A 72089-nucleotide genomic window follows, 5' to 3' on the forward strand; every position below is an offset into this window, starting at 1 on the left:
ATGAAGTTGAAGATGTAATAAATGGTAGTGGATTTCCTTTTGACTTGGGTGGATCAAAGAGGAGTGAAGTAGAATATGTAAAGAATGATACTGGATTTCCTTTTGATCTCGATGGATCAAAAGGAAAGAAGAGTGAAGTTGCCTATGTGTAATTTTCATGACAAGGATGACATGGCTACCTTATGAAATATTTCAAGTGATGCCTATGCTAGTTGCAAAGGTTTCATGACAAGGATAACATGGCTACCTAATGCAATATTTCAAGTGATGCCTATGCTGGTTGCAAAGGTGCAAGTACATTAAGCTTGAAGGCATGCATAAATGGGAGGGTGGTGTATGTTTTGGTTGATAGTGGGAGCATACATAGCTTTATCAACATAATATCCATGTGCAGTCTCAAATTGTAGCAGCCCATAGCTTTACCTTTGTGGCATGAAGTTCAAGTGGCTCGAGGAGCAAAGATGGATTGTAAATTAGTATGCAAAGATGTGAGTTTAATACTCATAAGTGAGCTTCTACTAGTGAATGAGAAAGGCATGATTGACTACGTGCCGAAAGCAATTTTATGTACAAGAGAAAGAGTTCTTCGCAGTTGTACATTAGTGGAGTATTTTGTCAAATGTCGACGAGGACTACCTAAGGAAGAAGCTTCTTGGCAACCCGCTTCTACATTGGAAGGGTTTGAAGAGATTATTGTATATATTTGGGAAGTCTAATGAGGTTCAAGAACAATGAATTAGCTTGCTAGAAATTCACGTAAATTCACTGTGGACAACCCTATACCCTTGGGTTTTGGATGCATAGTGTTTGGAAGCTACACAAGACTCTTATGCCATTATGGGGTAGATGTTATAGCTTGTTTTGAACGTTTTTTGGGTAGTTTATAGCCATTTACATACAATTTTGGCTTCCCATACATGGTGTGAGCATGAGCTTGAGGTTTGACATGAGTCCATTAACATATACTCCATCCATCTAGATTGTGGTTGTGCATATCAATGGTTTCAAGGATGAAGGGGGTGGGGATGGTTTGTGACAAAGTGTGGTCTCATATGTAATATGGGGACAAGGCCAATAGACCATGCCCATGGACAATATTAATGATAATGTGAAAAGGGTGGTCATGTATATATAGCAAAATAAGCCATAATGAGGGCTAGTCACTTGAATATGAGAAATTACTCTTTCTTCCCTTTAAGCCCTAGGTTAATCTCCCTAATCTAGGCTAATCCACGGTCAATCCATGCTAATTCTAGGATAATCTAGATCACCACCTCCAGGGATAGAACAACGAGTGCATGATTGGAGAAGGTAGTGCTTGCCAAAATACCAATCATGCCACCACGACCATAAGCACACTCATCTACATAGAACCAATCCAATCTACATAGAACCAATCTAATCTGGATAGGTTAGGACCGGTACTTCTCCTATCAGATTTTGAGAAACACATACTCTTGGGGTTGCATCCAAACTTTGGAAGATGCCAAGGGTCCTATTCCCCTAAGAGCCAAAATCAACTCCTTCCAAGCTGAGTACTCTGTACCAGAAACTATAGCCATTCAACCTCCGAGTCTGTCCTCTACAGACTCTAGCATATTAAATCCCCACCCATATACCAAAAATCCACGTGTGGCAAGGAATTTTTCTCAGATGGGAAATGATGCATGAAGTCATGCATAATCTATAGGAGGTAGGGGATCATCTATAGAGGTAGAGAGAGATTAGCATGCCACTAGAGTCAGGTCATACCTACTAGAGGGTGACTTGGATATTGTTTAGTATTTCATATGTGTTGGATCAAGCTTGAAGGGGAGATATTATTAGCAAGAACTTGATTCCCATGTCTAACTCAAAGCAGTTGATTCTTGGTAAGCAATTTGATTCCCATCTTTAACTCAAAGCAGTTCACATCAAAGTTGGTTGGTCTTTGAGACGAAGGGTCTCAAAGGGTTTCCATGAGGCTTGTGTGTCAAGCTATAGGCTCAATTAAATCATCTCAGAGAGGTGTGTGCTAAGGCTTAAAAAGAGCTATCACAAGACTAGAGAAGGCCCTAAGGATTGTTGCTATTAAAGACAACTTAAGAAGGTGGTTGTTATCAACTTTTGGAAGACACAGAAACTTGCTATCGAGTGGAAAATCTTAGCTTATATGTGCTTTGATCTAAGGCTATCTATGCCACTACAATGGAAGAGATATTTATATACATCATGCTATATACCCTAGTTATTAGATTTCCATGTTGGGCTGTTGTCAACTTAGAAATAGATTTGAGTATCTTTCTTGTGTAATAGGACTGTTGTCAACTTAGAAATAGATTTGAGTATCTTTCTTGTGATGATGTAGTTGTCCAAGGTTCCAAAGTTTATGTTGAAGAGTAACTATGTTCGTTCATTTGTGTTTACCTTTGTGTGGTTTACTTAGGGAAGTTTACCCTAAAACTATCTAAGGTTTTCTCTATAAACTGGTGTTATTGGCCTTTGCTTGTATCTACATACTTGCCTATGCTTATTATTGCATATATTTGATCCATAAGCTCATAATCTCTAGCTCTACTATCTAATGTTGGGCATATGAGGGGTTTGCATGGTGTTCAACACAACATATAAGTTTACTTTGGAAAATCTATCTTGGAATACGGGAAAAAAATTTGGACACCTTTTCCTTGATAAAAAGTAACCGATGGAGTCGGGAGCTTTTTTCAAGTAAAGGTCAACGTGCATCTTTTTTCAAGTAAAGGTCAACGTGCATCTTTTTTAGGTCATCAAGGTCATGTACCCTAAATGCTAATGGGGACTTGAGATAGATTCAACACAGATGGAAATTCGCAAATAATTCTAAGTTTGATAGCTAGGATTTTGACAAAATGTTCGGTGTGTGTTGAGCAAGTCATCACTAGTTTTTCTACTCGTCACATGACCTTGCCAAAAGTTATGCATAGTTTAGCATGGTTTAAATTTATATCTCACTCTTCTCTTCCACAATTATCAATACTTGTTTACTTAAACAAGAGAAAAGAGGATTGATGTAGCAATAAAATTGTTGATGACTCTCCCATGAAAAGTATCTTACTAGTTTCTTCCCCTGCTAAGGCTATAACTTCATTCCCCTAAAAGGAAGGAGTGGAGATTATGAAGAAACATAACTCTAATCAAAGACTTTGACAAGGAAATAAAAAATGAATGTGTGTGTGTGTGTGTGTGTGTAGAGAGAGAGAGAGAGAGAGAGAGAGAGAGAGAGAGAGAGAGAGAGAGAGAGAGAGAGAGAGAGAGAGAGAGAGAGAGAGAGAGAGAGAGAGAGAGAGAGAGAGAGAGAGTTTTGGAAGACAATAAGATATGTAAGCCCTCTTATGTCATAACCAAGCTAGCAAATCACATATGATCCATGCAATAACTGATAGAATATGACCTATTAAGTTTATCATTAAGATCTAACATGACCTCTCGATGACCAAGGACATACTATTTTATAAAAATAGATCACAAAATACGACCTATTAAGTTTATCATTAAGATCTAACATGACCTCTCGATGACAAGGACATACTATTTTATAAAAATAGATCACAAAATATAAAGCATTAAAATCAATAATTTAAAACAACAATTGTTATGCCTAAGTTTGTATGCTTTTGTTATAATTATGCAATAACATGAGACAAACACTTATAAAATACGACCTATTAAGTTTATCATTAAGAATACTTATAGAATATGACCTATTAAGTTTATCATTAAGAATACTTATAGAATATGACCTATTAAGTTTATCATTAAGATATAACATGTCCTCTCTAAGACAAGGACATACTATTTTATAAAAATAAATCATAAATTATAAAGCATTAAAATCAATAATTTTAAACAACAATTATTATGCCTAAGTTTATATGCTCTAATTATAATTAGGCTCTTTAGACACTTAGGCCAACTAGATATCCATTCTTGTTTATGCTCATGAGACGATCTCAAATTCAAACCATGAACATCACCCTTTACACACATTAAAAAGTGCACTCCCTACCACATGCCCACGATGGCAAGGATGTCACTTGGTGCCCATCAAAAAGATTTTTCCAGGCATGTGGCTATTGGCAAGTGCCATCTTCGACCCGAGTGAAGCTTTCATCCCTCACCTCTCCCCAAAGGACCTATGTATGGGCACAATGTCGACTAAGTGCTCGTTGGAATGACTTCGTTTGCTTTTTACATGAGAGCCACGCTTGTGGAGTACATACATCTCCCTTATAGTGTGTGAGAAGCCCACACAACCCCTTTCCCTCTGTTGCCCCTAACACATGAAGTGAATGTTTTTAGGGGTTATCATTGATGACACTCACCACAGGGCATATCATGGCACAAGGGTGCCGAGTAAAGCGAGGACCCTTAGAATTCAAGGCCAAGGAGGAGTAGACAAGAAACCCCACTCGGGAGAAGAGAAGGGGATAAATCGGTGCAACAGGGTAGGCTAAGTCTCGGTGGATTGTAGTAAACAAGGCTAAGTCTCAGTGGATTGTAGTAAACAAGGCTACTAGGCAATTACCCAGCCACATATATAAGACATCTGTAAAGGATTCATCTCCCCAATCATTTGGAATTGTCATTTAGAGCCCTCAAGAGGTGGCTACTTCTGCCACCTCAGAGGCTCTCAACACATGCTCCCATGGACACGCGAGTGCCCCTACTACTATATGGATTCTGACTTAGAGGCATTCAGTCAATAATCCTACACATGGTAGCTTCACACCTCTAGCTTTTCAACCAAGCACAATGACCAATTATGTGAATCAATGGTTCCTCTCATACTAAGTAGCTTCGCACCACTGGCTTTTAACCAGAGACAATGACCAATTATGTGAATCAATGATTCCTCTCGTACTAAGTTGAATTACTATTGCGACATTGCTCAGTAGGGTAAAACTAATTGTCTCATGATGGTCTAAACCGAGCTCGTTTCGTGAATTTTGCTTTGCAATGATAGAAAGAGCCGACATCAAAGGATCAAAAAGCAACATTGCTATGAATGCTTGGCTGCCCCACAAGCGAGTTATCCTTGGTAACTTTTCTGACACCTATATCTTTAAATTTTGAAATACTAAAGGATCATAGGCCATGCTTTCACAATTTGTATTCATATTGAAAATCAAAATTAAATGAGCTTCTACCCTTTTGTTCTACATGGGATTTATGTTCACATTGAGCTCATCTTAGGACACATGCATTATCTTTCAATAGATGTGCCACCCTAGCCAAACTCCCCACCTAACAACGTCTTCCACCTAACAATGTCTTCCACCTAGATCGGCATCATGTAAGCATGCCTTACGACGACTAGAAGTAGGGGATGAACATGCCTTACGACTAGAAGTAGGGGATAAGCATGCCTTACGACTAGAAGTAGGGGATAAGCATGCCTTACGACTAGAAGTAGGGGATGAGCCCCACCTCTATCTCACACAGCAAGTAAAATAACGTTAAAAGCAGTGATATTTAACTTGTGCCAAAGGCTCCCACTTATTCTACACCTCCCAAGTCATTTCACAAAGTCAAAGCTCAACAGGGTCTTCCAGTAGATTTTTCGACGCCTATTTCCTCAGCTATGGTTTCACTAGTTAGTAAATAGGGACAATGGGAATCTCGTTAATCCATTCCTGTGAGTCACTAATTAGATGACAAGGCATTTGGCTACCTTAAGAGAGCCATAGTTACTCTCACTATTAAATTGCACTTGGTTGAATTTATTAACTTTGACATTTGAGCATTGGGCAAAAATCACATTGTGTCAACATCTGTGGGGATCATTACGATGCTTTGTTTTAATTAAACAACTGGATTCCCCTTGTCCATACTAGTTCTGAGATGGCTGTTCACTGCCTAGGGAGAGTTACCTCCAGAAGAGCGACATTTTATGCCCGTCGTGTCCAACTGGTGTTTGGAGGCCTGCCCTTGCGTGTCAAAGCAGCTGTCGACATTCGTAGCCTCTAGGGTTAGATTGTAGACCCCTAGACTTAGCCCTCTCAGAGCCAATTCTTTTCCTAAAGTTATAGATCCATTTTTTCGACTTCCCTTACCTACATTTTTTCGACTTCCCTTACCTACATTTTTCTATCGAGACGACTAGAGGTTGTTCACCTTGGAGACCTGCTATAGTTATGAGTACAACTAGGTGTGATTAGCATTCGCACCTCTAGATTTTTCGTGGGCTGTCGGGGGTGCACCGGACATCGCGAGACATGCTTTACCAATCATCATCGCTGGACCCTATCTCCAAGTGATCCGATTTCAGTATGGGTGGGCTATTAAAAAGAAAAGAGAACACTTTCCAAGGCCCTTGCTGGTGTCTTTGGATTCAGTCACATCATCCTAGTTTGGGAATATTGACCCGATTCCCTTTCGATGCATGACGCACATTGTGCACTTGACATAGGATATTTGAATATTTACTTTTATCACCAAGATCTACACTAGGGGCCATTTCACTTAAGCTCGCACTTGGAGTTGTGCCATGACTCCCATGATCTCCTACTCATTATGGCCTCGCACTCATCTCGATGGCCAGGTATAGGTCATGTGCTTTAGCGGCACCATTCATTTTCAGGGGCTAATTGATTCACTAGGTGAGTTGTTACACACTTCTTAGTAGATTTCAACCTCTATGACCACCGTCCTACTATTTTAATCAATCAAGACCCTTTGTGGAATCTAGGTTAGCGCCCAATTTGGCACCATAACAACCAAGCTTTTGGTTCATCCCATATCGTTAGTTATTCTTATAAAAAAGTGGCCCATTCGGAGCTCCCGTTCTGCACCAAGTTTCAATAGAGTAACCCCGACTCCGCTGACATATTTAAAGTTTAAGAATAGGTCAAGGGTGTTTTGGCCCCCGCTGCCTCTGATCATTCACTTTAACCGATGAAACTGTGATGAGCTCCAACTATCTTGAGGGAAACTTTAGAGGGAACCAACTATTAGATGGTTCTATTAGTCTTTCACCCCTACACCCAAGTCTAATAAATAATGTACACGTTAATATCGCTATGAGCCTCCATTAGAGTTTCCTCTGGCTTCACCCTAATCAAGTATAGTTCACCATCTTTCGGGTCCCAGCAACAATAGGTATGCTTCCACTTAAACCTTTTATAGAAGTTCACGGTCGGTCATGGTGCACCCTGTGAGGGGGATCCCACCTCCATGGGTTTGCCACCCCCACCGGCTCGTGTATATGTTAGACTCCTTCAAGATGGGTTGAATGGAAAGCCCAGAGCACCAACGTCTCGAGCATGCATAAAGCCCACCACGAGTGGTGCACGCTTTGTTTCCTCGGTCGGTGTGATGGCATCAATGGGATGACCATTTTGCTTCCTTCCTAGCAATTTCAAGCACTTTTTAATCCTCTTTTCAAAGTCTTTTTCGCCTTTCCATGCGGCCTTGTTGCCTTGGATGAAATTTACCACCCACTTAGGGCCACAATTCTAAACAGCCCAACTCATTGACAATGCATTGTGGAGTGATCTAGGGTCCGAGCTCGACGGGGCTCTCACCCTCTTTGACACCCTTTCCAGGTTATTGCTGCTTGAACATGTTGCTTTTTGCACACCCTTGAAAGAAGGATGAAGTAGGAGCCGCTGAAAGATTTCTTTCCTTGTGGTTGAGTGCATTCCCCTTGTCCATTGGTCAAAACAGCATGCCACGTCAATGTAAATCTTGCATCTTCTTTGCTCATCCCACTACAACATTCTCCTTTTGCATAAGTGAGCCCCTCATCCTTACTTTTTGATGTTGCTCCCTTTTACTTGAAGCCTTGTATTCCTTGATGAGGACCATGAACAACTTGTGCAAGAGTTGCATTGTGTAGCTTCCTTTACAGGAGGACTAAATGCATCTTCTTGGTCCAATTGCATTGCTATCACTTCAAATGGATTGTCACATGTAAGGATCATCTCCATGTCCTCCATAGACTCACCTTTGAAAACACAATGGAAGATACAATTTTCAAGGGTTGAAGGGTAACGACAAAATTTTAGAATATATCCAATATACAGGTTGTAGTTAATAAACAAACACAATTTGAAAACACACACACACACACACACAGAGTCAAGCTAGCTATTCCATTGAACATGCTCACACGTGTGTGTTTGTCTGTGTGTGTGTGTGTGTGTGTGAGAGAGAGAGAGAGAGAGAGAGAGAGAGAGAGAGAGAGAGAGAGAGAGAGGAATGAAACCACGTACAATGCCCTGTGTGCTAGTGAAACACAACCATGCTTTGTAGTTGGTCTTTGTGTGTGTGTGTGTGTGTCTCTCTCTCTCTCTCCATGAAGGCTCAAGCACAATTCTTGTGTCCCTATTTGTAATTAGCTTGCTTGGTCACTATGCTTAAAGAACTCATCACTCTCTCTCTCTCTCTGTCTCTCTCACACACACACACACACACACACATACAAACACGTGAGCAATAGACTCATGCACTTCTCACATGCACATGACACACTCACACACACATTCGAACACAAACACATAGGTACACAAGTAAGACAAGAAATCATTGTACGTTGTTTTTTACTCAAAGAGTTTGTTTTACTCAAGAGTCCACTTGGAAGAGGGGCACTGTGACTGCAAAAAGCATTTATTATGGGCATTACCTCATTCCAAGGTGCTGCATTAACTCATTCCATTGTTCCAAGGTGGTGCGAAATGCATGTATAAAAGAAGCAACAAGAAGAAGAAGAAGAAGAAAACGGGCGTCTGTTTTCAAATGGCGGTGTTATGCTTCCTGTTGGTCTCGTTGTGGGCGCCCTTGTCCGCCCTAGCCGGCCCTGCGGGGGACCTAATCTCGTCTCTGCCCGGACAACCCAATGTGTCCTTTGCGCAGTATGCTGGCTACATCACCGTCGATGCTGCTGCTGGCCGTAGCCTCTTCTACTACTTTGTGGAAGCGCAAACGGATTCTTCCTCCAAGCCCCTCACCCTCTGGCTTAATGGAGGTACCCTCGTTTTTCACTTTTTCTGCTAAAATTTTGTTTTCTCTGCTGATTACTCTGAGCTTATGTTAAGTTTTGAGTGGTTTGGAGATGGACTTTGTGGTTTTTTTCCTGAAAATTTCAAATTTGTGGCACTTTCAATCCGAACACAAATATCAAAGAAGGGATTTTGAGAGGTTTTCATTAGAATTTACTGGCATTTATCATTTGCTAAGATTTGTTTGGCAATTTTGAAAGGTTAAAGGATCGAATTTCATTCCATTCTTGTGTTTTTAAGGCAAGGCTTTTGAGGCAGTATTAGTTGCTCAAGAAATTTTAGTTTTTGGGCACATTTTGATTACAGTTTTAGTAGTTAAATAAGTATTTTTGTGGGGCTCTTAATTATTCATAAGTTCTTTTTTTTTTGGGGGGGGGGTGAGGATACTTTATTGTTAATCCTTTTTTTTGGAATATAATTCATTGTTTTATAATGTATTCTCTGCATTCTTGGAAATAAAAGATATCTTGGCATGCCTCACTACACTTGGATTTGTTTCTTCATATTGTCATTTTTGCAACGAGACTGTAAGCAGTATCATTGCTGATTTTGGGACCTTTTACAGGACCGGGGTGCTCTTCCATTGGGAACGGGGCATTTACTGAGAATGGACCGTTCCGTGTAAGCGCCAGAAGTGCAGAGCTGATAGAAAACCCTTTCTCATGGAACAGAGGTCCTCTTTAGTTTTTCTACTTCAAATTGCAATCCAATTTTTTTTTTCCACACATTGATCGGGCCCAATATATCATTTTTTTTTTGGCACCTTATGCCTCGATGCTGAAGGGAAGTGTGTTATATGAGCCATTTGTTTGGAACTGTCATTGGTTTTGAGATGCTGAACCGTCTATAGTTTTTTCCCCCCCTAAAAAAAAAACTCATTTTGGATTGATTGTAAGTGCAGCATCGAATATGCTCTATCTGGATTCCCCAGCTGGTGTGGGATGGTCTTACTCAAACACAACCTCAGACCTCATCACAAACGACACCTTTACTGGTAAAACAAGCGATAATAGACCATTAACTGCATAATATTTTCATAGCTGTTTGCTAAATTGTTTTGGAGGGTGATTGCAGCCCGAGACAACTTTGTCTTCCTACAGAATTGGTTTGAGGCATTCCCAGAATACAAGGGCCGGGAGTTCTATATCACGGGGGAGAGTTACGCAGGTGTTTTTTTTTGTATTGCATTTTTGTTTTGAAAAGACAGAGCCCATTAGGTTATCCAATTAATAGTCATTAGAGACGCTTCTGGGGTTGTCTGGCAATCACGGCATTTTTGTCCATAGCAGAAGGGGTTCTGGATCTTGTATTGTTGAACACACTTTATGTGGGTTCTATTGTAGTCTGCCCATAGCAGTAGGGTTGTGGGTTTGCTTGTAGCAGAAGGGCTTCTGAATACATTTAGTAGGGCATTAAGGTTAATGTTTGGTTTTTCAACTATAGTGACTATTTTTCTTACCTTGCAGGGCACTATGCCCCCCAGTTGACAGCACTCGTTGTGAACTACATAGCGGAAGCAGGAACCTCAGTGATTAACTTGGTTTCAATGGGGGTTAGCATTGGATTCCATCTCTCTAAGCCTTTGTCTTAGACTTTCATGAGATCAATTAAGTGATTTATCTTACATACTTTACATGTTTTTATTGTACAGATAGGCAATCCGCTTTTGGATGGACTTGTGGACTTTCCGGAGCGGTATTTCTTTCTATGGACACATGCCCTTATCTCTGATAGCACCTACACGAGCGTAATGGCCAATTGCAATTTTTCAGTCTTGGCCATTCCCACTGAGGCATGTGATGTAGCCTATGCAGAGCTTGAACGTGAAGTTAGTGACTTCACTGATCCATATGATGTCCTGATTGATGTATGCCTCAACCCTAGTGTGCAACAAGCTCGCAAACTCAGACACTCTAAAGTAAGTATGAAGGTCTCTCTCTCTCTCTCTCTCTCTCTCTCTCTCTCTCTGCTCATTGTATGTATAATTTGAGTGTGTTTTTCTCACTCTCTCTGATCAAAAGTGCTCAAAGGGACTGAAGATGGGTAGGTAGTTACAGAATAGAGCTCTCAACTGAAAATATTACAAAAAGAGTATTCAATCAACTGATATCGTGTACAAACAGGAAGTTTCTGTTACTTCCCTAATTGCAAGTGCTAGAATAGGAGGGAACTCGTGGGGTTTCACTTCCATAAGGTATAACTGATCATGGGTAGCCTATCTTCTTGATGTACAACTCGGGGGTTGTGGTCAGACTCGGGCACTGACACCTAGTGCGTAGTTCCAATCATTCTGCTATGATTGTTGATGCAAACGTTTTCAAACATTTGAAACATTCTCATATGATATTGTCCTTTCATATTTTACCCTTTTTTATATTATTTTTTTGGGCCTTTTCAATATTGTTGGAGATTTCATTCAAATTTTTGCGTTTCAGCAATTAATTTATGTGTGGAACCAAGGTGTGAATGGGGATTTTTCCACATAAATAGCAAAGCCATAGGATGGAAGACGTCTGTGTAAAGCCAAGTCTTGTCGTAGAACGTGTGTGTAGGCTTATTTGGCATATTTCTATGTGAAGGCAGTTTACAGGATTTTAACGCACTTTTATGGTTTATAAGGATACTTGTTCACACTTAAAAGTGGGTGGACATGCGGGGTTTTGGTCAAGGAATATATACATATATATGAGGTGATGTAAAACTTTTATAGCTTTATTAACATGATTAAGACTTAATTAACAAACATAAGACAAATGCTGATAGAAAGATTGAGATGTTTGCATTGTGAAGAGACATCCCTGGGAAGGGGTGTGACTCTTGAGTCAACGGTTATGTCCTTTGGACTTAGGGATGTGCCTTTTAATGAATAGACATGTCCTTTGATAGTGACCCATGTGTAAGGGTGTGACCCTTCACATGTGTCCTTTCAGTTAATAAGAGATTAATGAGTAATTAAGGAGAGATTAAGAGAGTTAGTCACAATCGTGACATTCCCTCCCACTTAAAATAAGACTCCGGCTAAGAAGAGATGGTTGTCTTTGAAAGAATTCTCGAAGAAGTTCTGGATATTCCTATAAGTCTTCATCACTTTGCCAAGTAGAGTCGGAATCATCAAGATCTCTCCATTTAACCAAAAATTCTGTAGTGAGTTTATGTCGTGTTTCTTTCTGTCTGACATCAAGAATTATCTCTGGAATTAAGAGTATGTGTTTATCTTCGATTTCTGGAACATAATCCCAATGATCTAAAATTGGAAAATCATTGTCCACAAACTTCTTGAGCCAAGAAAGGTGGAAAGTGGGATGAATTCTTTCCCAAGAAGGTGGTAACTCCAACTTATAACTGAGAGATGAGTTCTTCTTAATAATACGAAAGGGTCCATAATATCTTAGGCGAAGCTTTGGGAAAACTGATTGTATCGATGAGGGGCAATATATAATAATACCAAGTCTCCTTCTTGAAATTCAATGTGACGACGACGCTTATTAGCTGTGCGTTGATATTGCTGTTGGACGCTGATCATCTTATCCTTAATCTGTAATAGAATATCTTGTATTTCCTGAATGAGGTGGTCTGTTGCTAAAGCCACTTTATATTGAAGAACAAAGTTGGCAGGAATAAGGGGAGTATGGCCATAAGCTGCTTGAAAAGGTGTCATTCCAATAGCTGAATGATAAGAATTATTATAAGCAAATTTCACCAAAGATAAATATTCTTCCCATGAAGCTAATTGAGACTGAACATAATGTCGCAGCATTTCTTCCAGAATCTGATTGACTCGTTCCGTTTGGTCATCTGTCTGAGGATGATAAGCAAAGCTAAAGAGTAAATTTGTACCAAGAGACTTGAATATCGAAGTCCAAAAATGTCCTGTAAACTTTGGATCTCGATCCGAAACTATAGATTTTGGCAATCCATGAAGTTTGAAGATATACTGTATAAACAATACTGCAATATCTGAAGCTTGGGCTGCTTTCTTGCACGGAATGAAATGTGCCATTTTAGAGAATCTATCAACCACCACAAGAATCTGTGTATTGCCTTTAGAAGAACGTGGCAATGAAGTGATAAAATCCATACTAATACTTTCCCAGCGTTCATTGGGAACTGGAAGTGATTGAAGAAGACCAATTGGAACTTGTCTGCTAGCTTTCATACGTTGGCATGAGAGACACGCTGTAACAAACTTAATAACATCTTGCTTCATTTGAGGCCAATAGTATGTAGCTGTCAAAAGACGATAAGTCTTGTTGATGCCTGGATGTGCAGCATAAGTGACCTCGTGATGTTCTTTCACCAATACTCTTTGAACATGAGTATCATGAGGTACACAAATACGGTCTTGATAATATAATAAACCATCCACTATTGTATATGCTCCATAAATCTTTAAGTCGGAAGGAGTTGCATTCTGAGAATTGAGAATTTGAAATGCATTTCCAAAATCACGATCTTTTGAATAACGGTCCTTGAAATTTTGAGGTATATCCATTTCAACTGTAGAAATAGCCAAGACCGAAGCTGACGGCATACGATTGAGGGCATCCGCAACCACATTGGTAAGACCAGGAACATACTCAATTATCATATGAAAATTGGCTAAGAATTCGACCCAACGTGCATTCATAACTGGTTGCGTGAAGATATATTTCAAAGAATGATGATCTGTTTTTACCACTGAATCCGCACCAAGGAGATAATGTTTCCATGCATGATAGGCATGAACAATAGTTAAAAATTTCTTGTCATATACTGGGTATCTTCCTTGAATTGCAGAGTGCTTATGAGACTGTTAAACGCAATAGCACGTCCTTGTTGCATTAAGACGGCACCAGTGGCAATATCGGAAGCATTCGTGTAAACATCAAAGGGGAGAGTAGGGTCTGGAATAGCCATGACAGGAGTTGTTATCAAAGCTGTCTTTAAATTTGCAAAAGCTTGTGTTGCGGCTTCAGTCCATTGGAATGCAAGAGCGGACTTTAAAAGTTCGGTGAGAGGAGCAGCTATTTCGGAAAATCGATGAACCTTTGTGTGATAGAAGTTGGCAAGTCCCAAAAAAGAACGAACACCATGGATGTTTGTGGGAGTTGGCCAATTGACAATAACCTATATTTTCTTTGAATCCACGGAAATACCGTCTGCTGAAACACGTCCAAGGTATTCCAAGGATGTCTTGAAGAATTCACTTTTGCCTCGATTAATATAAAGAGCATTGTCTCGAAGCACATGGAAAACGATCTTAAGATGTGCCTTGTGGTCTTCCATATTACGACTGAACACCAGGATGTCGTCAAGATAAATAATAATGAACTTGTTAAAAAAGGACGAAAAAGATCTTTCATCGGACGCATAAATGTTGTAGGGGCATTGGTTAACCTGAATGGCATGACCAGGTACTCGTAATGACTATATTTTGTGCGAAAAGCTGTCTTATATTCATCACCTTCGCGAATGCGAATTTGATGATATCCAGACTTAAGATCAATTTTGGAGAAGACCTTTGCATGGAGCAATTGATCAAACAATTCATCAATGTGTGGAAGAGGATACTTATTCTTGATAGTTAACTTATTAAGGGCACGATAGTCGATGCAAAGACGCATAGACTTATCCTTCTTTTTCACCAAAAGCATTGGAGCTCCAAAAGGGCTTTTACTTGGTCGAATATGTCCTTTCTCCAAAAGTTCAGTAAGTTGTCGCTGTATCTCCTGAGATTTCGTAAAAGAAACTTGATATGGAGCACGAGTAGGTGGAGCACTGCCAGGAAGAATATCAATGGCATGGTCGACTGGTCGACGAGGTGGGAGAACCGCAGGAAGCTCCTGCGGAAAAAGATCCAAGTATGGAGCAAAGAAAGGTTGCTTGAGATACATCACCTTTGTATCTACGTCCTCGGGAGGGTCGTTGGTTGAATAGACCATTAAAAGTGCTGAGGAACAACCACTCTTGCGGACCCACCATTTCACTTGAAGAGCTGAAAGGGTTGGTGTAGAAGATTGGTCTCTGATTCCTTTGAGAGCCACAAGCATACCATTTTGAGTAAATTGTATAGAATGGTTTCGGAAACTGATCAGGGGATTATATTGATACAACCATTCTTGACCAAGGATCTTATCATAATGTGCCAAATTCATGACTTGGAAATCCAATTTGTCACGATAGTGCTGAATTCGAAAGGAGAGGTTTTTGGCAATGGTGTTACACGAGGATGTGGAACCATCGGCAAGCTCTACTTCATAAACAACAGTACTTGGAGAAGTCTGAATCTTCAATCTCTGAGTCAAGGTGGTTCCCACAAAATTATGAGAACACCCACTGTCAATGAGCACCTGAATAGGGTGACTGGAAATAGAACCTTGAAGAACCAAAACCTGAGTAGACCGTTGAGGCAACGGTGAAGAGGCAGTTTGTGCTGTAGCAGTAGCGGTAGTTACTGAAGCATGTGCAATAGCATGGTGATTAACTGCACGCTTTCCTTTGTCAGCAATTAGGGGTTTCTCCTCAGAAGTGGGGGGTTCAACATTAGAATTCTGTCGATGGGTTGGTCTTTTGGGGCACTCAAACCAACGATGAGGTCCATTACAAATTGTGCACAATCCCGTCTTTTGTTGATCCTGTCCAGAAGGAACAGTAGAAGGACGAGGATTGCGAGATTGGTCATGTCTTTGGTCCCGTCCACGATCCGAACTGCGTGGTTTGAAGGAGTGAGAACGTCGGAACCGAAAAGAGGACGATCCTTCAGATCGGCGAGGGTGTTGAGAATTATTCCATTGGGGATTAGGCCGGGAGGTAGAAGAGCCAGATGACTCTCTGCGACTATCTCGGCTCATACGAGATCCATTGGCTTTCTGAAAGTCATTAGCTCGACCGGAAGAGGCCGGATTTCGAGAATTAATGTCTGCAACACGCTCGGCATATCGTATGGCATGGGCAAGATCAACAGGGTTATATTTCTGGACATCGGCACGCAGTGTGGGGTTAAGCCCTTCAACGAAGGCATGCAGTTCATCCGCTGGGGACAAGGAATCAATCTCCAGTATCAAGTTGGTGAACTGGGAGATATAAGAGGCCAAGGAACCAGTTTGGTCCAAATGGCGTAAGTGAGTATGGGCTTGGAAATCCGCATTGGTAGGTATGAACTGCTTACGGAGGATCGGCTCGAATTTTTCCCACGTTGTAACCGTTTTTCCAGCATGCTGTCGTCGTTGCCACCATAATAAAGTAGTGTCTTTGAGGAGGGATACTGCAAAAATCACCTTTTTGGAGTTAGAAAGGGTCATGGTTTCAAAGTATAACTACAGTTTGTAGAGCCATTGGTCTAAGATGCGCTTATTGCGCTGACCACCATAAGAGTCAGGGGGTTTAATTTCCGTTCTTTGTTTTACTGGCTTGTAAAAGACGATAAAGAGTTTTAAGGTCGTCGCCTTCTACCTCGGAAGGAATGACGTCTTCGTCTGTTGGTACTGTTGTTGAAACATCTGCTGCTGGTACGGAACTTGTGTAGGAGTGGCGATCCGTGTGGAGCTGCTGGATCTGAGAGGCCAAGGATGCCATAGACTCCTGGAGTTGCTGTTGGAACTGCTGTTGAAGTTGCTGCAAAGCTGACTGCCATTCCGGAGGGGCTGGTATATCAATAGGTTCTGCCATGAGAGGAGATGTTGATGTAGAGGCTTTAGGGTGATGAGGCTCTGGTGGTTTTTGCTGTTGATGACGTTGCTAGGCTCTAGTAAGAACCATCGGCTGGAGGGTGCGGCATCTGGAAATCCCGAGAGGAGAGGCTACGTATTGGTGAAGCGGCTATAGACCATCCAGTATAGTAAGGGCGATCTTGTGGGACTGGGCTCGCACGAGAGTTTGCTACTGGAGAAGAAGGTAGAGGGATAGGGGCAGCTATTGGTGTCAAGGGTGTATACTCTGGTGTAGAGGGGCGCACCGTGAATGAAGATGGATGAATGTCCTCAGAATAGGTGCAATATTCATGAAAAATGATGCTACACTCGGGGAGGATAGCGCCCAGATAAGGATGACGCCTGAGTATAAAACAATAATGATCCAGATCCTGTGCAGAAGTATGAACACGGATCACCCACACGTCGAATTCTCGGAGGTGAGAAGTCGGTGTGGCTATCTGAAATGCGGTAATGAGTGGGCTGGAAAAAGGGGGGCAACTCACTGGAACAGGGGCTGGGACTGGTGGAGAAACACGGGTAGGAGAGGGCACTATGGACTGAGAGGGTGTATCCTGTAAATAACTAAAGTCATAGGTTTCCTCTGCCATAAGCCGTCGGAGAAGAGGGTAGTGTGTGTCCACGTGATCCCGTAAAAAGGGTATTGGCCCCGGAGGAGTGGAGAGCCCGCAAAGGAATGAAATGGCGGGTTGCTGATATGTTAATACTCCACTTTATGTGAAATGTGTATACCCAAGAAAATGGAAAGATCACACCTGAAGGAGGTTGCCATAGTATTGCTGGAGAAGAAGTACCAAGGTCGTAGCCGTCAAGCCGCGGAGAACACCATCATAGACCGCAGGAGCCTAGCAATGAAGAAGGCTGCTTTTGAGGAAGGGAGGCGGCAACAAGTTGGCGCGCAGAAGACCAAGGCAGGCGCCATTTCGTAGAAACCCGTAAGGTAAGTGTATGGGTTTTTTTTTTTTGAAAAGGCGCTGGTCGGCTGGCCGTTGTGTTCTCTTCCCTTAAAAAAAAAAAAAATGCGCTGGTCGGCGGCTGGCCGTTGGGTTCTCTCTTTCTTTAAAAAAAAAAATGCGCTGGTCGGCGGCTGGCCGTCGGGTTCTCCTTTTTTTTTTTTTTGGGTGTGTGCGCTGGTCGCTGGCGGGTGGCCGTTCGGTGCTGGCTGCCGATTGCTTCACGTGGCTGGTGGAAGCCACATGTATAATAAGGCTTAAGTATAAGCCTTAAATCATAAGGCTTGTTTTTTTTTTTTTTTTGAAACGTCATGTTAAAAAACGTGAACCGGTGCTTGTGAACAAGAAAGGTCGCACCCCTTGGCTGGAAACAATTCAGCCCGAAAGGATGCGCTCAAGACCTCCCGTAGAGGACAGGTAGCCTACAAGCACTTCGATGGAACCCTGGTGTGAGTCTCTGCTTCCCATCGTTTTTTTTTTTGGGATGAAATTGGGGAAAAAATGCTTAATCAAGCAAAATTGGGTAAAATTAAATGGGGCATTCTCTCCTGCTCTTCCATTCAACACTTGCTACACCCAATTTTAGGGTTTGGGCGGGCTGATTTTAGGGTTAGGGTTTGGATTGATTTTAGGGTTAGGGTTAGGGTTTGGGCATCTCACAGGGGGGAAAAAAGTTTGCTCTATTACCACTGTAAAGCTTTTATAGCTTTATTAACATGATTAAGACTTAATTAACAAACATAAGACAAATGCTGATAGAAAGATTGAGATGTTTGCATTGAGACAGGGGCCTTTCTTAAATAGAGGCCGAAAAGGTGCAAGTGAAGAGACACATCCCTGGGAAGGGGTGTGGCTCTTGAGTCAACGGTTATGTCCTTTGGACTTAGGGGTGTGCCTTTTAATGGATAGACATGTCCTTTGATAGTGACCCATGTGTAAGGGTGTGACCCTTCACAAGTGTCCTTTTAGTTAATAAGAGATTAATGAGTAATTAAGGAGAGATTAAGAGAGTTAGTCACAATTGTGACAAGTGGACCTGATCTTTTAAACCAAGTGTGAACACTTTAAGTGGGTGCCTATTTTTAACTCCCAAAAAGAGGGGTTTGTGGTATTTTTGGAGGGGTTGCCACTTTAACGATGGGGAAAAGCAAGCATAGGCTGGAAATAGAGGAGGGGTTCGACTTTATGAAAGGGGAAGTGATGCGCAGATAAGGAGAGGAGGCGATGTCAACATTTGGTCCATCTCCATTTTTGGAGCCACTTCTATGGGACTGTCACTCCATAGAGCGGCCAGATTTGTGCCATGTTCACATGGGGCTAGGCGAGTGTCCCATGTGAAAGGGCCAGTTTTATGGTGTCACATGGATGGGAGCCAGATCAGTGCCACTCGTGTGCGACCAGTGCTGCGTCACATGGACGGGAACCAGTTTCGTACCACCCGTGTGTGATTTGTTTCGTGCTGTATGGATGGGAGCCTGTTGGTGCCACTCGTGTATGGCTAGGATGGTGTCTTGCCTATGGGACTGTCACTCCATAGGAAGACCAGGACATTTATTTATTTATATTTGTCGCGTCAGTTTTGTGCCCGACAGGAACCTCTTGTACAAGTTTCATGAAAGGGAGATTTCGTCCATTATTTGTGCACATGCATTTATGCCTGCATGCATAAATTTGTTTTTGCATGACTTATTTGCGTGTGTCTGCTTGTTATGCTGTGCAAGTACACTGGACGGGGACGGCCCCAGTGTGCTGTAGAGTGCTGTTTGTTGACTTGGTGGTGTGGTGTGTGAACAGGTGGTAAGTATTTTTCGTTTTGGCCTTTTAAAATGGTAAAATCCATAAACTTGAGTGAACTTTAATGTTTATAAGGTATTGTGTTCACACTCAATTTAAATAGGGGCTGGACACTTGCTTATGTGGGGAGGGCCCGAAGTAATTAGATGAACTAAGGTTTTATAACCTTTAAAAAAAGGCTTGCATGGGGATTCCCACTTGTGGGTTGGTGGATTGACTTGCCATCTTCATCACCTGCTGTACCTGCCTGCCTCTCCACGCCTGGCTACCCGTTTTTTTCTCCACGCCTGGCTGCATCTATCATCTCTACGCTTGGTGTACCTGGGCAGCACCTATCATCTCCACGCTTTGTGTACTTGCTGTACCACCTACAGTACTCGCCTGTGTGCTGCCCACGTGTACTTGCAGTACTTCTGTGTGTGCTGCCCTTGTGTACCTGCTGTACCACTTGCAGATTGCTATACCACCTACAGTACTCGCCTGTGTGCTGCCCACGTGTACTTGCAGTACTCGCGTGTGTGCTGCCCTTGTGTACCTGCTGTACCATCTGCAGATTGCTATAGCCCTTGTGTGCCTGTTGTACCACCTGCAAATTGCTATAGCCCATGTGTACCTGCTGTACCTGCAACTGTTGACTGCTCACGTGTACCTGCTGGCTGCCCATGTGTACTTACTGGCTGCCCACGTGTACCTGACCAGTACCTATTGTACTTGCAAATTGCTGGCTGCCTACATGTACTTGTGTGTACCTAATGTACCATCTTCAGTACCTGCTGGCTGTCGACGTATACTTGATAGTACCACCTGCTGTACCTGCTGGCTGCCCATCAGTACTTGCTGGCTGCCCACGTGTACTTGACAGTGTCTGCTGTACCTGCAGACTACCCATAAGTACTTGCTGTACCTGCTGGTTGTTTTGTTGAAGCTTCCATTTTGGAGTACAATACAAGGAAAATGGTCTTCACTACTGAGATTTGAATTAAAATCCATGCCAGGTATTTATTTCGATATTTTATCTCAAATTCAGATAATAATTCAAGTTAAATGCTGTTATTCCAAGCTTTGTGTAGGTAAGTTCTTCTCTAGTTGCATACACTCTGGAGGATCATTGGAAAGAGGTTTCTACCATGACTGGATTGACCGCGCTCTCATTTATAGAGAGGTTTCTACCATTGACTGCAGTGACTGCGCTCTCATTTATAGAGGAGCCAGTGAAGGTCAAGAGGGTATGAGGAAAAACCAAGTAGTACAAAGCTTAATTGGGAGAACTGGGAAACATTCCCTCCGCGGTGTATACTGTTGCCTGCGTTAGTACGGGCATGCCCGTTTGTGCACGGTCCCGGAAGACCAGTGAAAGGCCAGTGTACACCCAGTGAAGGTGGAAATGAGCCTGTGATTTGGGGCTACTCCGACCAACACCTCTTTATTGACTTGAACCAGTTTTATTTGGTTGTTTTCACTCCCTTGTGGAGAAATCTGGCCTGTCAGGCCTATGACACTTGTACAAATATAAATACTCCAAGAAATACAAAAAGTATTGAGGGGGGGGCCGACCCTTTCCGGCCCCAGTGCTCGTGTCATTTGTTTTTTTAGTATTTCCAGTATTTGTGTTGCTGATGTTGTTTCCGGCTCCAGTGCTGGTGTCATTTGTTTTTTCAGCACTGTGGCCGACCCTTTTCGGCCCCAGTGCTGGTGTCATTTGTTTTCTCAGTATTTCCAGTATTTGTGTTGCTGATGTTGTTTCCATTGTTTAATAACAGTTAAATTAAGTGTTCTAAATATGTGTATATTGTCTTGTGATCTGTAGACCTCCTGTAGGGAGCAGTCACAAGGGACTAGCTCTATATGGTTCTCTCCCTGTAGGGAGCAGTCACAGGGGACTAGCTCTATATGGTTCTCTCCCTCTTCTTCTCTCCTGATGTTGTCCGTACAATAAGGAAGGCAGCAGTTCCTTCTCTTCTAGGCGAGAGTAGACGGGCAGGTTTTCCTGTGGTTTCGTTGGCCACACAAGACCTTCAGCAGATACACTGGCCGTACAGGTTCTGTTTGCTTCCTCTTCACCCAGTCTTCAGCAGGCGGCAGCTTTTCCTCGCTTTCTCATAAGTTTGCTGGCCGTACAGAAGGGGGTAGCAGGCTGATCAGTTTGCTAGCCGTATAGGGGGCAGCAGGCAGACTCTCATCTCTTTTGCAGGCCATACACAGCAGAAGGGGCTGCAAGTGACAAAGCATACTCTCTCCTCTCCCTCTACACTGGTCGTACAGAGATTCAGCCGCTGACAGGGCCTGTCTGTACAGTCGTACAAGGACGGTACAGGCCACGCGTGTGAAGCGTAACCGACCAACCTTGAGGGCAGATTTGGACCAAATTTTGAGGACAGTTTCGAGGGCTGTTTTTGAACTATCTTTGCACAGATCTTGGGAGATCTTTGTGGATCGTGGACTTGTCGAAGTAATGTGGTAGGCTGTACAGTGGTATAGTGGCCAGGCAGGACTTCAGGACTTCTTTCCCTTTTTACTCAGGTTGTACAGTCGTACAGCAACTGGGCCAAATCAGGGACTGTTTTTGGAGAGACAAGGTACGTGTTTGAGAGTCTCTTCAGGGTTGTTTTGACAGCGTTGGGTTTGACACCAATCCGGGATGTTGATTCATATTGGTTCTTGGAGCGGTTTGTGCTTTGATTCCTGTGCAAGTGTTTGCTGAGGAAGATTGTGGAAAGATCTGGTGTTGTTCACACCCGCACCTTGGTATTTTGTAAAGCTTCTCAATCATTAAAGAAGTTTCTACAGGGGGGCCAGCCGTTCCGGCTCAGTGTTGTGTTCCTTTTAGCATTGTTTATGGTTATTTCTGCTACGTTTTCACATCTTTGTTTGGCATCTGAAGTGTCTGTCCATCGATCCGGGTTCCCGTCCGGTTTCAATTATCACTTGGGATACTGTCGCTTGGGCCACCGAGGCTAGAGTGGTCAAGACTTATGAGGAGGATGGGGGAGGCCATGCCCTTCAGGTCTCCCACCATCGTATTGCAGTAGTACCAGTCACAGTCCCACATGGAGGTGTTTGGCGTCTAGGCTCATGCCAGCGTCGGGAGATTTGCAGTAGCATAGCTGTCTGGCACGTCTGGCGTGCCAGATGTAGCGAGGCCATCGAGGGTACCCACACTCCGTCGGCTGAGACTATCAGGAGCATATGGCTCGACATCATTCAACCCCTCCGCGGTCAGTGGGGGAAGTTGCAGGGAGGTTCTGACCGCATGCGGAAGCGGCGGGAAGCCTTCTTGAGACTTTGGAGGCTTGGCCCTTTCCTCACAGATAGAGGCGGTGACCCCATTTGGCAGTACAGACCTCCTGTGGTAGTTTCCCCCCCCGCCCTCCCCCTGTATGAGATAGCCTTCTCCTCATAGAGCGGCCGGCCGGAGGAGAAGCATCTCTCCCCCTTATGATCACTTGTTTCCCGCCCTTATATGAGGCGAGTTTGTATTTAGCCCTTCGTGGTTGTACTTAGCCCTTTGTGGCCGTTTTCTCTTTAACTAATTGAAGGATCTTTTTTCCTATAAAAAAAAGAAAAGAAAAAAGATCTCCGAAACGTGTGGTGTTGTGGGAAACGGCAAGCTAAAACGTTTCCCCTGTTAGTTGAAACGTTTCGGGCAGCCGTTTCGGGGTTACCAAAACGTTTCGGTGATTGAAACGCGTTTAAGTCTCCCCTACCTACCCTGAAATGCGTTTCGGCCCTCAAAAATGACCGTTTCGGGTGTTTCCCGTAACTATGATTTGTATAGGGGCAGCTCTGGCCTGTGGTGGTGTCGCTGTTGCAGGTTCAGGTCACTAGTAAGAGGGAAGGGCAACGCCATAAGGGAGAAAGCACATGTGAGGTTTAAAAAAGCATAAAAGCCTTGTTTTGGCAAAAACGTTATTTTGAGTACACGTGTGTTTTACAAAAATAATTTAAAAGCATGTACGATCTTGATGGGAAAATGTGTGGGAAAAAAATGGGGGGTCGCTTTTTGATGGGCGCACCTACTTGGACAATTAAATTGGAAACTAGGTTAAGTATGTCTTCCTTTGATCAGTTGGAGAGCGATAGTCAAACTGAACATACTATTCAGACTTCGGAAGATATGCTATGGGCCTTTGTTTCAAAACAGCAATCAGAATGTGAAAGATACCTTCTATAGCTTGAATTCGCGTTCAATAGTAATAAGCATTTGGCAACATGCTTCAGTCCTTTTATACTTATGTACAATTTTCAACCTTGATCGCCGATTGCTATAGGATAAAGTTCAAGATTGGCAACGATTCCTTGCAGGATATGCACGAGATGCTTAACCTTGCCAGGGAGAGTGTAATGATAGCTCAGAATTGAGCTCAGACTTATGCTAACCAAAAAAGAACTCCTAGGGTCTTTGACATTTGTACTTGAGTGTACTTGAGGATACCTAAAGATTCTAGTACTATGCGTACAAGGAAACATCACAAGTTGTCTTCTAGGTTTTGCTCCATTTAGAATCGAAAGGAATATTAGTGATGTTGCGTACTGCCAAGAACTTCCTCGACAGATAACGGTTCATCGTGTCGTTCATGTTAGTAGATTGAAAGCACGATTAAGTGATTCTGTTATGATTGTTCCTATCTAGGAATTAGTTCAGGAAGAACGAACCGCGTATATTTCCCAAGAATCTGAAGCCGTTTTGGATCAACGTACTAAGCGTTCAAAACGTTTTGCTTATGATGAGTACTTGATAAATGTTGGGTATTTCAGAGTTTGTGTTTATCCATCGTGTATGTGTGCCCCTCTTTATGTCTGTGTGTGAACATCCCTTATGTGTTGTGAACACTCACTTATGTGAGTAAGTGGATATATGTGTGTGAACAACCTCTTGTAGCCACTAGTGTGCTCGTGTGTGTAAGTAGTGATGTCATTGGTCGCGATGTGTCAAAGATAAGGCCTTCTAGCTTGTAAAAGCATGTACTTGATACAAGGATTAGTCAATCAATCCAACAGGCTATTGAGAGTGTAAATTTGAGTTTATTTTCTCTGTTGTTGTCTATCAGTGTTGCATGCGCGGAAGCCTTGCTGTACTGATCCACAACCCTAAGCCTGATTATTAACATTGATGCAGATGAACACATGATTAAGACAAAGGAGAGAGATTGATGTCAAGGTTTTCTTGTATTTTTATATGGTACAAAAAGGTTGCATAAAAGCTTGTACATGTGTGGGCCTTGGTCAGCCCCGAGGGGTTGACCCTTGGCCCTTCTACATGACTTCTACTGATGACTAGATGAATGAATGCTAAAAATACTTGATGATTGAATGAATGATGAACTTCATGCTTATATATATGATTGGGGATGCAGTCGGCCTGCTGTGGACAAGAACCTGAATAAAATACTGATAAAATCGCGCTTTTGTCTATTGCCCCTGCCCACCATCTGGCCCTTAGCGGACTGCTGTACAAAGGCTTGCTGCCAGCCGACATGCTGCTGATGTGAGCCGACAGGCCTCTTGCACACCTTTCCATGATGATGGTCATGATGATGATGCTGATGATAGTGATGATGATCTGATGATGATGAATATGTTTTTGATGCTACTGCTATATGCTGCCTTAATTGCTGCACTAATCGGGGATTAAGCTTGTTCATGCTGAAGATTAAGCCATGGCACAGGTGTGCATGTGACATTCCCTTCTGCTAAACTTGATGAGGGGGTGGACACTCTGCCATCCTTCCTCCCTGGACTGCGACGATTGACTTTAAACTACTACTAACTTTGACTTCTACTTATCGACTTTGACCGACATTTTTGTCTGAACACCTTTACTCCTGATCTCCACTTCCAAGTCCTGCTGAAGAACTCAGCACCTGTTCAATCGTTGTCCCCACGCTTGCTTTCCCTTAACCTTGACACAACGGTGGATCACTTGCCAGAACTAATCATATGCCTGTTGCTAGGCCTTTGGAAATGATCTAAGAGCTTTATGAGGGACTGGGTTGTTAGAAGTCATCTCTTGTCTATTTGTATACACCAGGGCCTTTGTTGTGGGTGTGCCCGCCCTTATGAGGTGTTTTATCATTTTTCCCCGCTCCCCGTATTTTTCCCCTATTTTTTCTCATTTTTTTGAGGTTTGGGAGGGCTGCCAGGTGATGCCAGGAGCACCCCAGTGCTGGCCGACTCCATGTTGATCAGTTGTGGGCTACTGGGCTGCTGGCCGACTGGATTTCATCAGTCGTGGGCACCTGTTTGCTGGCCGACTGCATTTATGCAGTCGTGGGACCTTTTCTTCAGTCGTGGGCATTCTTTCTGCTGGCCGATTGCCCTCTATGGGATGTATATATAGGACCCCAGTCCTCATACCTTATTTGTATCATTTCTCGGGATCTTCTTGTGTATATAGAGCAGAGTTACACGCCTACATCTCTCTCTCTCTCTTGTGCTGTTTTTCTGCCTGCGTTTTTGCTCTCGTGTTCCCAGATTTGGTCATCATCTCCGCTGCGTATTCTGACATGGTATCAGAGCCCTAGGCTCTAGATAGGTCTTGGGATTTGTGTGAGAAAGAGGGGGACTGTTTTGTGGCTGATTGGTGGACTGTTTTGGGCTGATCGGGAAGAGGAGAAGCAAGAGGAAGGCGGGCTGATTTGCTGGACAGCCACTTGCAGGTTTTAGTTCTTCTTTGTTTCCACCCACCCACCCTTTTCAGAGTACATCCCCGCTATGGTAGATCTGTTTGAGATGGCCGAGAGACATGTGAAGATCCTGACACTCCCCACGTTCCCGGTGGACCGTCAGTTGGACGGGAGCAACTACGGCATATGGAAGGTGATGATGGAATCCGTTTTGGAGTCTTACGACCTCGCCGATTTCGTCATTGTTGGTGTTCCACGGCCGGAAGTAGAGGAAGGGGAGTTACCGTCAACCTGAAAGGACCGGGAGACTCAGACACAGATGTGGGATCGTGTCAACGCCAGGGTCCGTTCGTTTATTTTCCTCAACTGCACACCGTAGGTAATCAATCATGTAAAGCATATGACGCTGGCCAGAGGTATGGCAGCATTTGGCCTCACTTTACAACAGGGTATCGCCCATGAAGAGGATTTCCTTGGAAGTACAGATGCGGGTTATGAGCCCTGCAAAGTCGTCTCGACGATGCGGGAGCATATTAACAAGCTGCAGGCTCTTCAGCAGGAAGTTCTTCAAGCTGGGAAGGAGATATCGTCAGAGGACATGGCCATCACGTTGCTGTCACATTTGCCCTCTTCGTACTCAGCATTTTACTTCTCATGGCAGGCTCAGCACCATCACGTGGGAGGAGCTTGTGCCGCAATCGGCAGCTCTGCAGGCTTTCTGGTCATATTCTTATTGGGGATACGTCCACTATCCCAGTTCACAGTGAGGGCAGGATGGAGATAGTTCCCGATGGCAGAGGGGGGAAGCATTCCTCCCAGGTGTTGTATGTTCCGGCACTTGGTTTTCATCTGTTGTCAGTGCATCAGGTTTGCAAGACTGGCGTACGGGTGGAGTTTGATGAGCATTTTGTTGCTCTCCGGGACAAAGCAACAGGCCAAGTGGTTTGGGAAGGTGGAGTGGAGAATGGAGTTTACAGGCTTTCAGCACTCTCTCTCCCAGGTCCTCAGGATTGTGATGAGTGGTAGTCTGGTAATGGCTACTCAAGTGTGGATACGCTGCAGGTGCGGGCTTTCCGAGACCAGGTGGTGGATAGCTTGCCAGTTGATGGCAGCAGTTGGCAGGAACTTTCCAGTACTAATGTTGGTAGTTCTTGTGTTCGTGAGTCAGAGGAAGCTGAACAGGTCACTTATGCTCTGATGTCTCGTCGTGTTCGGGACATAGAACTTCCAGTAGTTGAGGATGTTCTTTCCACGGGGACCTTTCGGAAAGCCAGGCAGGTGGCAGGTGCTTACTTGCTGAAGGAGGTGGTTTCTCCAGGCTTTGTGGTTCCGGATTCAGAGGGGGTGGTTGACAGGTTTCATCAGGTTTCTAGGACTTGCTTGTGCACCGTAACCGGTGTTGATCCTTGTGAGCAGTGTGATGTCTCTTTGACTTAGAAGCTATATGGTTCATTGATCTGGTTGATGGACACCAGATTGGACGGGAGCTTCCTGATAAGGCGGTTGAGCTCATGGTTGCAGATGTCTCTTTGGGAGGCAAGATTGCGTTTCCTGTGGTTTCTGCGGCATGCGAAGGATCATGGACTCTTGTACACAGGAGGGGGATTGTTGGATGGAGTCTAACTCCACGGTTGGAGTGACTCGGTTTGGGGAGGAGATTCGGACACGAGGGGATCTACTTATGGCCCAGGAGCAGTTTTACGGAGCAGGAGGAGGTTACATTGCAGGTTTGGGCTTCCACTGGAGGAACCCATGGTCATCCATAGGCACTTTGTTCGTGAACAGATCGTTGCTGATGACATCTTGCTAGAGTTCTGTTCGACAGAGGACAGTACGGTGGACCTCTTCACGAAGTCGCTCTCTCAGGACTTGCTCAGGCGGCACCCTAGCTCTCAGTGGTTGGTTACACAGCCAGGAGCTGAGAAGGGGTGTTAGAAGTCATCTCCTGTCTATTTGTATACACCAGGGCCTTTGTTGTGGGTGTGCCCGCCCTTATGAGGTGTTTTATCATTTTTCCCCACTCTCCGTATTATTCCCCTATTTTTTTCCATTTTTCTGAGGTTTGGGATGGTTGCCAGGTGATGCCAAGAGCACCCGAGTGCTGGCCGATTCCATGTTGATCAGTCGTGGGCTACTGAGTTGCTGGCCGACTGGATTTCATCAGTCGTGGGCACCTGTTTGCTGGCCGACTGCATTTATGCAGTCGTGGGACCTTTTCTTCAGTCGTGGGCATTCTTTCTGCTGGCCGACTGTCCTCTATGGGATGTATATATAGGACCCCAGCCCCCATACCTTATTTGTATCATTTCTCGGGATCTTCTTGTGTATATAGAGCAGAGTTACACGCCTACATCTCTCTCTCTCGTGCTGTTTTTCTGCCTGCGTTTTTGCTCGTGTTCCCAGATTTGGTCATCATCTCCGCTGCGTATTCTGACATGGGTATGCGTACCTACCCTTAGGTAATGCTTCTTCTGGCTTCACATGTTTGTTGCGGACCACTCCATTTGTGACCCGGCTGCATCCTTTTTGTTGGAACTGGGCACCTTCCTTGGGACATTGCTTAGTGGGCTGAGACTCAATGCTCTGATACCAATGTTGCATGCGCGGAAGCCTTGCTGTATTGATCCACAACCCTAAGCTTGATTAAGAACATTGATGTTAATTAACACATTATTAAGATAGAGGAGAGAGAAGAAGAGAGAGATTGATGTCAAGGTTTTCTTGTATTTTTATATGGTACAAAAAGGTTGCATAAAAGCTTGTACATGTGTGGGCCTTGGTCAGCCCCAAGGAGTTGACCCGTGGCCCTTCTACATGACTTCTACTGATGACTAGATGAATGAATGCTGAAAATACTTGATGTGTCACCAGCCTCGACATTTCCCAGTCTGAAAGGGGTCTGGTGGACTCCAGGATGTTTAAATATTTGGAAAGTACAAGCTTTGGGAATGGGGGATTATCCTAGAATACAAAGGACCACACTCCTAAAATTTAGGAGAGTTGCTATTTTTGGCCCGACTCCGATGGAAATTCTGTTCGCGTCATTACATCTGGAATTGAGCAGATACCAAGAGTTGGCAAAGTGCCTATGACAGAATGTCTACTAGTTGGGATATTTTTAGAGCTAAAGATTATGGGAGAATCCATCTCTTAGATTGGGACATGTGGCAAGAAAGTGGATCAAAGTGAGACAAGTGGCCTGACACTTGTTAGAAAATGGATCAAAATGAGACAAGTGGCCTCACACTTGTCACTTCAGCTATTGTGTGGCTCTCCACTTGTCATTGTAGCCTTCTCTTGCCATTTTAGCTCATGGGAGGCCCAAATCTATAAATTGGAGCCCTCTCTCTTCATTAATGAGGCTCTCTTGCTGCACACTAGCCTCTACCACCGTTGAAGGTTTCTCTAATGATGGCTACTCTCTTTCTCTCTCTCTTGAAGGCTGCCCATGAAGAATACCGGCTGTTGGGGACTGTTTTGGAGGCTTCCATCGCGAAGAAATACTGAAGGCAAGGGTATTCAATCATTTATTATGATTTCTAGCCATTGTATGTGTTGTACCAGCATTTGTACTTGCTGTACCTGCTGTACCAGCCACCGTACCGGCTGTACCAGCCACCGTACTTGCTGTACCAGCCACTGTACTTGCTGTACCAGCATCTGTACTTGCTGTACCTGCTGTATCAGCCATTGTACCAGTTGTACCAGCCATTGTACCTGCTATACCGGCTGAATGGAGAGTTGTACTTGCTGTACCCTTTCTATTGCATGAAGACCCGTGGTTTTTGGGGAAGAATCAGTACCCACACGGAGGTATATGGATTACATTGATGGCTCGGCATTTCTACAGCCTATGTTCCGGCTTGGTAGCCTTGTGTTGGGCTGTGCTATGGCATTTGTATAGGGATAATCCGGCATCTCCCGTGGGGAGAGTAAGGCCCTCAAAGCTTGTACATGATATTATTCTCCTTGGGTAATAAAATACTCCAAGGGGGGGGGGTCGGCCCGTTCCGGCCTCTATGCGGTGTAACACGTGCAAGCTCCATTTTCAGCATTTGTGGATGTTTTGTCCAGCTTTATGTTTTATGCAAAGTGATGATGGATATGTGTTAAGGCTGTGGCCATGTTTAAATGTTTTAATATGCATTGATGGTATCAACAAGTGTGTCAAAGGCCCTAGTCTCCCGGGCACCCGCCGCGAGTTTCATGATGATTGAATGAATGATGAACTTCATGCTTATATATATGTTTGGGGATGCAGTCGGCCAGCAATCCTTGTTGTCAGCCTCCTATGGACAAGAACCTGAATAAAATACTGATAAAATCACGTCTTTTGTCTCTTGCCCCTGCCACACCTGTTGCCTACCATCTTGGCCTTAGCCGACTGCTATATAGAGGCTTGCTGCCAGTTGCCATGCTGCCGATGCTAGCCCTCGAGACAGGCCTCTTGCACCTTCCCATGATGATGGTTATGATGATTATGATGATGATGATGATGATGAATATGTTTCTGATGCTACAGCTATATGTTGTCCTAATAGTTGCACTAATCAGGGATTAAGCCTGTTCATGTTGAAGATTAAGCCATGGCACACGTGTGCATGTGACAATTAGAGCTTGATCATCGCCCGTTGTGTGCTTGTGAGCACTTGGAAATCAGAACTGACGTCGCCGTTGCTTCTCACGCAACTACACGCTTCCCTTCTGCCCGTTAGCTTCTCGCCCATTTCCAACTTCTTTGACTACTGTGCGCCTGTGCTCCATTGCTGACATGGTAGTGTCTTGCTGCGCTTGAAGCTTCCCGACACTACTGTTGATGCGTTGCTCTGTTTCGACGGTGCCCACAGTGTAGTCACCTAAAGCAGGTGACTGACCGCATTTAGCACACCTGTTGATGCTCGTCTCGCTAGGCAAACAACACGTGCATGCCGGTAGTAGCAGCTCCTTCTTTCGCACCCGAGGCTTTCGTGGGTGAAAGGAGAAAGAGGACCTAGTAAGTGGTTAATTCTTGGCTCAACGCTTGGATCGTACACTTTGAGTTCCACCCGTTCTCAAAAGCTCGGAAGATTCAAATTGTTAGGGGCCTCTTGAAGCCCTAACATGGTGGAGAGAACTCAAGAATAAACCTAGTATTTGGACGGAGTTTGAGACGATGTTTCGAGAAGAGTTCCTCCGGGTAGAGGATGAGTTTGATATTGTGGCCAAGTTTACGGACTTGGATATGAAGAACATATCTTTTGACACGTACTCGAAAAGATTTAGAGAGTTGCAGTCTCGAGTGGCACACATGGATGCCACAATATTATGTGGGTTTTTTAATCCATGGGTCGGCACAGGAACACAAGCTCCATGTAAAGAATAATCATAGCAAGACAATGGAGGATTCCATCCGGTATGCTAGGATTTTGAGGAGATGATGGCCGGCGAGACTTAGAAGAATGTCTCTCAAAAACCTCAAACCACAGAAACCTCTGAGTAGGCTTGTAGGTGCAAACGAAAGTTTAAGTGTGAGAATGTCACGTGCATCCCGCACTTGGATGCCACGTAGACATATCTGTACAGAAGGTGCAGGACCTGGGGTGGAAAACTGGTCCCATGTTAGCCCAGTCCGGGATGATTCAGCCAGGGTTCCACTCCAGTCGTCCGAGGTCAGGTGTGCATTGTCGTGCACATGCGTCCAAGGTCAGGTGTGCATTGTCCTGCACACGAAACAGTGCTAGTCTGCGCTGTGAGTCTCCCTCTGGAATGATGTCAGTGGTTCTTTGTATCTGGTATGATACTGGATGCTAGACCTCTGTGTAGACATGTAGAATAGGGGCCAGCCCATAGGGCTATCCTAGAGCCAAGCCTAAGGCTCATGTAGTGGGCGTGGGGAGGTTTAGAACCACCCCAAGGGGCCAGGAGGGCCACATGTTGTGCCCACTTGCCCTAGCTTGGGCTGGAAGGGCTATAGGCCAGCCCTAGGGCCTCTGGACAGGCAGCCGACAGGGCATCCAGCCCTTAGAGGCCTGTCGGCCAGGTGTGGGGCAGCCCACACAGGCTGCCCAGCAGCCAAAGGCAGATGCGCATGTTGGCCAGCCAGCCAAGTCTGAATGCATAGGATTTAATAGCATTAAGTGCTATTTTCTGGAGTCGTGAGGCTTTATTAATCAGCCACCTGGATTTATACCAGCTGACCAGCATACTGGAGTGGTATAAATACCCATTGCATAAATCAGTTCATATTTCACCAAGTGCTGAAGCCGATCAAGGGGCCAGGATAGCCAAGGAGCAGCTAACGCAAAGGGGTGATGTATTGAAAGTCAAGGGTAGAGGATTCTCCTCAGCGAAGAAGGTTCAAGTTCAGGTTCAATCTTTTATTTCAGTTTTGCATCATTCTAATAAAAGCAAATACACCATCCTTGGTGGGGGCCCTATAGAGGGTATTCGGGACCCAATATTGTGTCCTCTTCTCCCTCCCTCTCTCTCTCTCTCTCTCTCGATTTTTCTGCACATCTACATTCAGTTTTGTGCGTTATTTTCGTCGCGACAAAAGTGCTGATTTCTGAGCATTGAAGTTACCGACTCCCTCGAGGCTTCACCCTTGTCGGGAGCTCTACGGGAGGCACCGGCAAACGATCTCTGATTGAGGAGCTTTCTTCGCGGGAGTGAAGCTATAGGGCAACCTTTTGTCCTATCGGAAAAAGTTTTCTAGGCCGAAAATGCGTTTCGGGTGCGTCTGGACCTTCGTTTTTCAGAAAGCAGGCGATTTCGAGCACTGCGGGTAAGTCATCAATTCTTTGCAGAAATCTGTTTTAAGAACTGCAGGAAGACATATTGGCTGTGCAGACACTGTGGGTGCTGCAAAGAGGTCAACAGTTGCCATTGGGTGTATGTATGCATATTGAAGTCACTGGTTGTGACATTTGAGAGTACTACAGTACCGCTGCAGAAAATACAGCAGTTTGTGCAAGACAAACTAGAGTGCTATTTTCAGACTGTGGTGGACCACCCCTTTCGGAGCGACTCTTGTCCCTCAAGGGACGGTTGGTTTTCAGCCACGGGAAGCCTCCGGAATTCTCTCGCACACATAGTGGATGGTCAGATTGCGTTCCGGAAAGGAGGTGCATTTTCTTGCTATGGCGAGCTTCGACGATGAGAGAGATTAAGAACCTTGGGACCAAAGTGTACCAGGCAGCCCAGCTAGGGCATCAGGCATGAGTGTTAAAGAGATGTTTCAATAGATGATTCGAGCAATCGTAGATCAGAGTACCAAGTTGGAAGAGCAAAAGGCGCAGATACTGGCTTTGGAAGAGCGCACCCGTTCTCTAGCGCTGCGTTTTCCATCTCCTCCTCCCTCTCCTTCCATATCCCAGATTCTAGATCCTCTACACAGGGACCCTCTTGAAGGGTCACGACCGCATCCGAGTTCGATGCTTGAGTTGCAGATGCGTGCATTGGAGATCCGACAACGTGAAGATGAAGCCATGCGACGCGTGGAACATGAGTGATACCTTGTGGCTTTGGACGCAAGACTGACACCAGCGGCTTCCTCAAATCATTTTCTCGAGAAAATGAATTTCAGTAAGTGTAACGGTAAACTCGACCCCACAACTCTTTATTCATGATTGCATCAATTTGAAGCTTACTTTGCCGTAGTTGATACTGACAGAGTGATCTCAGTCAATTGGTACTTGGAAGGTGGGTGAGGCCATTCCTTGGTGGCATAGTTGCCTCCGGTTTGCGAACCGTCGGGAAAGTTCGATTCGAACGATTCGGTTTGATCCGGTCCAGAGGTGACCGTTTTCGCCCGTTTTTTTTTCACTCGTTTTCGCCCATTTTTTCATTTTTCTACCTGTTTGGAGAGCTGTTTGATGGGTGTTTTTTGGGGCTCTTGCTTGCTTGCCTTGCCAACTTGCTAAGGCCCAAACCCTTTGGTTGCCTTTGCTTGAGGCTTGAGCCTTGGGTCTCTTAGCTCTAGGCTCTTCTCCCTATTGTCTAGATTCTATATAAGAGGCCCTCCCCAACCCCATCCTCACAAGTTCTCATTGCTCAACCCTCCCCTTAGAAGTGCTCAAGTCTATGATCTGTCCTCTCCCTTGAGTCCCCTCTAGGCTCTCTCCCTCTTCCTCAAGGGCCCCTTCTCTCCTCTTTCACCATGAGAGAAAAGAATGAAGCCTTTACTTTGCATGCCATTACCCATGAGAAGAACGAGGGGAAGTCGGGGGCATGGAAGTGGACTTGCAAGTATTGTGGCAAGGCCTACACTAGTAGTGCCACTAGGCTTCTTGCACATCTCTCCAAGATGGGGGGGCAAATTGCACCTTGCAAGATGATCCCTCAAGACATTTCCGATAGCATTGTGAAGAAGTACTCCTTGCTTGGCAAAGCAAGTGATAGTGGAAGAGTCCCCCCTGCCGTTGCCACCACTCAAGACGAAGTCATCCCGCCGGCAAGGGATACATCCTCTTCATCATTCTCCGCATCCTTCTCCCCCTTCGCCAACTCCACTCACTCATCAAAGAGGCCAAGTGAGTTTGAGGTTCCACACAAAAGGCAAGCTACTACTCTTGGAGGCTCCATTGGAGCAAATGTGGCCTCTCTATCTTGGGTCCGAGCAAAGCAACAAGACGCAAATGTGGAGATTGCATGCACGATCATTGAGTGCAATCTCGCATTTTGTGTCCTCAAAACTCCTCAATGGCAAAGGATGGTGAGGGCCATTGCCGAAGTAGGACTATGCCATGGCCCTTGGCATGGTATCACCTACAACGACATGCGCACGAAGGCACTTGATGAAGAAAAGGAGAGAATGAACAAGATCCTCGAGCCCGTCTGAGCGGGATGGGTGAAGTATGGGTGTTCCATCCTCTCCGACGGATGGACCGATAGAAAGAAGAGGGGCATCCTCAACATTCTAGTATCTTGCCCTCTTGGCACGTACTTCTTGCGGGCCGGAAAAGCGGGGAAGAAAACCTCGGGCGAGGTCATCTATCACCACATTCGACAAGCCATAATCGAGGTAAGATACAATTTTAATTTTTGAGTTTGAAGCTTCAAAGTTTAGCCTTTACCTTTTACTCAACAACTTTTCAAGTCTTATTTCTTTTCCTTTTTCAAGTCTTATTTCTTTTCAAGTCTTATTTCTTTTCCTTTTTCATGCATCATGCATGATTGCATCCATGATCCATGGTCTATCATCCATGATTGCATCCATGATCCATGGTCTATCATTCTTGTAGGTTGGCCCCGAAAATGTAGTTCAAGTGGTTACGGACAATGCGTCCAATTGCCACAAGATGGGCCACTTGCTTGAGGAGGAGTTTAAGTCCATGGTATGGACTCCTTGTGCCTCTCATTGCCTTGACTTGCTTATGGAGGACATAGGCAAGTGGGTGAAGAGTGTGGTGACACAAGCCACTCAAATTGTCAACTTTTTTCAGTCAAAAAGTCAAGGCCCTTGCTATCTTCTGCTATCACAGCGACTTGGAGATGAAGAAGCCATCCTTGACGCACTTTTCCTGCATGTGGCTTCTTCTAGAGCGCCTTTATGATGTCATGCCTAAGCTCCAAGTAACAGTGGTTTCACTGGAATGGCAGGAATGGATACAAGGTGAGATACCTTCGCGTGTCAATGAGGCAAGAGCCATTCAACGGCTATGCTTGAGAGAGTTGTTCTGGCACCAGATCCGCGCCCTAGTCATTGCGGTTACTCCCTTGTATAGGGTTTTATGCATGACAGACATGGAGGGGGCTACTATGGGGCTCCTCACGCACTTTATCAGAGAGGCCATTGCCGAGATTACCTGCACCATAGTCCTCGATGAGCTTGATCCAGAGTATATGCTAACAAGGTAAATAAGATTCAACTTTTCAAGAATAAGTAATAAACTAAAATAGAATGTTGAATCTAAATACTTGTTCTTTCATTTTTCTCATATAAGATATTCTCCCCTTTATTTTAAAATTCACAGTGATCCCCTTGAGGCTACTCCTCGATGCGATGCTATCTTGGCACTCGTGGAGAAGAGATGGAAGTGGATGAAGAGGCCTATCCATGGCCTTGTTGCTTTGTTGCATCCTGCCTACAAAACACTCCCACTTTTCACTGATCAAGAGTTGCTTTCAGCTAGGGATGCTTTCTTACCGAAAGCATTACCCGATGATGAGAATGGGCAATTTCAGTTCTTACAGGAGCTCATCAACTATAATGATCAGAGGGGCCCCGCATTCGCCAATGCGGTATGTTGGAGGAGGGATTCTATCGTGAAGTCTCTCTTTTGGTGGGAGTCATTTGCTTACCAACAGCCTCACCTACAAAGAGTGGCTTTGAGGATTCTAGCGCAGGTAACCACTAACCACTTGGCACCAAGTAACTACAACCTCACCTACAAAGAGTGGCTTTGAGGATTCTAGCGCAGGTAACCACTAACCACTTGGCACCAAGTAACTAAATTATGTGTAGATACTAGAATCCTGAACATTGTTTATTTTTATTGTGGATTAGGATTGCTCTTTGGTGCATGTGAGAGGAACTGGAGTTCCTACTCACTATATACACGAAGTTACACAATCGACTGAGCATGAGACAGTTAGAGCGGTTGGTCTATTGCTGCAATAACTTGCGCATGGTGCGTGCAATGCACGATATGAGGCAAGCTAGACAGGTATATTGTTATGTAACATGTTAGACTTACATAACTTTCAATGTTTTATTATTTAGCCTCTAATCAATTATAAAACTTGTAGGTAATCGTCGACAAATTCAAGTTGACGGTGGACACTCTTAAAAGTGTCCACAAGGAGCGTAATAGAGAGGAGGAGGCCATATATACAGAGCTCTACAAAGATCTTGAGGAGATTGATAGACGAGTCTCTCGTACTCGTCGTGGCCGCCGAGCTAGAGGTGGAGTACAGGTTCGGCCTATTCTTACCATTGGCTCTCGAGGCTCTGATCACCCAGTTGCTACCTATGTAAGACGTGGCTCTCGGAGCAATTAGGGTTGAGGATGCTTCCATTGCGGAGTCTTCTTCGGCAGTTCATGGTGATATTCGGGAGCCCGAATATGATGATGAGGGCAACGTTCTTAGCGATGGGGATTTTGGTGGGAGCTTTGAGGTGTCCTCCTCTATTGAGGATATTGAAGAGCCTAGCGATAGCTCTGAGTCCTGACTCCTGACATAGATGGTGACATAGGCTTTTATCCTCTATAGTTCTCTATGGGCCTTTTGCACTCACATTTTTGTACTTGCCCATGCGGCATGTCGACTTTTGTGGCTTTATATATATTCATGACTCTTTGACATGTCACGTGTACATTTGTCTACTTTCATTTTCTATGCAACTTGCAACATTCTAAATTTTTATGTTTTGGGTAAAAGTTTTGCATCTATATTTATATTTTTAAGTATTTTTTAATGGACCGTACCTCCACCGTATTTTTATTTTTAAAATTTAGCGGTGCGTTCTGGGACTGTATTTGAACGTACCGTACCGAATCGAACTTTTCGTACCTGACAACTACGCTTGGTGGACCCAGTGGACTCATGCCCACACTAGATTAGGTATGGCAGCTTATGTTTGGGACGAATTTTTCCACGACCTTAAGCAGCGGTTTCTACCGCCCCATTACCGTGAGCGACTCGAAGATGAGTTTAGGGGAGCGCGTCCGAGTCCTTCAGTTTGCCAATAGAATTTCGAACTTATGTTTGCAAGTAGGCTTATCTATTTGATACGGACAAGAAAGGGCAATTCCTATATGGTCTGCGGACACGCTAATCCAGCGGGAGGTGCGTATGTTTAGGCCAGCCACCTTCGAAGACGCACTCTCGCTTGCACAGAGTGCTGAAATGAAGCACAATGGTGGCAAGCCCAAGACTTCCTAGCCGGCTACTCCCAGGGTTATCACCTCGGGGGGGAAAGGCTAGAACTAGACAGGGTCTTCCCCGGGACAGAGCACGGGAGCCTCTGGCTCCAAGAACTCGACCAATGCGCCTAAGCTTACTCCAAACCAGAAAGCAGAGGCAGGCAAGACAGGTGGCAAATTGAGCGCTGAGGAGATTGCTCAATACAAGGAGGAGGGTAAGTGTTTCTTTTGTCATACAAAAGGACACACTTCTAAGGAGAGGCCTAAGAAGACTACCGCTCCAAAGACCGCCGCCTCAGCCTCCACAGCTTCCGTGGTGAGCCTAGTCCCCACACAGACCCCAGTGGCTGTCCCTAGCTCTTTGAATCCCAATGCTTCAGTTGGAGCAATCATTAGCAAGGAGCTTGAAGATAAGTAGAAGGGTACCCACGACCAGGAGTATGAGCGTAACCAATTGCTCAAGACCTTTGGCTACATAGGTGGCCAGAGAGTCATTGTCTTGTTTGATAGTGGCAGCACGGAGGATGTGGTCACGGGATAGGCCGCTCGGCGTGCCCGTTTCGTCCTGACTTCATCCTCATTATGTGGCTATGCTGGAGTCTTGGACTTTTCCTTTTCTATTGGCCTTGTTTAGGTCCTTGAGTTTTGTTCCCTAACTTTCCCAAATATCGAGAGGAAGGGTTGCTAGCATGGTATTTGCATCTCGGAATATAAGCTCCTGTGAGATAATTTAAACATGTATGCTTCAAGAAAACGACCTTTTGCTCTTCCTGTTTCTTTGCTTCCAAAACTCTTGAGATTCTCCTTTCAAGACAGGATCTGTCATTTGAGCTCAACAGGTAAGGTCTTGGTTCTCTCCATGGCTTCATGTAATTGCTGTTTTTCTTCAGTCTATTCCCTTAGGCATTCCTCTTCTTGCTTCAGGGTTCCATAAGGTTTTCAATTATCATGCCTTTGGAAATCTACCATGTCAGATGCCTAGGCAGCCAGGCAAAAAATGAAAAAAGCACAAGAAGCTTTGTGTTTGTGTTTGTGTGACTCTATGATGAAGCAAACAACAAGATTGCAGCCATGGCTCCCACGGTTGCATTTGGCGCTTGCTCCTGCTGCTTTAGCCCTCAGCTCAACATTCGCTCCTGACGCATGTTGCCTGTTGCAGCCAGTTACTGCCCTCTCCTTGACATCCATTCCCAAAGCATGTTGCCTGTTGCAGTTTGGTCCAGCTTCACATCTGCTTTGCATGCATGTTGCCTGTTGCATGAAGCGACTGCAACCTAATTCAGCCCGAGCAGCGAGCATGGCATTGATCTGCACCATGGGCCCCAACTTATCTGTGAAACCTAAACCCTAGCAAATCATGTCAAAACTTCATGTCTAATTTTACAAATATGCAAAATTCATGCTTGATTATGATTTTTTTGGTCCCCCCCCCCCCCCCCCCCCCCCCGCGCACCCACCCAAAAAAGAAAAAAGAAAAAAGAAAAAAAAAACCGATACAACTTGTGCATCACTGGTGCACTGCACCGGCTAACATGTGCCACCTCCCATGTGTGCAAACTATCGTGCCCGGGCTGGCTGCCTTTTGTGAAAGCCACTACTGATGTGACCGTGTAGAAATGCTACACACAACCACCAGTCATTCACATGTGTGCTGCCGTGTTTCCACACATGCGCTGCCTTGCTTGCATACTCTGTATAACTGATTGCACAGACTGTACAGCATGTGGACATTCTTCATTTGGGCTCATCTCTTCCTGCATAGATAGAGTATTTATGAGATCTTGTATGCTTAAATCCAGATGCATGTCGTCTTTCTAACGAACTTGAACGTATTTCTGAATGGCTTTTCTATACTTGCAGAGAGTCAATAAAAGATTGAAATCTTCCACTAGCCCCCTTGATGTATGTATCGACGATGAGCTTATCGCCTACATGAATCTGCCAGCAGTTCAGCGGGCCTTTCATGCAAACACTACAGGATTATCATACAGATGGAATTACTGCAATGAATGGTAAGATTTCTTGTGTTTGCTTTGGTTTGTTGAGACTAAAACTTTTGGAGCTTCTTGATTGGAGCCCCAACTAAGTCGAATCGTTGTGGCAGGCCCCTCTTTTACGACGAGAGTGGCGAAGATGACTCCATGTTGCCTGTTCTATCTCGCATTCTGGAGAATGGAGTCTCGATCCTGGTTTACAGGTGAGCAAGACTGACATTGGCCCGTTCTTAACAATAGAGTTATGGATCCAGCTTCTGTAACCTTATAACCTGATGAGAACTGCTAAGGCTTGTTGAGAACATGCAGTGGAGATGAAGACATGGTTATACCTTTTGGTGGGACAAGGAGACTGATCAATCAGCTTGCAAAAATGAATAACTTAGATACAACTGTGCCTTACAGCGTGTGGTTTGAAGGAGGACAGGTGCGTGAAAAATTGTTGTTCACATAGAACTAGGGCAACATGTGCGTGAAAAATTGTTGTGATATATACATCACATAGAACTAGGGCAACAGTTGTCTTTCTGGTTATTTAGGTAGGTTGGGGTTTAAAATAGCAGTGCTGCTGACAAAACCTCATGACTAGAGGTGCAGCTTGTGTGTGCGCGCGCACGCGCGCTCGCTCGTGCGTGCGTGCGTGCATGCGTGAGAGAGAGAGAGAGAGAGAGAGAGCGAGCCTGTGACATGTTTGATTGTGTGCGCATGCATGCAAGAGTGCCTTTGGCAAGTGTGAGAGATCTATGCTCCTTTCTGCTCAAATGAATTTTGCATTTTAATTTTTGGCAGGTTGGTGGCTGGACACAGGTGTATGGACCTTTGAGCTATGCCACTGTCCGAGGAGCAGCACACATGGTGCCCTACTCCTCCCCAGGGAGGGCGTTGACGCTTTTTGAGAGCTTCCTTGCAGGAGTGTCCTTGCCCTTGATGTCGACAGCTGCAGAACTGAAAATTGCTGTAGAGTAAATGCACTTCCCCCCCTTGAAAGCACCAAATTATGGCACCCACATGGCCGCAGTTTGTGTTCCTTGGTTTGAGTAAAAGCTTTGGGTAAGGTTACAAAAAGACAGTCTCATTCAAAGTATTTGGGAAGATGCAGTGAAAAGGTCTTAAAAAGATATTTTCTTACACAACTTTGCTCTTTGGTGAATTGGGCAATGACAAAGATGGCAATCCTACCAAGCATTGGTGTGGTATTGCAATGGATTCCAATGGGTTTACACCTTTGTCTCGCAACTAAATTGGGTTTTCCTCCTTTGAGCTGGCATTATAACATTAGGTCACTTGAATTTATTCTCTAAATACTATATGACGCAAGGAATTTCCATTGGGAAATAAGGACTGCATTGTTCTTAAGAAAAAAGAAGTTATAACTGTAGCTCAAATTTCTTTTATGAATTGGGGGATGTATGAGCTGCACTGATTCCCATTTAGAATGCTTGTGGGCGTTGAAGCTGTAAGTGAGAATGAGACGCGAGCAAAAGAAAAACATAGCTTATACGTTTGTAATATGTGAGTAACTCATGAGGTCCTTGTTAGAGCTTGAGGTCTTGGTAGAGCTGATGCCCCTTAACAAAGAGTTTAGGTTCTCAACCCTACTTGTGCCACTTTTGTAAGGAGGATGGGTAAAGTGAACTCTTAAAATTTAATCATCTTATCCCTTTAATCATTAAATCGATGATATGTCCATAGTAAGAGTAACTCAAATCATTGAAGAGTTCTAATGGTTTAGTCATCCAGATGTGATGTGAACTCTTAGGGTTGATTTGACTTTATAGGGATTGAAATACACTTTTCCATGCTATTCAGAAGATTTTTTTAAAACTAAAGCAAGCGAATTTTGATAGATGGATGTCTTCTCTTTGGAAGAGGGACGTGGGTGTAGTTGCTTACCTAATGGGTGAATGCTAAGAAAGCTTTCGTGTTATGTTTAGATCTATTTCTTGTTTTCTAAATATATGGCTTGAACATGGCTAATGTCTATAGCACTTGCTCATTCTTTTTGTAGCCTCTACATGCTTGCAAGCTCTGCCTATTTGCTTTTAGGCAAACAACCACAAAGAATCAATCTATTAAGTTTATTTTAGTATGCTTTTATTGTGTAAGGTGGCATGATGGAGACAAAAGGAAGGCAATGGTGCAAGAGGAGGGGGAGGATGGCTATGGTATTATCTCATTGTCATTCATATCGATTTGTGCATCTTGGCACCTTTGCTAGAAGCATTCTCTCAACCCAAGCTTTTCTCCTAATGCAAGCCTAGTCTTACATGCAAAGGTCCCATGTCCTACATAAACCATATGTTAAATACCACTTACTTTGAGCCCAATTATGTTGAACTACTATTTCTACACAATCCAAGAGTGACTTAGTTCTCTTTAATGCTAGTCTTATAGAAAATCAGCCACTTTTGTGTAGACAAATCTACCCTTCACAAGATGATCTTTTTTAACACAGTATTACTTAAAAAGAAAAAATAGAATTAAAATTATTTAAATATGTATGTGTATAAATTTTGATTTAAAAATAGTTAAAATAATCATAAGAAAAATCGAGTATATCCTCATACCTAAGATAAGTTCTTCCATAAAGACCATTGTTTATTCAATACTTTTGTTTTTTTGTTGCTTTTAGGTAATAGCAAAGCTCATTAAAATTGATGAAATTGCTCTTATGATAATTGCTTTATATACTCTTTACATATCTAAATAGGATATTTTTGCTTGCTCTTATGGATAAGGGATCCCTAAAACATGGCCTTTCGAATATAAATACTTCTTTTGTTCAAGATGATTAATTTCCTATAATTTATCAATTAAAAACCTATAATATGATTACATAGGACCACTCTCTTATTTCTCCTATCAAATTAGGACTTCATCACCAAGTTAGGACTACATGTATCAATTGATGAAAAGAAGTTGGTAAGATGGCAAGGACTATTGGAACGTCTATCATACTAGGAAAACATGGCCTTTTGAACACAAATATTTCTTTTGTTCAAGATGATTACTTTTCTATATTTTCTCAATTAAAACTTGTAAATATGATTAAATAGGACGACTCTCTTATTTGTCTCTTATCAAATTCTTGCCCATTTACTCTAGTATTGCCTTTTAAAATCTTATTAACCAAGTTAATAGGCATCCTTGGTTGCCAAGACACTTTCAAACTAACAGACTATGTTAACTATTTTTCACAAGTACAAGTTAATGCCAATTAGACGAACATAAATGTACCACCACAGAGCATTGGCTCAAGTGGAAAAAGAAGCAAGGAAGATCTCGAGAGAAAAAGAGAATGGTGATTTAAGATAGATTCATGATAGTTTCAAGTAGGAAGAGGATTTGATTAATCTCTTTTGAAAGATTTAAAAGATTGTTTTGCTTGAAACTATAAGGTTCCAATTAATGCTAAGAATCTAACCCAAAGGAAGAGGATTTGATTAATATCTTCTTGAAAGATTTTAAAGGTTGTTCTGGTAATGATATGAAAGGAGTATCACCCAAGGTTGTTTAGCATACTATTTTAATCATTGAAGAATCATGTTAACAACTTGTGAAATATATGTTACTTTTTTTCGGCTGAGAAGTTCAAGTGCCCTGTATTGGTTATTTTGAACATATGATATACCTTGGTCATAATCCAAGAAAGTGTAGATTTTTTGTGATTGATGCTAGTGCTATACAAGCCACAATCTTGCTCAGTGCTAAAAAAAAAATAGCATTCTAGTGTATTACCGGCCAACAATAAGAGAAACTTGTTGAGATTTTAAGTAGCCCTTATTTTACGGAATGATTTTCCATATATTTTAGTTATAAAACTTGCATATTGTAAAGATTTCAGAAACAACAACTGAATAGATTTAAGAGTTGTCCTTATTTTGATTGGTTGAAAAATATGTTTTTTTTGAGCACTGATCATACTTGGCCACCCAGGAGTGGATGGATACCACTCAGGAGACAGTGGCATACAAGTTCCATGAAGAGAAGAAGATACAAAAATATGGTGTCCCGATGGCCCAAATTTGACCTTGCCATCAATAGCCATCACTAAATACCCGATCTCCACAACAACCTGAAGGCAAGGAACCTTTCCCATCAAACTTTGACCCTGCCATCAATAGCCATCACTAAACACCTAGCCTCTAAAGAAGGCAAGGAACCTTCACATTAAACTTAGTTACGTTCCTTAAACACTCAACCTTGTCATTAAAAACCAATCCTTGTTTACCTAAGACCCTTTAAGAAGGATTCTCGATAACATTAAAGCCTTTACTATAAAGATCCCTTTTGCAATAACCATGTAGATTCCAAATGAAGCCTCTCCAAAGATGAGCTCCAATCCCCCAACAAAGCATAATGCAAATCAATGTACGGTGCTCAAGGGCTTATCAAACGCACAAGGTTACTATGATGGTATCATCTGGATATCTCAAAGATGTTATCAGCTAAAGCTCAAAGGAAATCTAGAAAGCTCATTAAGCCATCCACAAAGCCACACCTTCAAAGATGGATGATATCCAAGGATTTATTGGAAGCACGAGGTTATGAAGGTAACATATGCATTTGGTTACCAAAAGTTAAAAGGTGTGCTTCAAAGTCTAAACAAATCTACAAAGTGAATCTGCGCCAACCCAAGCTTACATCCCAACTTCACTCATCTTAAGAATGTGTGTTGTCCCAAGCCTTGCAAGGATTGGTGAAAGATGGGTACCCCAAAAGAATGCATCAGGCTCAAGGTTTCTATCAAATTGACCCTCATATTTACCTTCCCCAATAAAAAATAGAATCCTTAATAGCCAAGGAGGACCCAGTCTTTGAACAATAACCCTATGAAAGATCGATCCACAAGAACATTTGCCGAAAAAGGGTAATTTGCCAGAAGACCCTCCCAAACTTGGGGTAAAATATGTAAAAAAGCGCCTACTCTAAGAAGGGTAAAGAGACCATTGTAGAAACACAAGGACTAATGATACCAAAAGGCAGAGTAGTACCATAAGATGCCATGTGGGACTGTCCCTCTACATTAAAGCAAGCAATAACAAGGCAAGCTTTCTAAATAATACCTTGCTAAAAGGATACAAAAAAACCCAAAAGGGAAATTTACAAAAACCATGGTGAAAACCCAATAAAAAATGCCATAACACACAAGAACCTCCTACCAAAATAGGTAAAGATCATGCATGGGTTTGCAACAATAAGCCTGTGGTCTTGGATTTCTCATAATCTGACTTCGAAAGAGCTAGAATGGACTACTCTAAGGAGCTAGAATGGTCCACTGTAAGTACAACATCAATGGATGGATGTAGAAAAGTTGGATTTCACAGTTAGTATGAAGACCACCAAAGGTCATAATTTGCAAAAATCAGAATCAGGAGCTCAAGTAGATTTGTATGCATAGAATGGACTACGCTGTACAAAGGTCATATTCTACAAAATTCAAAAGCAGGATCAAAATGTGCCCAAGTCAGTTTGTAAGCATACAACTTCAATGGCACAGCGTACAACTTAACTTCCTCACTATCAACCTCCTCTTTAGAACCTGCAAATACTCATAAAAAACATTGTTTTACATTTATTAGTTTGCTAATCTTGATTAGCATCAAATCCTTCTATAAATTAGGTTTGATGGAAGCTTCCTAGTCACTCTTCCACAGCTCCACATTAATATTATCTTTGATTCTCAGGTTCTACCAACAGTGCCCGAAAATTTCAAGTATTCGAAGCTATCAAGGAAGGACAACAAGCTCTCAAAGAACCAAAGTAAAAAGGATTTGAGTATGAAGATTTGCTGCCACACTTAGTAGTCCCGGTTTTCAAGAGCTCTACAAGTACTCACATCAATGAAGCTAGTTGATCATTGGGATTGAAAAGGGTTAATTAAAAAACTGGACCGACTGCTTTCTTCAGGAAATCCACGTATGGCTTGCAAGACACACTAGTAAATTACAAAACTCCTGAGTGTTGATAAAGGTATTATGCAATGCCTTGGGATTGTAGATCCATGCTACTAAGTAGACTACATTTATGGTCTCGAACTAGTACTTCAATAATTATAACCCATCTTTAGACATGATGTGCCCTAGAATGATTCTTGCATTTACTGCAAAAGCACATTTTGCTGGATTAGGACTCAATCAGGCTTTTCCGAGCACAATCTCAAGTAAAGAAGGTGTTTTGTCTCCTTTTTTTGAAGACACTAAAATCATCCAAGAACACTCTTATGAAGCTTGTTAAGTATCCATCAAAAATCTCCTACACCATCCGCTAGAAGGTTGCCGGAGTATTCTTCAAGCTTTCCATCCGCTAGAAGGTTGCCGGAGTATTCTTCAAGTCAAATGTCCTTTGAAGCAAACACTTTCCATTCGGTCACAAATAATGTGGTCCTAATCTAGAACTTTTCCAAGTAGAATCTCAAGTGAAGAAGGTGTTTTGTCTCCTTTTTGAAGGCACTAAAATCATCCAAGAACACACTTATGAAGCTTGTCAAGTATCCATAAAAAATCTGCTACACCATCCGCTATAGAAGGTTGCCGGAGTATTCTTCAAGTCGAATGTCCTTTGAAGCAAACACTTTCCATTTGGTCACAAATGATGTGTTCTCCCTGTTAGGGCCATAAGCACTTCATTATATCTCGCTACAAAACCATCGAGAAATGAATACATCTCGTGACTAGCGACAACATCTAGCAAAGAATTTGTGAAAGGGAGTGAGAACTATTGCTGCATTCAGCTTTTTTTATCATCTATACAGACATGTAGTTTGCCATTCTTCTCCTCAACAATTAGACCTAGCAGTATTTTGATACTTGTACATGTACAATTAGAAATGTACGAAGTACCATTTGAAAATGTCCTACCTAGAAATTACTATATCCAAAATGAAATCATTTGATAAACCAATTAAAAGTGTACACAAAGCATTGTCAAAATGTGAGTGTACTTGATTGCATCCCGTTACTTGTATGGCATACTATTACATGGACCACGTACCATTACAACTATATGGATATGGTTTGAATACGATGCCATGTAGTAACTGTGATTCGTTGATCAAATCTACCACATGTCAACAGATGATTTGACCAAATTTTTATGCAATTTATAGTGCATCAAGTACTATTTCTAATGGACCACATAATGTGTGTACCATTGCAGACCCAACACGTACTTTAATAGGTTTATCAAGTTTTTCATGGTATCACCTCTTTTTTACAACGGCATTATGCATCCATGTACATAGCCTACATATAATGACCACATGTTAAGTGAAATTACATATAAGACAAATAATTACGAACTAGACTCCAAATTAACTTTTACATAGTTTTCATTAAATGGTTTGTCTACACACGTCTTCATTATGTTCAGGTTTCATGCTTTCAAAAAATTGAAAGGCATCATCAAATTTCTCATCATCCTCATGGGGCAAAGAAGAAGTGGCCAAGATTTTGGCACAAGAAGAGAAAATGCCAAAGAAGCCACTAAGAAAACTACCAATCAAGAGGCCATTCCTATATAATAGCTCGTTGAAAAATGTTGGGTATTCGGAGCTTCACGTATGTACCTATGTTTATGTGTTCACATGTGTACCCACTTGTGTCCGTATGTATACTGTCCCCAAAGGGTTCTATGTTTGTATGTATGTGTATGTAGCCTTATTCATGTATATGTGTGTGTGAACACCTGCTTAGGTGTGAACACCCCTTAAGATAAGTTTATGCCATGTGTCTATGCTTATATATGAGTGTGATATATGAGAGTCAAAAGATAAGGTTCTAAATCTACAAAGGCATGTACTTGGTGTAAGGTTTACAACATCTAATCAAGCTTTATTGAGTCGTGCTATCACTCTCTCTTTTGATCTTTGTTATCTCTCTCTCTCTCTCTCTCTCTCTCTCTCTCTCTCTCTCTCTCTCTGCATGTTGGAGATCTTTCATCCTCCACATAGCGTCTTTGTGTGGAAGCTCCCGGTTGAGTCCTCAACAATGCTAGATCCAATGGTCAGAACATTGCCAGATCCAATGATGGGTCAACATACTATATTCTCTGAGGTGATTGTGTATCATCCTTAGAAGGGGATGGATTGCAATCATTGATTATAAAATCAATTAGCTAAAGATAAGAAGGATTACAAAGAAAATAGTTTTAAAGTATAATGGCTCTAAATTGCATTACAATTAACTCTTGATATTTTTTGGAACCTAGGTTTCACTTATTCAAATTCAAAATTTCAATAACTCAAAAATGTATCCAAGGAAAAAAATTGATTGGAGAATGATACATCATGCTTTTGAATAAACTTTTTCTCTCCTGAGGCTCACATTTTATATTTTTTTTGGGGAAACGCATTTTGTTTATTTAATAATTATATGCAAAACATGCAAATGTGAAAATTTATTGTGTTTGATGAAATGTGTAAATTTTGGTTATTAAAGAATTTTGTACAATATAATTTTTCTTTCATACAAAATGTATTTCAAATGCCACTTTAGTTCAAAATTTAGTATATTCAAATGTGCACTTTTGACTATTTCAAGCACCAATATTACATTCAATTATGTTTCAGCACAATGGAGTCCCTTATACTCACCTCAACCTTGCATAATGAGGGAACTTGGGAGTTTGAACATACACAAAAGGGAGCAATTGGCCATGCACATGTTTCACACCATCCTTTTGTCACACTCCCTTTGATTTCTAATGTCGTCAAATTCAATAATTATGGATGCTAAGCTCCCCAAAAAGGTTCAAAACCCTAGAGCATTTTGTAGTACTAAAGGGTAGAGATTCCAAGAAAAGTACGTAGTGTCAAGGAAGAAGATGTGGGTCATTATGTTTAAACTAAGCGAGGAAAAGAAGAGGCATAATTTCATAATTAGCCATGCTTCATCAGGAAAGCTTAACCACACACCAAAAGAAAGAAGGCCAAGATAATATCCACAACTCACTATATTTCTAAATGTCTACATGATGGAAGCATGTACCTATCATAGCCATTCATGAAGGAATTGAAGGGTAGTGCAAATAGCATTGTGCCTTGGTTGAGGCATTTGCCCATATAGGTATAGCAACATGTTGTGTGCTCACTTTGAATCTTGCTCCCTCTATAAGTGTATTGGTGCTTGTCATCAACAAAAGCACCACATTATTTGAGTTCCTTTATTTGAATCGTGGTGGATGAAGCTTATCCACTAGGTGGTACTTATAATCACTCGAGAAGCAAGGATTCATCTCATGACCCTTTGACTTAAGCTGGTTTACACACTCCTAAGACACAAGGCCCTAAATATGGCAATGTGTTTAAATTCATGCATTTTCTCTTTAATTCGAGCAATGGTGGATTTTATCATTTCTACTAGAAGTTCATGCGCAGTTGCGTACAAGGCCCATGGATTTCTTTATTCAAGAGATCATCAACACTTGAAACAAACAAAAATATAATTCCCAAACTGGTTGTGGTGGACAACTCGATGTCCACTTGAAGGTAGTGCGGCCAAGCAATGAGTAATCGAGACTTCACATGGGTGTGATGATCAGTGGCAAAATCTTCTCTCTCTCACACACACACACACACACACACACACAATCATGCTCTCTCTCTCTCTCTCTCTCTCTCACACACACACACACACACACACACACACAATCATGCTCTCTCTCTCTCTCTCTCTCTTACACACACACACACACAATCAATGCTACCTTCTTGTGTTTAACCCCCGCGCATTTCAATACCCGTGACACTGATCCCTTCTCAATCGAACCTTTGAAGTTTTCCCTTGTTAATCTAGTAAGCTACTGTACTTACACACACCATGAGGTGGGTTGTCTTCCCCTTTACAATGCTATTGTCACCTCTCACGTTGTTGCTGTTGCTGGAGAAATGCTTTGCTCAATTGAAGCCCATGGACAATACCCTTGCAGCAGCAGTTCCTACTCTTGCTCCTATACAAGGTGGCATTGCTCCTGCACACTCTCCTTCTACACCACAAGCTGGTAGCAGAATCGATAATGGCACTCTAGACCCCTCACAAGCACTTGCTTTAATCTCTCTTGGAGTAATGGCAGGGCCAGATCCTTGCAACACGGCCTCACACCACACTCTCATATGTGACCAAGGGTTACCTTACAAGCACCTTGTATATTTACAGCTAGACTATTGCTCAGAGGGTGCAGTGTTGCCATGGTCTGCATGGTGCAATCTATCCTCGTTGAGGGCGTTGGCCTTCAAAGAGTGCCCAGCAAGGTTGTTCCAAGTGCCCCATGCTCTAGCCCACTCCTTAACATCTCTGACATGCAGTGCAAGCCTGGGCAGGTCTGTATACAATGTTCTGGCACCAGGGCTGCCGGCAGCTTGGCTTGGGAACTTCTACAACCTTCTAGAGCTTACTGTCTCAGACGTCCAAGTGAATGCTAGTACTAGCCTCCATATTGCGATCCTCTCCAAGATGAAGCAACTGCAGCACTTGTCTCTCTCCAACACTAACCTCACCGGCCCCTTGCCTTCAACATGGCCTTCTAATAAGATCTCTCTCCTTCACCTCCCAGGCAATGATTTTAGAGGCTTCATCCCAGCTTCTCTAATCGAGCTGCCACAATTAGAATCTCTAGACTTAAGCTCTAATAACCTCAAAGGTGGCATACCTGAGGAGCTCGGCACATTACAAAACCTTCAGTATCTTAGCCTTGCCTCGAATCAATTAAGTGGCCCAATCCCCGATCTAATCCAAAACCTAACATCCCTTCTTTACATTGATCTTAGCAGTAATCAATTCAATGGCTCAATTCCAACCTTCTTCACGAGCATGCCGAATTTGCGTTACGTTGACCTTCGGACAAACAATCTGGAGGGCGAGGTTCCCTTCACGGAAGGCTATTTGCAAAGCTTGAACAGCTTTAAGCTAGGCGGTAATCCGGGCTTATGCTATAATAGGCGTTTAATCTCGGCCAGATTTGTAGAGGGCGTTCAACCATGTGGATATATGGGTGAAGGGCCAGCAGCAGCTGCCTCCCCCTTCTACCTTGATCCATCTCCATCTCCAGAACCAGACCCTTTCAAAGGCTTATCGCTTCAACATGGGCCTAAGAAGGTTATCATAGTCATTGCCTTAGCTCTAACATGCACCATGGGTGCCATTCTCACCGCTACCTTGCTCTCTAGGCATTGTCCCTCCAAGGGGGCCTAATAATAATAATAATATATATATATATGTGTGTCCCTCCAAGGGATAAGGGGTGCTAAATACTATGTATGTATTCCATATATATTGATTTGTAACTCTACTTCCTCTTTCTGAGTACATTTCTCTCAATTCTTAGTACATGAAACGATTGTCGCTCAAATTAGGCACAATTTGGAAGAAGATTTTCAATTGATAAATCAAAACAAGATTTTGCACAATAATGGTTCAATGCCAATAAATGCCATTTCAACTCTAAGAAAGAAGATGTAAAGGATGTCAAATCAAATATTACATGAATAGATGGGCAAAATGAGCCATAAGCCATGATGTATGTGGGTAAGAATCAACCCAAAATATGGCTGTAAAGGAGGCACCTAGGACAAGTGGGTTTGGTGGTCTCCAATCAGCATCATTAAGCCTTTAATCAAGGGAGGTGGAAGCCATAATCAACGGAGCCATATTAGGGCCAGATATTAGGCAATGAATTAAGCAAAGCAAGGTGCTAATGATAATGTGATTTAGCCTATTTAAAGGCATGAAGGTGCTAATGTACTCTAGCCTATTTAAAGGCACCAAATCTAATGAAAATGAGTGTATTGAATCTAGCTTAATCACTTTTTCTTAACCTTCATCAAAGATGTTCAACTACAAATTGAAGCTCCATACAAGGTGCCAATAAGCCACTGTAGATCACCCAACCACTAGAGATCACCACAAGCTTCAAGATTGAAGAAATCCGAAAGCTCCTAGGAAGCCACATTTTTATGCTATTTTTAGGCAATCAGACATGGCAACGATAGAGGGATTACATGGGCCGACACCCTCACTGAACCCAATGGCTGACATCTTCGAGCCATTATCTATGCCCCAAATGCACCTCCCAATGCCATTTGTCATGCCAACAACAAGAGTGTCATCGCGTTTTGCACCCCCTATCACTTCAATCTCACTATGGTTTGGTCCTTTACCTAACATTTTCACAAATCGTATAGGTACCAAACCTTGCCAACCCTTGGATGCCCACACCTTGGACATACTGGACTAGTCTAGGAAGGGGGGTATCCCAAGGACTCAGCGGGTCCCTACCATCAAGAGCACTCACATACAGCCTCCTTGACTCATACAAAATACAGCCATAAAGATCTCCAAAATTATGGGTAAATACGATAGAACAACTGATCCTATTCAATTCATTCAAATGTTTGAACATAGATGTGAAGCCTTTGGAAATCTAAACTGCCCCACTAAGGTACATGCGTTAAACCTATGCTTAGAGGGAAAAGCTAGTCGATGGTTCATCACATTGATGCCGGCAATCAAAACCAATTTCAGAACCTTGAAAACATTCTTTATCCATGGCTTTTCAAGACAAGGTAGTTGGTGGAGTGCAGCGAAAGAACTCTATTCAGTTAAGTGTAAACCAAACGAAACCATTAGAGACTTTATCCTTTGGATAAAACTCTTGGACTGATGATGTGAGTCATGGGAAAAATTAAACGATTCTCCATGAAGGGCTTAAAGAATAATAGCTTACACAACTTGATCACTGTATCCAACCCGAAAATATTCGATCAATGTTGTAAAGAAGCAGTACGTTTAGATGACAACATGCTAGAAGATGATCATGCTACTAGATGTTTCTCATCTAAACCAAGTGAAGCAATGGCCAAAAAAAGATTGATCTCGGAATTTTCATTCCTCGAATTCTATGCAACCTTGCTTAAAAGCTTTCAATCGACATCTCTAAGAGAGGATTAGCTCCTTTAAAACCAACCATCCTTATGTCTCTATAAGTGAGGAGCGAAATGCCTTGTGTTAAGTGCAATCACTACGACCATCCCAATCCCCATTGTACATACAAGGCACTTGTCTTTCTATACTACATATATTGTAAATTCTTTGGTTATGATATTACAAAGTGTCCCAATTCATCAACAATTGACTCAAAACCTCCATCTCCTATGCAACAAACACAAATAGTCGAAAGAGTAGAAACCACTCAAGAAGCAATTAATCAAACACTTCACTGTTTCTATTATCGTCGACCTCACAAAGTGGTAGACTGCACACTTTGGAATACTTCCATGTCCATAATCACTGACACTTTGCAACCCATGTGTGAATGATGTGGCATTGATCGCATGTTCCAAGATTGCCCAAGGCAAGTTGATTCAATGCAACTTGTCTCACAAAATCCAACCTTGAACATCTTAAGTGTACAAAACGAGCAATTGTCCATGGTACCCTTGAATGTGCTTACACACTTACAAGCCAAGGCACGAGAAAAAATAAAAGAGAATGCAAAAGATAACACTTCGGAATGGGTAGAAGAACATGCCTTAAAGCAGAAACCAAAAGAGAAAACAAAACCCAAGAAAAACAAGGGACAACAAACTATCCAAACCAAAGCTAAAAAAAAGGACAGAGAAAAGGAGCCTTTGGAGGACATAACCCCAGAAGAGCCAAAAGCTACACTTGATGTAGAAGCATCCACATCCACCTCAAGGACTACCACCTCAAGGACTACCACACAAACCACAAAACCCATATGTGCGACACAGGATACAAAGGCCCAAAATAAAATTCGATCTTGTCACATGGGCAAACATAATGAAAACCTGACAATCCAAAGAAAGAAGATGAAACGAGTTATAGTACGTCATTGAGTGAGGATGAGCCAAGTTCTAATTCTTCACTCTGTGCACCCAACCATCCCAAATTGAAAATCATGATTATATGACATTTGCTGAATGCAAAAAGCAAGCTCAGGAGAGCATGCTTAGTAGGGTTAAGTGTCTTACAGGATCACCAATTGTGATTGAACCTAATAATGCCAATCTTAAAAAAGCAACCAAAATACAAAACCCAGAGAAGTATCACTTCCCCTTTATTAATCCCATTTTGGATTAACAAACATGATCCTCCAATTGTTGAGGACATTAATAAGTGTCATAAAACGGCACTATAAAAGCTATACATTATGAGATATTGGCCACCCAAGGCCTAGTTAAGTAAGTTTTGGGCATCCAAGTGTGAATAAGGGTCAAATGTATATAAGACATTTTCTCATAATGAAAAGACACAATCCCCTTTTGTGCTATAGAGAGCTCTTCTTTGTGTCTTGAAAGAGATTGAGAGAGAGAGCATTCTAGCATTGTTTCTATTCTATGCTTGTATGATTCATGCTTGTGTGGGAGAGTGAGAGAGAGTGATTGACTTATGCGACGGTGCGAGCGACTCTACGATGACAGCATGGAGGTGGAGCTTGGAGGTTTGGAGGTTAACAACAAGTGAGCTTGGAGGCCTCAAGGGACTCAAGTTCAAAGCATTAGTAAGTGCCCTACGATAGTTGTGATCTATTACTCATCCTTTAGGTGAATGCATTGAGTTTCCTCTTGGAGGTGTGGTAGCCCATAACATTTTTAGTGCTGCTGTCAGGGAAACACCTTTGTTTCTTCCTTCCTCTTGGAGTTTCAGCTCCCATTGCATAAGATTCATCATTGCCCTTGCATTCTAGTAGTGCATTGTGTAGAAAATGAATGGATAAGATTTGTGTAGAAAATGAATGGATAAGATTTGTGTAAAAGTAAGAAGTCGTGTGAAATTGGTTGTGGTTATTGTGTATGTGTGTGGTGGAGTGGTCTCAGAATAGATCTTCACTATTTTTTCTAGTTAATTTTGATATTTGCATCATTGGAAGCATCAACGTGAATGAGTAGGTTGGTGTTCTGTTTTCTTCTTTTCTAAAAATTCACAAAAATAAAAAAATAAGGATCCATTGACTGTGCCTTGAACTTGTATTCCACTCCTTAGATGTTGCACAATCATTTTGGGAATCGTTGGATAAGTATTTTGCACCCAAAATCATAATAGTCGACGTGGGAAGTTTCCATGTGAACCGTTTTCTATAACTTCACGCCACCGTGAACCGCTCTCGGCATCAATGCTGTGATTAACGCCGCAATTCACGGGGTTACCTTGCCAAAAATAGGTAGCCTTATCCTGACACCTCTAACACCATGAGGTTTGACAAAATTAAGAATCGTAAACGTGCAGAAAATTGTTCACGACATGAACTATTTTAGAGCACTTCACGGTGTGAAACATTTTCATTTCGCGACGTGAACCATTTTACAACCCTTCACGACGTGAACCAATTGCTTTTCACGACGTGAAACCTTATCTCTTCACGGGCGTGAACTTTTTCTACAAGCAGATTAAGGCTAAGGAAGTCTCGAGAACATTGAAAATCATAACAAACAATGTTGCGAGCAAAATAGGTAACTGACAAGGGTTATCTAAAAAGATTCCATCCCAAAATGTGTGAAATCTCAAAAATAGCTTAAAAACATAGTTTTTTGAAAGCACATCTAGAATTCCATGTATAAATATAAAAAATTACATGAATTTTGCTATTTTTTTCAAGAGTGAGAATACGTGATCTTCGTAGATTTATAAACTACTTTTGTTTGTGACATAAAAATAAACTTGACTTACAAAATGACATAGGAGTCTACATAACTTAAAGAAATATCAATCTTTTTCAATGGACTTTCTTGGGACAAATTCTACTACTATGTATAAACATGCACATTATTTGACAACTCAAAAAATATTAGAATACATAACAATATAAACTCCATAATTTATGAAAAATTCTACAAACATTCTTGAGTCTATTTCTAGACCCAAATAGCAAAGCCTTTAGTATATACTTATCTTGATAGTTTGCATGACATAATTATTTGATCTATTATTCATAAGCAAATAGTGGGCATAATATACAACCAATGCTAAGAGTTTAAAGAGGTCAATCTATAGAGGTGTGCAACGGTAGACTTCTATTCATATATATATATATAGAAGATCGTAGCTATGGAGGCTTTGAGTAAACCTAAGCATGTTAAAAGAGTAGAAAATTGAAATATTTTTTTGGCAAGACAATCTTAGAGGTAGACATCATATAGCCTATGGGTGTAAATTTCGACCCATATAGGCATTTGTTTTCATGGAGGAAATTTTTGTTATGAAATATGGATAAGGGTGGCGGGAAGAAATTGTAGCCTATATCATGTACATATGTGGTGGTGGCAAAAATTCATAGTATGCATATGTTGCTGTTTGATCCAGATAGCCATTATCATGAACGTAGGTGATGGTATGTCTAAGAGTAGTGTAGGAATGAGCTCTAGTTACAATTATTTAGAGTACATGTATAGGATGTTGAGAGATGGTATGTCTAAGGGTAGTGTAGAATGAACTCTGGTTATAATTATTTGGAGGACATGCGAAGGATGCTGAGAGAAGCAATCTTCGCTCGTGACATTGTCTTTGTATACAAAGAGAAAAGAGAGGAGCTTAGGGCTTCAGGAATGGTGGTAGAGAAGAGCTTGGAGCTTTCACGATGATGGTAGATTCAAGGTTCCCTATGCTGGAGAGCATACTATTGCACATAGGCATGGTAGAGTGCCAGGCTCAAACGCACCCTCTCCTTGACATAGATGGTCCCACCACGTGTATTTGCTTATAGTTCTTCAATTTTAAAATTGAATTGTAGAACAAAAATCAAGATTGGCGAATCAATCGACTGGTTTTCCAAATCAACGGAGCCTTGCATATCTAGATTAAAACCAATGGATTACAAGTCATCATGGATTATCTCATCTAGCTCTTCTATTATCATGAATTTTTGGCATCTACTTTGTAGCGATATTATTTATGTTACAAAGGTTACATGGTTACATAGACAAGCATTTTTTTTAATGACCTCCTCTCAAATTTGTAGTGAAAGGTTGCGACCATATGTATTTTTTAGGTCCTTAGCCCTAAACCTATGTTCTACCTATATCACCTTATCCTAGGCATATTTTTTCTTTAATTCTATGATTTATAAGATTTTTTAAATTTTTTGAGATTTTATTGGCTACTATCTACTATCAACTCGATGTTTTGCATCAAAGTTGATGCAAAACATCAACTCTACCACACAACTCGATGTTTTACATTAAAGTTAATGCAAAACATGAACTAAGTTGATGTTTTGTATTAAGTTAATGAAAAACATCAACTCTTAGCTGAGAAGTTCTTACTCAGCATGCAAAATGTTGTAGCTAAACATCCTTACCATGTGTAGTAACTAGTAGGATTCGAATCTAAGTCTCTGCCTAATATTTTACAAAAAAGTATTTTGGAAAGTATTTTGTAGCTAAACATCCTTACCATGTGTAGTAACTAGTAGGATTCGAATCTAAGTCTCTGCCTAATATTTTACAAAAAAAGTATTTTGGAAAGTATAAACTTTTCTTTCTTAAAGCGAGCTTTTTCATGCTTTCTAAACTCATTTAAGAACTAAAATTACCATTTAATCCCTTTTTGTCACATCAAGGATACATCTTCTTTAAAAATGAGTGTGTAATTATTTTTCAGAATTAGACAACTTTTAAATAGCTTATTCATGATATTTTAAATTTCATCTGTATGTAACGAACTCTTTTTATAAAAGTATATATTATTAATTAAGAAATTATGATACTCTCAAGAGAAATGGATTTTAATACTACTCTCATCTCACAAGAGCCAAAATAGAGTTTTATAATTAAGATAATAAGTGTATCAAGATAACGCTTTTGTAATATAATCATATAAATAGTATTTTATAGTTGCACTCTGTAGTACATCCTCAATCATGCTAACATGGTAGATGACCCAAGGAGTCTAAGATTCAAGTGTACACATAGAAGAAAAAAAATGTATTTGTGGATAGTGAAAAAGAGGATGCCTGGTCTACCTTCTTAGGGAAAGGCACATTAACTAGTGTTGGTGTAGCAATGATTATGAGAAACCATAACTATGCCATAAGCTATATGTTTAGAAAAAAGCTTCTTTTTATAGTTGTATCATTTTTTTAATGGATTGAAAATAGAAATAATAAACATTGTCTCTATTTTTGCATGTTTTTTGAAAACTTATTTGTTAGATTTTCAATTATAATCTTAAAAGTACGCAAAATGAAGACTTTTTTTTCATGTCAATTTTTGTAAGAAACGTGTAAAGTGCCCAAAATATTATCGTTTTTTGGTAGTGTTGTACGCATGCGTAGTGTTGTACGCATGCGTAGATTACTTTTAAAAAAAGAGGTAAAAAACTGAGCTTTTTTGATGTAATCTTTGAAAGATGCCAAATGTTTCTCGTTTTGAGGAAATATTACCTATTTTGTTTGCACCAGTGTTAACAAGGTAACGTGGAATTCTGAGTCCAAAAGCAAAAATTTTAAACACGTGAAAGTGCAGAAAATCGTTCATGACGTGAACTATTTTCTGACACTTCATGCCGTGAAGTACTCTCTGCAATCTCACGGCCTCAGAAATAAGTCGACAGAATCCGACCAAAATTTAATTGGGGTAGCAAAATAGCTTTATCAAATCATATTCACATGCACTTGAGGTTTGGAAAGCTCATCGGAGACTACCTCACTCTTGACGATAGTGCATCGAATTGCGCAGGATCTTTCTATCAAAAGAGTGTGGGTTCAGGTCACTCAATAAGCTCTCAATTGAGTGTCTTAAGGAATCTAACCACCGTTGAAACTAGTAGTGAAGAATCCATGGAAGAAGGGTTACGATACTCTGGGTTTGGGGAAGAGGAGAAACCACCCTCCCCTACTAGATCCAGCGGTATCATTGATATAGCCCAGGGATTCTTTGGTCTCCAAACCAACAATGATGAAGAAGTACAATCTGCGACGGGCATGGGTCCGTCAACTAGTGCTGGACTTGGTCCAATGCAAGAAGTGCCTATCCAAACTTCAAATTCAAGGCTGTTAAACACTGGCACCCCCCCAACAAATGAGAAGATACATGGAAAGTGCAGCCAGGACTCACTTTGGGCCTACATGATGCAGCATGTTTTGGTTGCAAAAGGAGTGTGGAACATTGTGCAGGGTATGGATGTACGTCCAGGTTCTGTGGATGTAGGATCTGTTGAGGATGTTACAAGTTCTAGCAGCTCTACTGTTGCTGCTGTTTTACCCACTGCTGAACAAGCTCGTTGGGATGGTAAAGGTGCGTAGGCTCATGCCTTGATTGCACTTTCTGTCAAATGTAACATCACCCAACATATTCGTTCAGCTGAAACAGCAAAATAGGCTTGGGATATTCTAGCTGGTTTGTATGCAGGTCATAACGAGGTAAAAATCTCTTACTTGCGTAAAGAGCTAGAATCGAAGATTATCTAGGAAGATGATGACATGAATGTTTTTCTTGCTGAGATTAAAGATCTCAAGGAATAGTTGATTTCTACAGGTGAGATTATTCCTGATCATTCTCTTGTGCAGACTATTCTTGATGCTTTACCTGAGTCATATCAGACTTTTCCTTCCACATGGAGACTTGTTATTGAGGACAGACCTGATGTTATCAAGTATCAAACTTTAATCAACAAGCTCTTGCAAGAAGCGCAGTCCAGGCAAAACAGGGCTAGGCAGCGTGCAGTTGAGTAAGCATTTGTTGCTGCCCACAGCAGAGAAGAAGTGGTAAGGTAACCCCTTCCACTGTTTCTTCTCCTATTAATAGGTCTGTAACTTCTTCTCCTTCCACAGGTAGCAACAATAGGTCTGAGAAGGCTCTTGATAAAGGCAAGAAAAAAATGAGGTACAACTGATCATGTCATTAAGAATTGCCCTAAGTTAAAGGCTAAAGAGGCAAAGAAGAAAGAGTCAAATGCAGCCACAATAGCGGATGCTTCTACAAATGCAGATTCTGCAAATGTTGTGCAGAATACAGAATGGGCGTTTAGCGTGTATTGCCAGTATGACCCATCTGTACATGATGCATGTTTGGCAGTTTTTGTTGACTCTCATGTATGGTATTTTGACAGTGGTGCTACAAAGCACATTACCTCGCATCGTGATATGTTCACTTGTCTTGAGGCTGTCCCTAATGGGAATACTATCACATGTGCCAATAATGCTTCTTACCCAGTGAAGGGCATTGGTAAAATTATGCTTATTGCTACAAATGGTAGCGCTTTCACACTTTCAGATGCTTTGTATGTGCCAAGGATAAAGAAGAATCTATTGTCTGCCTTTGCGCTTGCTAGACTTGGACTTGTAGTCAAATTTGTGGATGACAGATGTACTGTTCATGATTTGACTTCTGGTGATACGATTATTGTATCTGGCACCTTGTTTTGTGGACTGTATAGGCTCAACTCTTATGACAAGTGTGTGAAAGATTCAGTAAATGCAGTTTCTGATGAAAAGGCAGTTTCAGATGCAAAACTATGGCATGCTCGTTTTGGTCATCTGAACTTTGCTAGTTTGCTGTGTTTGCAGAAATTTGATATGGTTGCTTCATTGCCCCCTCTTGAGGCACCATTGAAACATGTTTGTGAAGGCTGTATTTTGGGCAAAATGCAGCGTTCTACGTTTCCAAAGGATGGTTCTGTGCGGGCCACTCGCAAATTGCAGCTTGTACATAGTGATGTATGTGGGCCTATGCAAACTCTATCATTTGGTAAACACTTGTACTTCGTGACTTTCATTGATGATTACTCAAGGCATGCATGGGTATATCCACTGAAGGCAAAGTCTGAAGTGTTTTTGTGCTTCAAACAGTTTATGTTTATGGTTGAAAATGTATCCAATTGTACTGTGGGCACCCTCCGTTCTGATCGGGGGGGGAGTACATGTCTAAAGAGTTTGATGCATTTCTGGCTAGTTGTGGGATAAAACACCAATGTACAGTGCCGTATACCCCTCAGCAAAATGGTGTTGCTGAGAGGAAAAACATGCATTAGATTGTTATGCTTTGGCTGTGTCTAGTATATGTGAAGAGGAAGAATCTCTTTCATTTGATGAGGCACAAAAATCAGAAAATTGGTTGGCTACAATGCAAAGTGAATATGATGCTATAATGAAGAATGGTACATGGTCTTTGTGTGATTTGCCTATTGGTAAAAAAGCCATTGGATGTAAGTGGGTTTTTAAGTTGAAACGAAAGCCAGATGGCAAATGTTGATCACTATAAGGCTAGACTTGTTGCAAAGGGTTATGCTCGAGAAAAGGGCATTGATTTTGATGAGACCTTTGCTCCCACTTGTCGTATGACTACCATTCGTAGCATTTGTGCATGGCAGCTCATAATGGTTGGAATGTACATCAGTTGGACATAAAGACTGCATTCTTGAATGGAGATTTGCATGAGGAGGTGTATGTATCGCAGCCTCGAGGTTTTGTTCAAAGAGGGCAAGAAAACAAAGTGTGCAGGTTGAAAACGGCTTTATATGGTTTAAAGCAAGCTCCATGAGCTTGGTATGAAAAGATACATTATTTGACTGCACATGGTTTTCAGAATCGTCCAATAGAAAGCACTTTGTATGTTAAACGTGTGGATGAGGTACATCTAATCATTGCTCTCTATGTCGATGACATGCTACTCACAGGACCAAATGAGAGTCATATTGCTGATTTTAAGGCTGATTTAAATGCCTCTTTTGAGATGTCAAATTTGGGGCATTTGCATCATTATTTGGGGATACAATTTAAGTAGTGTGAAGGAGGTATTGCTTTGTGTCAGACAAAGTATATTGAGACATTGTTGCGAAGATTTGGCCTTTAAGACTACAAGCCTATTGCTACTCCAATGGAGACAGGTTTGAAGTTGAGTCTTCATGATGCTAGAGATCACTTTGGTGTCACACTCTATCAGACAGCTGTTGGTTGCCTCATTTATGTATGCATTACGAGGCCGAACATTCAGTTTGCAGTCTCACAAGTAAGCAGGTTTATGCATAGCCCAGGGTCTCAGCATTGGAAGCAGTTAAATGTATCTTTCGCTACTTGAGTGGCACCATACATCTTGGGTTGTTTTATCCCAAGGGGAGATCATTGCCACCAGATTTACATGCTTTTTCGGACTCAGATTGGGCTGGTTGTTGCTATGACACAAGAGTGTCCACAAGTGGTTTTTGTTTCATGCTCGGTAGCTTATGCATATCTTGGTTGAGCAAGAAGCAACCTACTGTGGCCACTTCTAGTTGTGAAGTTGAGTATAGGGTAGCTTTCACAGCTACGGTTGAGTGTGTGTGGCTCAGATGGCTTATGGCTAACTTGGGTGTTGGATAAGAGTCTGCCACCTCTATCTTCACCGATCTTTTCACAAAGGCACTTTCTCGTGAGAAGTTCGAAGCTTTCCGCAAAGCTTTGGGCTTGCTCCCCTTTGTGGACTGATCTACTTCGGGCATGGCACTTCCCTATACATGAGTGCCAGCTCTCGTTCTCACACCATCACTCCGAGGGGGAATTTGTTGCCATATATATAGGCAGTGATGTGTGTGAACACACTTAGGACCGCCGGGACACTTTTTCCCTCTTTAGGAGGTTTTTTCCCCCAGCTTGTATATACGCCCAATACTCTAGGGCTATCTTATCTTTGTACATTGACACAATCTAATACACTTTGTGTTGTGTGCATTCTTGCTTCTTCTTCTCCAAGCTTTGTGTGCTTTCCTGCAACCCTAAATCCAACAGGAAGTAGAGTTAGATCTGAAAAGGATTGAGGTGGAACGATAGCTATGAGAGTTGAGCTTAAGGAAACAAAAGCTCGCTACTCGAAGGGGTAGAGCCTAACAAAAGGAGATGGGAAGTGTAAACTTACTCCAATCACGGGGTAAAGAGCTGAAAATAGTCATGGGTAGAAGTGAGCAATAAATTCCAGACTTAGAATCCATTAATGAAGAGCCTAGAGCGAAGGAAGGGTTTGTAACCCTAGATGAAGAGGATAGATAACCTACCAAGAGTAGTGGGTGAAGTGGAAGACTACTTGTACACCAAAAAGAACATTGAGCAGATGATCAATCATCCCACATTGTTCAGGACATGGAACTCTTAATTTTGAAAAGGCATACAGAGGTAGCTAATGATGAGCCATCCAGAATGAAGTGGCCGGACCATCCCGTAGACCGGAGATGCCTAGAAGAGCCAACCTAGGAAGAGGACGAGGTCTAGGTAGGGGGCTCAAAGACCAAGGGTGGATCCAACCATTGATCTTAATGCAGCCACAAGGATGGATCTGTTAAATATAGCCATGAAAATGGACTGAGGAATGGTTAGGGAACTAGGCACTGCTCTAGAATCCCAACTCTCCTAAATGAAGCCACACATCATTTCCAAGCTCATTCAAAAATTCTCTGGGGATGGGGATCCTATTCACATGTAGAGATTTTTGAATCCACATGCGAAACCTGTGGGCCAGTTTACTGATGTAACAATGATTCATGTTTCTCATTGACCCTAGAAGGGAAAGTGCATCAGTGGTTCCAAACCCTCAAACTCAAGGATAAGGTTAACTTCACACGACTCAAGAATGTGTTTGTGCCCAGCTTTGTCAGAAGTGGCGACAGATGCAGTCCTGTGGGGCACAGCTGCACAATATCAAACAAAAGGAAATGGAGTCGATGAGAGACTATGTGTCTCGACTAAAGCACTTAAATTCAAGGTGCAAACTACAGGAAAGGCTAACTGATGATCAATTTCTGGAGGGGAGTTAGAGACCACAAGATGCATGATTATCTGGTATTAGCCAGATCGGATATTCTAGATGCATGTTGCAAACTGGCATATTGAATATGAAGATAATATGCTAGAATTGCCAGAACCGGAAGATGTTAGAATATCTTTGACACAATGACTTCGCGTGTTTCAAGTCACCAAGAGATTGGAACTCGGAGCAAACAAGTCGGAAACATGATTGTGGACGAGCTCAGTAATGCAATACTGGAAAAATGGAAGGTAAAGGAGGGAAGAGAAACATCTGGGCATGGACATACCCATCCTTACCCCCATAGGGAATTGGTGTGGTGCTCTACATGCAGATTGAATCACACTACCACCGAATCTCCACAGTTAAGTGCAAGGCCACTACTCTATTGTGCACACTATGTAAAATTAGGGAATCATGACACTTCCATGTGTAGATATCCAAGGTTCCAAACAATTGCACAACTGCTGGCACCTAGAGCTCCATTGGCCTTACCAGCACCACTTGTGCAAATCACTGTAGGCGCAAGATAGCCAACGCTTCCTATTTACCTAGGGGGATGTTTTGGGTACAAGACACTTCACCTCTACCACCACAAGCTAAAATCAAATAAGTATTGATTGAAGAGCCATCACACGATATTGATATGGTATGGGAAGTAGAACTTAGTGGAGAGTACTATGAGGAAGCTTTGGAGATCGCACCAGAATTCTATGTCCTATAGAATAACATGCCAATACATGTGTTTCAAACCACTATACAATGGAAGGGTAAGGATATAAACTCAAACATGAGGAGAGGACCACTATACAATGTTTTGGCTATGATGGGCCACATCAAATCACTGAGTGTCCAAACAAGAATGTGGTTCATACACACCAACCCTAACAATTGACTGCTCCGCCTAATGACATGCTAGTACTTACTTATACTAAATGCGAAATTGATCATTTGATCAAGGATTATCCATACTGCACAAGTGGTTCTCGACTTTCACTTCCAACCAAGCCACCGTTCGGACCATTAGTGTGCAGCCTGGAAATATCACGCCACTCAATGTACTGACACGAGCCCAGGTCCAATTGGGGGACAAGGGGAAGAATTGAGTAGATGCAACCACTTCTAGAACTAGCCGGAGAAGAAAAGTGAAAAAAGTAGGTAAGGGTGACACCAGGGTCACAATCGAAGATGGATCCAAACAAGATACAATTGACACCGGATCCACCCAATCGAGAGAAGAAGGGGATCAAGTGGTCAACCAAAAAGAGCCTGACCTAGAGATGCAAGGGGAAATACTATCAACCCGTAAAGGAGTCGGGGAATACCCAAATGCCGAAGAGGAGATAAAGAAGCTCAAAGACGCCAGGGCCTTAGTAGAATAGTGTCAACGGCTTCATGAAGCCAAGTTAAGGGCTAACACAAGGGAAAGATAATTGGACATACCTACTCCAATTCCAGAAGAGACAGTTTCTTTTTCCGTCATTTTGCAATCACCTTCATCGTGTGCTCAAACGCAATCTCACCTTCTTTGCATCATATCCCTCCTTGCTTCTTCGAGTTCAAATCGACACTTACATATTGAGGTGGGAGCTTGGGCCCCTCTTTGTTTTTTCTTTTCTTTTCATCTTTTCAAACATTGATTGTAATCAATTAAATGCCGGACAAACAAGTCTACATGTCAAACAAAGTTCTTGCATTTCAACAAAGGTCTTTGATTGTTAATCAATTTATCATTGTTAATTGCCTTGTGCTCAATCATCCTTACACAAAACTCCGCTATGCGGTTTGAACCAATCATGCATTAATCATCATAAATACTCCACGGCCAAAACCGGCTACCTCACGGAAATGGCCCATTGGATGCAAGTGGGTGTACAAAGTAAAACATAACTGTGATGGAAGCATAAGCAGGTACAAGGCTAGATTAGTAGCCAAAGGATATGTGCAGACATATGGCATTGATTATAAGGAAACTTTCAGCCAAGTTGCCAAGATGGTAATAGTGAGAGTTGTGATAGCAGTGGCTGCATCAAAACAATGGTCTTTACAACAAATGGATATAAAGAATGCATTCTTGCATGGGGATTTGCAGGAAGAGGTGTATATGCTGCAGCCACCTGGTTATGAGGATGTGAGTCACCCCGAGCATGTTTGCAGGTTGAAGAAAGCCTTGTATGGCTTAAAACAAGCACCAAGAGCATGGTCTGACAAGATTTCTGAATATCTTGTCACTACTGGCTTTCATGTAGCCAATGCAGATTTCTCGCTGTATGTGAGACACAGTGATAGAGGGGTTGTGCTTGTTATCATCTATGTAGATGACCTGATCATTACGGGGGATCATGATGCAGAGATCTTTGATGTAAAGATCTTGCTGTATGTGAGACACAATGATAGAGGGGTTGTGCTTGTTGTCATCTATGTAGATGACTTGATCATTACGGGGGATCATGATGCAGAGATCTTTGATGCAAAGATCTTGCTTAGACAAAAGTTTGAGATGAAGGATCTGGGGGAGCTCAAATATTTCTTGGTGGACATTGAAGTGATTAGGTCACCACTGTTGAAATTAGAGCAATGTGATGAGCTATGGTGGATCAAACACTAGAATCAACATCATTAACAAAGTGATTAGTAAATAATTAAGACATAATTAGTAAATAATTAAGACGTAATTAGTGAGTATTTAGCAAATAGCTTATTGTAGGCATGGATAATAAAAAACCAGCAAATTCTCATTAGGAAAATGCCTCAATTTATAGAGTTTACATCCAAGCATCTAATCCCACTGATTTCTCCTTGATTCACTCCACCTCTCCCAGAATATCTCCACCTCTTTTGCTTGATTCTCTCCACCTCTTCACTTTTCCCAAAATATCTCCCAGAATATCTCCACACTTCCTAAATCTTCTCATGCTACCCTTTATTCTCTCCCAGTAGATTCTTCTCACCTTTTCATAGGTTCTTTCACATTTACTCATCCTCTTTTATAGCCTCTAACCAGGGGCTTGTTCCCCCGCACACACCCTATTCACTTTCAACACCTCCCCTCAACAAGTGAATACTCTCCAGCACACTTGGACCCTATACCAAGTTTCCCTCTTACTTGATAGTCCGCGACCAGTGCCTCAAGTCTCTAAACTCATAGTCCTTGATACTCTCTCTCTCTCTCTCTCTCTCTCTCTCTCTCTCTCTCTCTCTCTCTCTCTCTCTCTCTCTCTCTCTCTCTCTCTCTCTCTCGCTCAGAAAAGATTATCCGACTCCACTTCCTTTGGAGCCTCCATGAAGTTTGCCGATGTCATTCCTTCTCCACTGGGTTTGCTGTAGCAGTCTCTTGCCATGTGTCCTGGCTTTCCACATTTGTGGTGACAAGTGAAGGTCCTTTCTCCTACTCTGCGGTCCTTTCTCCTACTCTGCCTCTTCCTCATCCTCGTCCTCGAGAGAATCCTCCTCGGGTGAAGAATGCTTTTTCTTCTCCTGCTGTTGAGTCGAGCTATTTCTTCTCTTTGCCTCTGCTCTCTTGCTCTGGTAGAGTTGCTTCTATCTCGTGTAGCTTCAATTCAGGTACATTCTTTAGTTTTGCTACAATATTTTCATATTCACCTTTGTCCACACTCTTCAGAAGCACTACTAATGCCTCATCATCTTCTACCTTTTTGCCAATAGCTGCTAGCAGCTATTACTTAATGCTTTTATATCTGTTCAAGTGTGTGATTAAAGGTTCACTTTCCTTCATGTCCAATTTGTAGAATTGCATTAACAAATTTATCTTTGAATTTTTTTGCTTGTGTGCCAAATAATTTATTGAGTTCATCCCATGCATCTTTTGCCCATTGTATCCCTGTGATGATGAATGATTTCATCATTTAAACTGAGTGCAATAAGTCCCAATGCTTTTTCATTCCTGCTCTTCCACTCATTTTCCCCTCTCTTTGGACATTCATCTCTTCCCTCAACTAGCCCCCACAGATTTTTCCTCATGAGCAAATACATGGTTTTTGTCTGCCATGTGTAAAACTGCTCCCCGTTAAATTTGGCTATTTCTTGTGCTGTACTCATGGTGATATGAAGGGGGTCTTTCCTCTTGATCCAATTTCAAGATTCAAGGGCAATGTCTACCCTTTTACAACTCAATCTGGTGTTTAAGAGATGATTACAACAAATTTATCAGCATAAAATCATCAAAAATTACATTAAATCAAGGGTAACCAATTTGTACGGAATGGTTGGAGTATCAAACCAACTCCGAATTGCAATCTGAAGTTATAGGGATCTGTATCAAATACCTAATGGTTAATTTGAACCCTCAATTGTATCAAAATACAGTGATGATTAGCACTGATTAATCATTGATTAGCAAATTAATCCTCTGGTTTGTGTGCAAAAAATAGAGTATGCGGGGAGTCCAGATCTGGTGCCTTAGACTTCAAATGAGCTCAAATGCTTTCAAATCCATCAATATCAATGAGTCTAGTAGAGGATTAAGCCAATAAACACAAGATTTGACCAAATATTAATGCTTAATCTTTGTTTTACCAAAGTCACCTGCAGATTTGATGAAGAGCTTGGATGTCATTGTAGACTTCATCAAATTGAATTCTGTCTTCACCAGCTTGTAGAGAATGCTTGAAAACACCTTGGGCTAAGAGGAATCAGAGCCATTGTAACTGAGCTGGGAGAAATCTCAAATCCCCTTCTGAAAAATGGCGCCTGCAAAACGTGCTGCCCCCACCGACGATTTACGCTAATTCGCTTCAATTGCTTTGAAGTGCTTGTAGCCCCTTGAGTCTAGTTTAAGTACCTAAAAGGGCTTGGCCTAATTTTAAGTGTGCAAGGAGAATGAACTCCTCCATTGGCTGGGGGTACAGAGATGAGTTGAAAACTAACTAAAATTTTGATTAATTTCTAATTATCTATACTAATCCTAATTAATTAGATAATGGGCTCATAAACCTGATGGATTCTAGGCATGGCTTTGATACCATGTTGAAATTAGAGCAATGTGATGAGCTATGGTGGATCAAACACTCGAATCAACATCATGAACAAAGTGATTAGCAAATAATTAGTGAGTATTTAGCAAATAGCTTAATGTAGGCATGGATAATCAAAAACCAGCAAATTCTCATTAGGGCAATGCCTCAATTTATAGAGTTTACATCCAAGCATCTAATCCCACTGATTTCTCCTTGATTCACTCCACCTCTCCCAGAATATCTCCATTTCTTTTGCTTGATTCTCTCCACCTCTTCACTTTTCCCAGAATATCTCCTAGAATATCTCCACACTTCCTAAATCTTCTCATGTTACCCTTTATTATCTCCCAGTAGATTCTTGTCACCTTTTCACAGGTTCTTTCACATTTACTCATCCTCTTTTACAGCCTCTAACCAAGGGCTTGTTCCCGCACACACCCTATTCACTTGTATATTTCAACAACCACATGGTATTGGATTACTGCAGAGACAGTATGGCTAGGACATGTTGTCCAAGTATGGTATGATAGGCTGTAAGCCTATCTCAGTGCCATTGAATCAGAATGGCAAGTTGAGTGCAGATTCAGAAGAGATTTTCGAGGATCCTACTATGTATAGGCGCATAGTAGGAAGCTTGATCTACATGACGATCACTAGGCCAGATTTGAGCTATGCTGTTGGGTTGGTGAGTCAGTTTATGCAGGTTCCTCAGAAGCCGCATTTGGATGCATTGAGACGCATACTGAGGTATGTGAGGTCTACTTGCATTGTGGACTATTTTATGAAACTGGGATAGAGATATGTGTACATGGGTACACAGATGCTGATTGGGCTAGTAGTATCTCAGATAGAAGATCTACTAGTGGCTTCATGTTTTCTTTGGGGAGTGCTGCTGTGACTTGGAGCAGCAAGAAGCAGCCTACGGTTGCTCTATCCAGTACTGTAGAGGCCGAGTACATAGGTGCTGCTATGGCAGCATGTGAGGTAGCTTGGTTGAGAAAGCTATGGCAGCATGTGAGGTAGCTTGGTTGAGAAAGCTACTTGCAGATTTGGGTCTATCAGTGGATAGACAAGTTGTAATTTTTTGTGACAACATTACCAATTTTTCATGCTCGCACGAAGCATATAGAGGTCCACTACCATTTTGTCAGAGAGAAGGTTTTGGCAGGAGACATTGACCTTGTTTATGTCAGCACACAGGATCAGGTCACTGACATCTTCACCAAAGCATTGGGTACAGAGAAGCTCCGCAGATTCAGGACTTCGCTTTGGTGTCCATGAGATGGAGTTGAGCTCAAGGGGGAGTGTTGAGATATCGAGCTCATCTAGTGAGGCGGTGGACACTGATGACCTGCCTGGGGGATAGGCCATCTTTTGGGGCGTACTCGAATGAAGACCATATCTGCTTCTTTGAATTTTCTGTTTGACCTCTTCTTGTCTGCATACTGCTTCTGTCTATCCTAGGCAGCTTTTATATCTTAGCGAGAATTGACTGCATCTGCTGCTCCATGTCATCAAGCATCTGTCTGGACATCTTGACCCTAATCAATGGGTTGGACCAAGTTAATGGAGTTAAGCAATCTTGTCCATACAAAGCTTTGAAAGGGCTCATCCTAATACTTCTGTGAGAAGCATTATAGGCGAACTCGACTAGGTGTAGATAGCTTAGCCACTTCTTGGGTTCCCTGCCAACAGCATGACCGAAGTATATCTTCGATTACTTGGTTCACCCTTTCAAACCATCAGTCTCGGTGTGGTAAGCTGTGCTGAAATCCAAAAAAGTTCCTACTGCTTCAAAAAATGCAGTCCAGAATCTTGACGTGAATTTGGGATCTCGATCACTTACTATACTTCTGGTAGGCCATGCAATCTAAAGATTTCTTTGAGGAACACTCTGGCCACATCCACTGCAGTGTAGGTTTCTTTTACTGGAATCAGATAGGCAACTTTGGTTAGTCTATCAACTACCACGAAGATGGAGTTGTAACCTGATTGCACTGAGGAGGGTAATCCAGTAATAAAATCCATACTGATGCATTCCCACTTCATCTGGGGGATGTCTAATGGATGTAACTTCCCAGGCATTTTTACTCTCTTGACCTTGATTTTCTGACAGGTCAGCAGACATTGACGTACATGATTAAGCACATCCTTTTTTAGACCATGCCAAAAGAAGCTTTTCTTCACAGACATGTAGGTTTTAATGAAACCTGGATGTCCTGCAATAAGGCTGTCATGGGCTTCATTCAAAATTTGACCCGTAGTTCCCTCATCATTGGGAATGTATAGCCTATGACTATAATACATAATTCCATCATCCAGAGGCTACCCTTAAACTCGGTTCAACTCTTGTGGAGTTTTGCTTTCCTGCATAAGTAGGGTAGCAATAGGGCCAAAGAATCTATCCTGCATGATCTTCTCACTTGCTTTAATAATCAAAGGATTTGACACTACAGTAATTGCAAGCAAGGAGGCTTTTCTGCTGAGGGCATCTGCTACCACATTTTCTTTGCCTGGGCGGTACTAATCAAATTCCTGCAGGGTCTGCATCCACCGTCTTTGGTGCATGTTGAGATCCTTCTGAGTGAAGATCCACTTTAAGCTCTGATGATCTATCATCAAAGTGAATCTTTGACCCAGTAGGTAATGTCTCCACAACTTCAGGGCATATACTACTGAAAGTAGTTCTAGGTCGTGGATAGCATAATTCCTCTCATGCGTTTCGAGTTTTCGGGATTCATAGGCCACTACATGACCTTCCTGCATGAGTGCACCTCCCAGGGCAAAACCAGTGGCATCAGTTACTACCTCAAAGGGTAGAGAGAAATCTAGCAACTTCAAAATGGGATTGGTTACCAAGGCAGTCTTCAGCTTATCAAAAGCACTCTGGCACCTGGCAGACCATTGAAACGGGATATTCTTCTTGAGAATATTAGTCAGGGGGGAAGCTATGAGAGCATACTTTGGTATAAAAATTCTATACCAACCAGTCAATCCCAAGAATCCTCTGACTTCTTTCACTATCTTTGGTTCAGGCCAATCTATGACTGCTTGGACTTTAGCGGAATCTGGAGAAATTTCATCTTTGGATACCAGAAAGCCCAAGTATTCAACATGGTCGGCAGAGAAAGTGCATTTGCTCTTTTTTGCAAAGAGTTGGTGCTTCCTTAGGATCTCAAAAACTCTTCTGACATGAGCTTCATGGTCAGCTGCATTCTTTGAGTAAATCAGAAAATCATCAAAGAAAACAAGAACAAAATCATCCAAGTATTCTCTGAGAATGTCCTGCATTAATCAATTGAATGTAGCTGGGACATTTGTCAATCCAAACGGCATGACAGTGAATTCATAATGCCTATATACCGAGTATTGATGGCTGTCTTCGGGATATCTCGCTCATTAACCCTGATCTGATAATACCCTGATTTGAGATCTATCTTTGTGAAGATCTGAGCTCCACTTAGCCTGTCCAGAAG

General features: G+C 42.2%; 2 protein-coding genes and 1 pseudogene across 3 annotated transcripts; 2 read left to right on the forward strand and 1 right to left on the reverse strand.

Annotated features, from left to right (window-relative positions):
* Positions 1 to 4478: 4478 nt before the first annotated feature.
* Positions 4479 to 7722, reverse strand: LOC147609639 (25S ribosomal RNA; annotated as a pseudogene).
* Positions 7723 to 8599: 877 nt separating this feature from the next.
* LOC147609640 (serine carboxypeptidase-like 42) lies at positions 8600 to 41307 on the forward strand. 2 transcript variants are annotated; one of them, XM_086787497.1, is made up of 10 exons: positions 8600 to 8983; positions 9583 to 9690; positions 9919 to 10011; positions 10092 to 10184; positions 10484 to 10569; positions 10669 to 10935; positions 39782 to 39933; positions 40026 to 40118; positions 40225 to 40342; positions 40705 to 41307. In XM_086787497.1, the coding sequence occupies exons 1-10, from the start codon at positions 8698 to 8700 to the stop codon at positions 40879 to 40881; spliced, it is 1473 nt and encodes a 490-aa protein (XP_086643623.1). In that variant the 5' UTR covers positions 8600 to 8697; the 3' UTR covers positions 40882 to 41307. The 2 variants fall into 2 exon arrangements, with proteins under 2 accessions (XP_086643623.1, XP_086643622.1); XM_086787496.1 differs by having other exon boundaries at positions 8660 to 8983; positions 10669 to 10947.
* Positions 41308 to 48246: 6939 nt separating this feature from the next.
* On the forward strand, positions 48247 to 51148 carry LOC147609641 (receptor-like protein 51). Its single transcript, XM_086787696.1, has one exon. The coding sequence runs from the start codon at positions 49734 to 49736 to the stop codon at positions 51102 to 51104; it is 1371 nt and encodes a 456-aa protein (XP_086643822.1). The 5' UTR covers positions 48247 to 49733; the 3' UTR covers positions 51105 to 51148.
* Positions 51149 to 72089: the final 20941 nt, after the last annotated feature.

This window comes from Cibotium barometz, chromosome 51 (genome assembly GCF_041138505.1).
Source record: "Cibotium barometz isolate CiBa-2024 chromosome 51, ASM4113850v1, whole genome shotgun sequence".
NCBI classification, from domain to species: Eukaryota; Viridiplantae; Streptophyta; class Polypodiopsida; order Cyatheales; family Cibotiaceae; genus Cibotium; species Cibotium barometz.

Excerpts from the sequence above, each read along its gene's own strand:
- LOC147609640 (XM_086787496.1), top strand. The coding sequence starts at position 8,698 with ATGTATAAAAGAAGCAACAAGAAGAAGAAGAAGAAGAAAACGGGCGTC. Across the intron at positions 10,185-10,483 it reads CACGGGGGAGAGTTACGCAG|GGCACTATGCCCCCCAGTTG; the intron begins GTGTTTTTTTTT and ends CTTACCTTGCAG. Across the intron at positions 40,343-40,704 it reads TGTGGTTTGAAGGAGGACAG|GTTGGTGGCTGGACACAGGT; the intron begins GTGCGTGAAAAA and ends AATTTTTGGCAG.
- LOC147609641 (XM_086787696.1), top strand. The coding sequence starts at position 49,734 with ATGAGGTGGGTTGTCTTCCCCTTTACAATGCTATTGTCACCTCTCACG.